The sequence below is a fragment of the Notamacropus eugenii genome, chromosome 1 (assembly GCF_028372415.1).
Source record: "Notamacropus eugenii isolate mMacEug1 chromosome 1, mMacEug1.pri_v2, whole genome shotgun sequence".
NCBI classification, from domain to species: Eukaryota; Metazoa; Chordata; class Mammalia; order Diprotodontia; family Macropodidae; genus Notamacropus; species Notamacropus eugenii.
The window spans coordinates 736500908-736572996 of NC_092872.1; the positions used below are offsets into that span (position 1 = coordinate 736500908).

The 72089-nt window shown below is 40.9% G+C and overlaps 2 protein-coding genes across 3 annotated transcripts in view; one reads left to right on the top strand and one right to left on the bottom strand.

Moving 5' to 3' along the window:
• Window positions 1–4320: 4320 nt before the first annotated feature.
• On the bottom strand, window positions 4321–33642 carry LOC140528712 (major histocompatibility complex class I-related gene protein-like). The gene is made up of 7 exons (XM_072646796.1): window positions 33450–33642; window positions 28640–28900; window positions 27344–27610; window positions 23720–23998; window positions 23405–23521; window positions 21004–21036; window positions 4321–5019 (listed from the first exon to the last, which is right to left on the bottom strand). Exons 1-7 carry the CDS (start codon window positions 33544–33546, stop codon window positions 4970–4972), a joined length of 1104 nt encoding a protein of 367 aa, XP_072502897.1. The 5' UTR covers window positions 33547–33642; the 3' UTR covers window positions 4321–4969.
• Window positions 33643–59577: 25935 nt separating this feature from the next.
• Window positions 59578–72089, top strand: part of LOC140521735 (zinc-alpha-2-glycoprotein-like) — a 12589-nt gene continuing 77 nt past the window's right edge. Inside the window, exons 1-6 of one of the 2 annotated variants that reach the window (XM_072637061.1) lie at window positions 59578–59780; window positions 62113–62376; window positions 62797–63063; window positions 64150–64428; window positions 64556–64672; window positions 70576–72089. The exon at window positions 70576–72089 is cut by the window's right edge and continues 77 nt beyond it. In XM_072637061.1, coding sequence (XP_072493162.1) covers window positions 59696–59780; window positions 62113–62376; window positions 62797–63063; window positions 64150–64428; window positions 64556–64672; window positions 70576–70640 — 1077 coding nt within the window. In that variant the 5' untranslated portion in view covers window positions 59578–59695 and the 3' untranslated portion in view covers window positions 70641–72089. The remainder of the gene's footprint in view (window positions 59781–62112; window positions 62377–62796; window positions 63064–64149; window positions 64429–64555; window positions 64673–70575) is intronic. The other variant, XM_072637060.1, reaches the window with a different exon arrangement.

Below are 72089 nucleotides of genomic sequence, written 5' to 3' on the forward strand. Positions count from 1 at the left end.
CCAGCACAACTCACTTTTGTTAGTTTATACTGTCCAGCGTGGGAGATCATATGAGGATCTGATGTCTAAAATGCAAAGGACAGCTAGGGGTGTAATACTGAAGGAGACAATCCAGGACCCCTTTGAAAGACATTAAAGTGGGCAATGCTAGTCAAAGAGCTAATCTTCTGAAAATGGAAATGTAGGTTAAATGCATAAAATGTCCATTCTCTAGGAGCCCCATGACCAGCACATCTATCTGATGTGACCCAGAGCAGGATAACATAGGCTGAATAGGAGTCCCAAAGCAGGAGCTTTGTGGTCTAAAGATCTCCATAGATTTATCATTAGAAGCTTTGTCCCATTTCCTGTTTCCTTTTGCTCATGAACTTTCCGAGTCTTAGACCAACCTTGAAGTTTCCCTAATGGCAATGTCTACTTTGCTCTTCTAGTAACCCCTTCTTTATTGTAGAATCTGCCTAAGTGATCTCCTTAGCATCTTGCTTCTCCTTTTCCCAGTCCATCCTTCATAACTGCCAAAGTCCTAGCTCTAAAACCCAGCTCTAACTAGTTCACTCCACTCTTTACGAGGTTGATGAGTTCTCTCTTGTTTCTAGGATAATTCGTGACTCTGGCATTCAAACCTCTCCCAACTCTGGCTGCAGCCTGCTTTTCTAGGCTTATGAACAGGTTCAGTCTCTAAAAAGTTTAGAAAAAAACAATATCAAAGCCAGTCAGTGGTAAGGGATAGAGGTTGAAATCCAGAATCATTTTTATTCTATTCTATTCTATTCATCTGGATAGAATCAATTCTACCCAGAAATAGGAACCAGTGATAAAAGCCAAGGACTAGAAAGCTTCTCAGTCAGTCAAGTCATAGGGAATAAACAGTAGGCAGCTGGTGTAATTGCTTCACCAAGGTCTACACAGTGTCTTTCCTGTGTGGGAGGGACCACTTGTGGGTATCAATTATATTTGAAGGGACTTCATGAGTGGAGCTTCCCATATCCTAAGAGTGAGATCAGCAGGACCACATATAATCAGGGAGAAGTAGATGCGCATGAAGAACATAGAAGGTTTAGACAGAAGTCAGTTTCTGCAACTCTATCCCTATTCTATCAGGTCCCATCTTTGCTTCAGACAAGGGCTAAGTCTCAAAGAGAAAGAGCAGCTTGACACTTTCCCCCCCTTCAGTGTTGTCCTGGACTCTTTAGTTCTTCAGCGTCAGTCTCACCTCCATTGTCACCTAGGGACTCTAAGGGCCCTCTCTGGATCTAGCAGTGATTGTGGTGGCTCACAATTATCACTTTTCAGCTTATAAAAGATAGAGTGAGGAACAATGGACAAAGTGCTGGAGGTATCCGCATTTGAATCTTAACTCTGATACTAGCTACATGGGCAAGTCACTTAACTTTTGTTTCTCAGTTTCTTCATCTGTTAAATGGAGATAATGTAAAGGAAGGAGTTCCCTTCTCCATCTTAGCTGTTATAGTCACATAAGACCCAGAATGCAGTCACAAGGTATTAATGAGTTTTTAAGCTTACCACAGAGATCTATATATGTCCTGATGCTTTTACTAGGTGCCAACACTTCTTTGATTGAATTGAGAAGGAAATAATGAATTTGGCTGACCAAACAGGTTAGTCACACCTCTGGGAGTATTTTTAAATGTCTCTACTGTTGAGGAGTTTCAGATTTCAAGAGACGGGGACATTGAAAACCACCCACTGCCAATAGTAACAAATTCAGAGAAATTGTTCCATAAGGGAGGAAGAAATTTTGAGGTGAAGGATTCATTTCAGTCAAGAGTCAAGTTGAGGAAAGGCAGACACAGAAATCAGCATGAGAACTCAACAAAGAGAGATAGAACTTGTAAGGGTTGTGAGTTGCCTTGCAACACATGAATTCCTCCCATTGAACTTTAGGTCAGTGCCCACTCTTCCCTTGTATGCATCTTTCCTATGTATTTTTGTAGGAGAATATATTTCCAGTTTATGGGAGGAATACTTTGTAATAATTCTTCTTATGACTCAAGCTTAGTAAATGCCTTGACTAAGATCTAATTACACCAAATTGATAACTGTTATTGGAAAGCACACTTGTAGGGGATCAAGAAATATACTACAATCTGAAGTATCAGCCATGTTTTGATGACTCAATCTATGAGTGTGAGTGGAAGTTAGAGGTAAATGCCAGTTAGCTTGTTACAATGATATCAGTACCTTTTAGTACTACCTCTAGTACCTACTTCACAAGGTTGTGAGATTTGAATGGGCTAACATAAGCACTTTGAAAAACTTAAAGTGATGTATTAAAGGCAGCTGTTGTTACAAGTGCGATGTACTTTTCTTAGAAATACCCCCCCCATCAATTAGATAGTATGCTGTGTATGTTCTTTTAGCAACAAATAAGTAAATACATTTAATGATGTTACAAATCTCAATGTATGAATGTATAATAGTACCACATTATTACTGTATCACTGCCTGGTATAAATCCTGCTTTTAGCCACAGAAACAAGCTTCTTTTCATATCACACAAATCCTTTGTTCGAGATGCACCTTGTCTTACTATATTGCCTTTTAACTAAGTCCTTTGCCTAGAATCTAAGGTCCCACACAATCTTTCACTACTGACACAATCAATTCAATTCCCTCCACATGGTCTACATTCAAATTTAATCAATCAGTTAATTCAGACAGACAAATAGTGCAAGATACAAAAAGGCAAAGACTTTAGATTTCTCAACCTAAAGATAGTTCTAGAAGCTTAACTTTGCTTTCTTGAAAATTTCTAGTATAACTAATTAAAAGAATGAATTATTATAGGGAAAGTAGTGATCACTCTAATGCAGTATGGACTCTTCAAGAATAAATCATTCCAAAATAATCTCACTTCTTTTGTCCATAGTTCATTAGCCAGGTAGATCAGAGGGGTGCCATAATCTGTTTTTCAGCTAGGCATTCAACAGAGGCTTTCATGCTGTGCTACTCTACAAGATGGGCCACTGTTAGCTGGATTGTAGTATAGTGGATTTAGAAAGGGTCGAATTACCAAACCCAAGGAATTAATGATAATATAAATATGCAGAAATTTCTGTAATAAAATATTCCAAGGTTTTGATGTTACATTTTCAGTGGTGTTCCTTTTATCAGTGCCTTTGACCAAGATGTAGAGGTCATGCTTATCTAGTATTTAAATGAAACCCAAAGAGTTACCATATGTGCTGAATGATATGAGTGAGATTCAAAGGAATCTTAACAAGTGTTGTCAATAGAATGACAACAATAAAATGAAATCTGGTGAGAATAAAAAGAAAGTCATGTGTTTGAATTTATAAAAAAAAATCAAAGGTAGAAAGCAGGATGTGAGAGTCAAAGATGCACTCCAGTTGTGTGAAAGATCAGGAGTTCTTAGAGGAGCGCAACCCAATATGAGTCAACAGTGTGTTGTGACAGCCAAAAATAGCTGATGCCACATTGTATAGCACTGAGAGAAGCTTAGTGTGTAGGAAGAGAAAGGTAGCAGGCTTTGTGTTTGTTTTGTTAAGGCTGCATCTGGGGGTACATTCAGGCTATTGTACCATATTTGGGGAAGATCATTGAATAGTTGGCCATTGTTTTAGAGGATAGCAACTGCAATGATGAGAGGACTAGAAACAAAGTAAGAAAGGCCTGGAGATATTTAGCCTAGGGAAAGAGAAAATTCAAACATAATTTCTCTTCTCTAGAATTTGAAGGGTTGTCAGGTGGAAAAGGGATTAGAGGTGTTTTCCTTGGTCCCAAAGACTAGAATTAGAAGCAATAGATGGAATTTATAAGAAGAAAAAATTTGATTCAGCGTAAGCATTGCTTAATAATTAGAGCTGTCCAAAATGCTGAAAGAGCTTTATTGAACAGCTAGATGTCACACTGGATAGAACCCTAGGCCTGGAGTCAGAAAAACTTGACTAAAAATCTAGCTTCAGACACTCATTAGCTATGCATTTTGTTGTTGTTGAGTTGTTTTATAGTCATGTCCAACTTTTCATGACCCCATTTAAAGTTTTCTTGACAGGGATACTGGAGTGGTTTGTCATTTCCTTCTCTTCTTCATTTTATGAATGAGGAAACTGAGGCAAACAAGGTTAAGTGACTTGCTCAGGGTCATAATGGGTAAGTGTCTGAGGCCAAATTTGAACTCATGTAGATGTTTCTTCCTGACTCCAGGCCCAGCACTGTCTCCACTGCACCACTGACTCTGGATAAGTTACCATTTGCCCCAATTTCTTCATCCATAAAATAAGAATAATAATAGCATCCACGTCCCAGAGTTGTTGTGCTGATCAAATGAGATAACAATTGCAAAGCACTTAGTATTTTTATTGGCACATAATAGATGTAGTATAAATGTTAACTATTATTAATGAGTTCCCCATCATTGTACATCTTCAAATTAAGTGCTGAGGTTCATAGAGAGGTAAAGACAGGTAACTCTGGACCTAAGTACTTTGTTGCATGGTTTCTCTTCATAAGATCTTTCATAGACATAGCCTTAATCTAAACTGCCTTCAGTTCTCAATTCCAACATTTATTTTCTTTTAACATTGCAATTCAAAATTTATTTACCAATATGATACCAATTATTCATGTGAACTTATGCAAAGCATGTTTCTATATTAGCCATAATAAAAAAAGAAAATAGAGTGAGAAAATTATATTTCCATTTGCACTATGTTCAGTAGTTCTTTCTCTGGGGTGGATAACATTTTTTTCATCATGAGTCCTTTTGAATTGTCTTGGATCGTTGTATTGATCAGAATAGCCAAGTTTTCACAGTTGTTCATCATTACAAGATTTTTGTCACTGTGCTCAATGATCTCCCAGTTCTTCTCATTTCAATTTGCATGAGTTCATATAGTTCTTGCCAGGTTTTGTTTTCTGAAATCATCCACTTTATCATTTCTTCTACCACAAAAGTAGTCCATCTCAGTCATATGCTGCAACTTCTTCATCCATTCCTCAATTGATGAGCATCCCCTTGATTTCTAATTCTTGCCACTAGAAAAAGAGCTGCTGTAAATATCTTTAAACAGGTAAGTCTTTTGCTTTTTTCTTTCATTTCTTTGGGGTCCAGATCTATTATTTGCTATTGCTGCATCAAGATAGGCCCTTGGTCCTAATTCCAAATTCTTTTCCAGAATGGTTGGACCAATTCCAAATTCTTTTCCAGAATGCTTGGACCAGTTTATTATTCCACCAGCAGTTCATTAGTGTACCTATTTTTCCTTCATCATTTCCAGCATCAGTCATTTCTAATAAATGTGAAGAGGTGCCTTATTGTTCTTTTATTTTCCTTTCTCTAATTAATAGTGATTTAGAGCATTTTTTCATATCACTATAGAGAGTTTTCTGAAAATTTCCTGCTTATATTCTTTGACAATTTATCAATTGGGGAGTAGTTCTTATTTTTATAAATTTGATTCAATTCTGTACTTAGTATGTATTTGAGAAATAAGACTTTTATCAGAGAAACTTACTGCAAAAGTTTTTTTTTCTATTTGTCTATTGTACCTATTAGCATAATACAGTTTCCCTAATTATCTCTTTTAATTAGGTCAATTTTTGTTTTCCTTCTTCTGAGATCATGATTGCTACCCCTGCCATTTTTACTTCAGGTGAAGCATTTTAGATTCTGCTTCAACTTTTTATTTTAACTCTGTGTGCGACTTTCTGTTTCAAGTGTGTTTCTTGTAAACAACATATTGTTAGACTCTGGCTTCTAATCCATCCTGCTATCTGCTTCCATTTTGTTTATTTCCCTCTATTTCACATTCTTATGTTTCTTCCTCTCTATATATCTTTTTATCCCATCTTCCCTCAAAACTCTATTTTGCTTCCAACCTCTGTTTTCCTTAATCAGCCCTCCCCTTTATTACACCCTCCTATCTTTGATCTCCTTCCACTCCTATTTCTTTTTGGGGTAAGTTACATTTCAATACACAACTGGGTGTGTATATATATTCTTCCCTCTTTGAGAGTGAAGTTAAAGCATTGCCTGCTACTTCCCACCATTTCCCCCTTCATTGTAAAAATTCTTCCTTGCATGCCTCTTTTATCCAAGAAAATTCTTGGTAGAGTCAGTGCTTATACCTGTTTCCTTTTCCTTCCCCTTGCCTGCTGGGCTAAAAAATGTTTAGTTGTTCAGAGCATATCATAGACTCACCCTTGGACCCAGAACAGTGCTAGGCAAGTAGTACTCCAAGAGAAGATCAGAGATTCAACCTTAGGTCCAGAACAGAACTAAGCCAGCAATATAATTGCTCTGAGTCTTTCAGCTACCTTACTGGAAGAACTTGAATACTGTCTACTTCAGGGCCACCTAAGGCCAAGTCTGCAATTGTATTTCCTAGCTCCAAATCAGGGCTTAGAGTCCAGATATCACAGAAAGGTAAAATCAAGCCATGTTGTTGTTTTGACTTCATAGGGTCCTATAACAGCAACCATCCTGACTCACTGAGGATGCCCTGTTAGCACTGGTTTTTAGATCTGCTTTAAAGGAAAGCATCTTTAAAGGGGTCAAAAATATTACTTTACATACACTAGTGCAGAGGAAAAGCCAGCACACTAAATGTCAAGGAAATACAAGCAGAGAAATTAGCACAAAGACCAACAGACAGTCCTCTAGCTGCCTGATCAAAGCAATATTGCTATGCACTTTACATACATCACTGAATAGAGAGTCTTTACATCTGAGTAGGTGGAGGGCTCTGGACAAATGGCTACTAAGAGTCTTGACTAGGAAATTAAAAGGTGCTTCTTATAAGCAAGCCCCCAAAGCAAAATACCAACTCAGAGTATATGTGTGTGTGTGTGTGTGTGTGTGTGTGCACGCTTCTCAGAGTCAGAAGGCATCACAACCCTCCTGACTTAGTGCCTATTTAGCTTAATAGCAAGTCTTCCTACAAGCAAGCCTCTCCCCTGTTGGGATTGGAAGCTCAATTCCATGTGGACAGTCTCGGGCGGGTAAAGGTGGGAGCTTCTAAATCTTAGAGCTCTCACGAGACCCCCCAAGGAAATGGCAGGGGATCGAGGTGAACCGAGCTATCTCGAGTAATTCTGCCTCTTCCTGTGGGAAACGTGATAGGAGAGAGATCTCCCTGCCCTCGAGATTGTCCCGGATCTGGGCACACCTAGTTACCTAACAGCACGGTATTCAGATGCAAACTATGCGGCTGAAGGTTAAGTAGGATTGAGGAAGCCTGAAAGCTCTCTTAGCACGTGAGGAGCCAAGAGGACAGTAGGCTCCACTTTTCTTCTTTCCTCTCTCCCCTCCCCCTCTCTCCCCGCTTGTACTTCTACTTCCAATCCCCTAAGATCCTAGCCTCCTTAGGAAATCTCCCCCTCTTCCTCCTAAGGAAGACCCCCCTGCACTTGTAACCGAGACCCTGAAATAAAGCTCAACCCTTGTTCGACTCTGGAACGTCCTTTCTCTCATATGAGCATCCGGTTTTGGCCAACCAAAGACCTCGGAGGTGAGGTAAGAAGACTCGGGTAGCCCACACAGGCCTCTAGGCCTGGCAGTTGGTGTCTCCAAACAGGGACAGGAGCGCAGATATCCTGGGTGTTTTTGGGGAACACCCGGAAGGGGCTGTGAAAGAAGCGAGTCCTGAATCCTAGATTCGGAAGGAGAGAAAGAGTGAGAGAAGCTTCCCACACCCATGGGAAAAGGGCAGAGATGGGGAATATATTGCCAGTAATAAAGCCAGAGGAACAGGAGGTCTGGGCTGAGAAACTTCACAGGGAATGCAGGAAGGCGGGGGTCACAATAGAGTTAGATGACCTCCGAGAATTTTGTAAAAGGATTTGGAAAGTTTCTCCTTGGCTCAAGCAGGCAGGAATATCAAGAGAAAAATGGGGAGCGGTCGGAGAGCAAATGACTGCTTATGAGCAACAATACCCTGGGGAGCTGGAGGATTTAGGTTTCTTGATATTCGGTGTAATTAAGAGCCTGCTGGAAGGGCCAGAGAGGCCAGGGCGGGATTGGAATGAGAGTGGAAGCGGAGAGAGGGGAGGGGAGAACACGGGAGGGATGGAGAGTCCAGGCAAGCAGAAAGTTAAGTGGAAAGTTAAGGAGCGTAAAGAAAAAATAGACTCGGAGCTCCATCTAGCGGATGGAAAAGGCGATGCAGGGGAGAATACGCCGTGCCTTCCCTCCACGCCTCCTTATAACCTGCTCCATTGGTCAGACAGTCCAGGGCCACAGTCCAGTTTGGAAAAAGGAATAAGAAAGGCTATAGAGAATGGAGAAGACGTATGGACATTTCCTGTGCTAGAAATAGCGGACCCCAGTGTCCCCGGTGGGGTTCGGAGGAGCCACATACCTATAGAGTGGAAGAGAGTGGCGACTCTTAAAGAGGCTTGTACCAAGCATGGCCCTAATTCACCCTTTGTCATAGCCATGCTTGAAACTCTCAATGGTCAGTTCGTTCTGACTCCTAATGACTGGAAGAGCTTAGCTAGAGCCTGCCTTACACCTGGGCAGAATGTGATTTGGGTATCAGAATTTTCTCAGAGGGTAAAGAGCACTACCGGTGGGCTAGCGGCTCAGGCCCCCCAGGATTATCAGCGATTTACAGGAACAGGGCAGTTTGAGGCTACAGGAAATCAATTACAGTACTTGGCCGCTGATTATGTCTTGATTGCTGGAATGGCTATTAGCCGCTTCGGGATGAGGTTATCAAATTTTTAGTAAGGGCCATTGCTGCTGCACTGGAGTCCCCACCCTTGAATTGGAAGTCAGACACCTCGATTTGGGTGGAGCAATGACCCCTGACTCCAGAAAAACTCCAGGCACTACAACTATTGGTTAAGGAGCAATCACCACCCTGGAATGCTCCTGTGTTTGTTATAAAGAAAAAATCTGTAAAGTTCAGGTTCCTTACAGATGTTAATCAAGCATTTGTAAGTACCTGGCAGCAGCTATACCAAAATAAACAGCCGCTATGCATTCTTACCAATTTGACCTCAAAGGTGATCCTCGCTAAACAAAGAAGGGGAAAAGGTCGCCTAATACAATCAGAGCTTGATACAGCTGTGTATACACACAATTTTTTGCATATCTCAAGAAACTCACATACTACTCCAGCTATGAGACATTTTGTGACTTTTCCAAGACAACCCCGCAAGGAAAGTAACACCCAGGCTGGATATAAAGACACATCGGCCACGGTAAAGGATATGGCCTCAGGGAAATGGAAAGGTCCATATAAGATACTAATATGGGGTCCAGGGTATGTTTGTGTCTCCATAGGAAAAGGTCATGGGTGGATTCCCATTAGAAGGATCCGTAGGTGGGAACCGATGTCGGAGACGGCGGAGACGCAGGAGGCGGAGACCCCGGAGAGCCCGGAGACCCCGGAGAAGGATCATGCACCACCTGAGTCTGCTGTGACAGCTTTAACCTTGCTGCCCAGAGAGAAGGCAGCACTCATCACAACCGCAGACACTGCTGCTGACAGCTTCCCATCTAGGCATCTCTTTCCACCGGCTGAAGGAGGACTTTGATATCACAAACCCAGGACATTGGGGGGGGGAAGGGGTGACCAACTTTTCACCTGAATACCACAGGCTTGGCCATTCAGGCTTGGCCATTGAGATCCATTTGCATGACTGAGGGAGTGGTGATGTGTAGGCGCCAACACCAGCTGCTCCTCTTAAAAAATGCTTTGGGATCAGTTGATTGCACTTCCCCTGTTGTAACTCAGCCATTTAGTTTCATCTTTGTTTTATTTGATGTCTCCCTTTGTCAGTTGTGCTAGCTGCAGATTTCTGTGTGAATGAAGTCTTGTTGTAGGGTACTCATATGCTAAAGGCCTTCCTAATCCACTCAGCCTCCAGCCACTGTTTGCTCTAGAGCCAGGTGCACTCTGCGCATAACAAAGAAGGGGAGATGTTGGGATTGGAAGCTCAATTCCGTGTGGACAGTCTCGGGCAGGTAAAGGTGGGAGCTTCTAAATCTTAGAGCTCTCACGAGACCCCCCCAGGAAATGGCAGGGGATCGAGGTGAACCGAGCTATCTCGAGTAATTCCGCCTCTTCCCGTGAGAAACGTGATGGGAGAGAGATCTCCCCGCCCTCGAGGTTGTCCTGGATCTGGGCACACCTAGTTACCTAACAGCACGGTATTCAGATGCAAACTATGCGGCTGAAGGTTAAGTAGGACTGAGGAAGCCTGAAAGCTCTCTTAGCACGTGAGGAGCCAAGAGGACAGTAGGCTCCACTTTTCTTCTTTCCTCTCTCCCCTCCCCCTCTCTCCCCGCTTGTACTTCTACTTCCAATCCCCTAAGATCCTAGCCTCCTTAGGAAATCTCCCCCTCTTCCTCCTAAGGAAGACCCCCCTGCACTTGTAACCGAGACCCTGAAATAAAGCTCAACCCTTGTTCGACTCTGGAACGTCCTTTCTCTCATATGAGCATCCGGTTTTGGCCAACCGAAGACCTCGGAGGTGAGGTAAGAAGACTCGGGTAGCCCACACAGGCCTCTAGGCCTGGCACTCCCCAAGCAAGCTGCTCTTTAGACAAGCCCCTCCTCCAATGGGCTCTATATGACTCAGGATGTATCACAGCTGATTTGGAAGTCAAAGCAGTAATACACCCATGATTGAAAATACGCGGGCCTATTAATGAACAAGGAAGATCTTCCTGTTTCCTTAATATTATATTTGGCCTCAAGATCTTACATGTCCATTATGTGGGCTGAAAGGGGCTTTTAGGGGCAACTTGTATCTGGATAGACGTTAACACCTACAACATAATTCCCACAAAATAAACACATCACATGTGCAAAGTACATGCCAACATACCAAATCGTTACCAGAGTGACCACATGGTCCTAAGCAAACACAAAAATATACAACATAGAGTAACGTGACGTGACGTAATGTAACATAACATGAAATCGTCATTCTTTGGGGGCCAAAATCTTTGGGAAGTGGCAACCAACTTGTCCTCCCTCAATCCAAAACAAAAATTTCCAAGTAAAAGTTCTCCTGTAGGTGTGCCCTTTTCCCCACTCTGCCATTGCAGACTTCCTCCTGGAATTCTCAGATGCATCCTCTAATGAGCTAAGTCCCAGTCTTAACACTTCTCCAGACCCCACTTCCAAGTTTCCAAGTCCTGAGGGGTGACTGGGGGACAAAGTCAACAGAAAGGGTCCCAGGGGTTACAGTACTTCTCCCTTCTATCATAGACAACTGCATGCCTTCCTGAGTCCCAAGCCATCCCTGGGGGATGAAGCAGGGAAGCACACTCAGTGGTTCTGCCTTCTGGAAAAGTCTTTATCTTGCCCTGGGGCTGAATTCTGAGATCCAGGGTTCTTCCTCTTGCAGGGACCTGCCACTCTTACCTTTCTACTCCAGTTCCTTGGCTCTGAATAAAATATACTTTAAAGCCATTCACCCCTGCAGCATAGTCCAGGGCAGGGCTATTCCACTCAGACCCTGATGCTTGCATCCCCACGTCTCCCAGGATGGTTTTCCTTCTACAACTGCTGCTCCAACCTGTCTCGTCCAGTGTGCCAGTGGGGTTGGGAGAGGAAAGGAAAGATTATCTCCCAGGGGCCCTGATCTAGGCACCCAGGAAACCTTTCCTGCACCTGTTTTCCCTTAGGCCACTGCTGCTTCTGGGGCTCCACAGAACTATAGCCACCACAACTGGGAAATAGCTGACTATATCCCAGTTCCCATACTTTCCTTTCAGTTTATGCAGATCCTACTGACTATGCCATATGTAGCAGCAAGCACCTTATCACAGGTTCCTTGATCTGCTTTTCTAGGAAAAACTACTCAAAAGGGGTTAACAATCTCACTTTTAACTACATTCACTAGTTCAGGGGGAAAGTTAGCACCTTGAACATCAGAGTAAATACAAGCAGAAAAAATAGAAAAGAAACTAACAGAGAAATCTAACTTCCTAATCAAAGCAATATTGCTGTACATTTTCAATACATCACTAGATCAAGAAAACCTTAACATCTGAGAAGTTGGGGAGCTCTGAAAATATGGCTACTCAGAGTCTCAACCAGGAAATCAAAAGGTCCTTCTCATAAGTGAATTCTCAAAACAAAATATGAGCTCAGAGTATATGTGTGTGTGTGTGTGTGTGTGTGTATGTATATATATATATATATATATATATATATATATATATATATATATATATATATATATATATATATATATAGAGAGAGAGAGAGAGAGAGAGAGAGAGAGAGAGAGAGAGAGAGAGAGACTAATAAGCTCAGAGTCAGAAGACATCACATTGTGACTCAGTGCTTAATTAGCTTTAGTACCAAAAGGTATGAAAGCCTTCCTACAAGAAAGCTTCCCATTTAAGTAAGTTCCTCCCAAATGGGCTCCATGTCAAATCTATTAATGGGTGGGGAAGATCTTATATTCCATTAACATTACAGTCCTTCTAAAAGTTTACTGCTCACTGGCTCAAGACATTCTCACTGAGCCTTGAGAAAAACACCAATAAATACCCAGAGACCATGTCAGCAGCACTCTAGAAAAGACAGACCAATAACATGCAAAGCCACAATATGTCTGCAAGAATTGCTCAGATCCTGGCCTTAACACCAAGACTTAATATGGGAAGAAAGTCAAGAGAAAGAGAAAATGAAAAGGTATAAAAACTACTATGAGGTCAGGTACTCTCAAAGCACAAATTCATAAGAGAAGAAAAAATAACTAGAAAACAACTTAAGCAAAATTGCAAATCAAAACTCAACTTGGCCACAAGATCAATGAGACTTCCTAGAAGGAATGAATCAAGTTTTTTCAAAGATTTTAATTTATCTCATTAATTAGATGAAAGCAATAAATGAAGGAATTGGGAAATGAAGGAGAGTTTTGGGGACAGACTTGGAAAGCAAAGCAACAGCTTAGTAAAAGAGGTATAAAACTTTACCCAAGTAACAGACTTCCTGAAAATTAGCATGGGCCAAGCAGGAATAAGGAATCCATAAGAAAAAATATTAAAACAAAGAAAAAATATTTAAAAACAGAAGAAATTGCAGTGAATCTTTTACAGTACCAAAACCAACTGAAAATTTATCAAGGAAAATTTATGAATCCTTGGAGCCAAGGTGGCAGAAAAAAAGCAGGCACCCACCTGAGATCTCCCAAATTTCCCTCCAAAAAGAACTTTAAATTATACCTCAAAACAAATTCTGGAATGACAGAAGCTGGAAAACAATAGGGGAAATAATTTTTCCCTGGAAATTTCCCTGGAAAATAATTTTTCCAACCCAAGACAACTTAGAAGTTTAGCAGGAGAGGTCTGTTTCACTAAGTAAGTGTGGAGTGTACTTCACAACACAAGCCTTCACCCAAGAAACCAGTAGCAGGTCTCAGGGGTGACCAATAGCTTCCAGAGTGCTCAGCCCACAGGTAGTAAGTGAGGCAGTCATATAACTGGTAAAAAGAAGATTACAGGGGTCCCCTTACAAGCACGGAGTACAGGACTGTGCTGCATTACCCATATTCATGTGTGGCTTTCAGTCTTGGATCTCAGTCCCAGGGAAAAGAGGAGCATTTTCATACCATAACTTGCATCCCAAGGGGAGCAGGGATCCTGGTCACAGTTCCAGGGCAGAAAAGAGTGCTTGTGTTCACTGACAGACCAGAGTTTAGGTCAAGAGAGTAATTCCAATAATCTTAGATTCCAGTAACTCCACAATTGATTCTCCTTAGAAGAACTAAAAATTCTGAAAACAGTTGCACAGAAAAACCCCTGAAGCTTAAGATAGTGCTTCTTCTACCCTGGGGCACAGCCCAATTTTAACAGAAAGGTTAAAAATCAAGAAATAGTCTGGAACAATGAGTAAAAAACAACAAAAAATCTGAGCATAGAAATTAATTATTGTGACAGGGAAGATCAAAACACAAACTCAGAAAAAGACAACAAAATCAGAACTGTTGTATACAAAGTCTTAAAGAAAAATGTTAATTTGTCTCGGGCCCAAAAGGAGTTCCTGGAAGAGCTCAAAAATGTTCTTAAACATCAAATAAGAGAGATAGAGAAACAATTGGGAAAAGAAATTACAGTGATGCAAGATAATCATGGAAAAAGTCAATAGCTTGGTAAAGGAGCTACAAAAAATAATGATAAAAATAACACTATGTAAAACGAAATATATCACAATGGTAAAAGTGGCACAAAAATTCACTGAAGAAAGGAACTTCTCAAAAAGTAAAATTGGCTAAATGGAATAAGAGGTACAAAAGTTCCCTTAAAAAATTAGTTCCTTAAAAATTAGAATTTGGCAAGTGGAAACTAATGACTCCATGACATATGTAGAAACAATCAAATAAAACCAAAAGAATGAAAAAATAGAGACAGATAGAAGATATTTTGAAAAAAAACTGACCTGGACAAAAGATGCAGGGGAGGCAATTTAAAAATTATTGAACTCCTTGAAAACCATGATCAAAAAGAGGACCTGAAATAGTACTTCAAGAAATTATCAAGAAAATTGCCTTTATATCCTAGAACCAGAAGGCAAAATAGAAATGGAAAAAAAATCTGCCAATCACTTCTGGAAAAAATATCCCAAAGTGAAACCTCCCAGGAACATTATAGCCAAATTCTAGAACTCCCAGGTCAGGAAACAATATTGCAAGCAACTAGGACAAAAATCAACTGTCTTGAAGCCAAAGGCAGGATTGCACAGGGCTTAGCAGCTTCAATATTAAGGGAACAGAGGTCATGGAATATGATATTCTGGGAAACAAAGAAGCTAAGACTACAACCAATCATCACCTACCCAGCAACACTGGGCATAATCCTTCAAGGAAAAAAATGGGTGTCATTCAATGAAATAAAAACCTTTCAAGTTTTCCTGAAGAAAAGACCAGAACTGAACAAAACATTTTATTTTCTTTTTCAAGACTGAAGAGAAGTACAGAAAGGTAAAAAGGAAAGATAAAACTTAAGGGATTCAATAAGACTAAACTGTTTACATCCCTCTGAAGAAAGAAGATGCTTGCAATTCTTAAGAACTGTCTCACTATTAGGACAGGGAGATAGAGGATATGAGTGTAAGGTGACTTTGAGGGGTGAGAAAGAGAATTTCATTGGGAGAAGGAAAGGAGAGATAGAATGGGATAAATACATCACATCATCACATCTCACAAAAGACCTATTATAGTGGAGGGGAAGATCTCTCCAGACTTGGTTCACTGAGGGAATAACATGCACAGTTAGTTCGGTGTAGAAATCTATCTTCCCCTACAGGGCAATAGAAGGGGAAGGGGTTCCATAAAGGAGGGCTGACATAAGGTGGGGAAGATTAGAGGAGATGGTGGTCAGAAGCAAGAGGGAAAGTGTGAAAGGAAAGAGAAGGATAAAGAGGAGAAAATGGATGTAGAGAAATATTCAGCTAGTGATCATAAGTGTGAATGTGAATGGAATGAACACTCACATAAAATGAAAGTAGACAGCAGAATGATTAAAAACTAGAAGGCTACAATATGTTGTTTAGAAGACAATACTTGAAGTGGAGAGACACATACAGAATAAAGGTAAGGAGCCAGAGAAGACTCTGTGGTTAAAAAAAAGACAGGAGTAGCAATGCTGATTTCAGACAAAGTAAAAGCAAAAGTAGATCTAATTAAAAGACATAAGAAAGAAAACTACATCTTGATAAAAGGTGCCATACATGAGGAAGTAATACCAATATTAAATATATGTGCACCAAGTGGTATACCATTCAAATTCTTAAAGGAGAAGCTAAGTGAGTTACAAGAGGATATAGAGAGCAAAATTATAATAGTGAGAAACCTCAATTTTCTCCTCTCAGTATTGGATAAATCTAACTACAAAATAGACAAGAAGATAAAAAGATAAATAGAATTTTAGAGAAGTTAGATATGACAGACATCGGAGAAATTCAAATGGATGGGAAAGAATATATCTTTTTCTTAGCAGCAAATGACAGCTACAAAACATTGGTCATGTATTAGGGTATAAACACATCAAAATCAAATATAGAAAGGCAGAAATGGTAAATACAACCTTTCCAGAGAATAATGTAATAGAATGATATTCAATAAAGTTTATTGGGTGGATAGACTAAAAATTAATTGGAAACTTAATAAATTAACCCTAAACAATAAGTGGGTCAAGGAAAAAATCATAAAAACAATCAATAATTTCACTAATGATAACAGCAACAATGAGACAACACACCCAATTTTATGGTATTCAATCAAAACAATACTCAGGAGAAACTTTCTTTTTCTAAATGCTTACATCAAGAAAGAGAGAGGGAGAGGAAGAGAGAGAGAGAGAGAGAGAGAGAGAGAGAGAGAGAGAGAGAGAGAGAGAGAGAGAGCAGATCAATGAATTGGACATGCAACTCAAAACACTAAGAAAGTCAAGATTAAAAAACAACCCAATTGAGCACCAAATTGGAAATCCTGAACATCAAAGGTGAGGTTAATAAAATTTGAATTAAGAAAATGATTGGATATGTGAAATCAAATGACATTGTGACCCCAAGAAATAACAGAGCAAAAGCAGTGATCAGAAAAAAAAATCTATATCTCTAAATACTTACATCAATAAAATAGAGAAGTAACACACCAATGAATTGGGTATATAATTTAAAAATTAGAAAAAGAACAAACGAAAAAATCCCCACTTAAACACTAAATTGGACATCCTAAAAACTGAATTCTAATTTGCATTCTTACATGGAAAGATGATATTTGTAACTCATGAGACCTCTTTCAATATTAGAATAGTTGGAGGGAACATATATATCCATATGTGTGTATGTATATGTATGTGTGTATGTGTGTATATATATACGTATACACATACACACACACACATATATATATGCAGAGAGATGATACAGAATTAGCTGAATATGAATGTATGATATCTAAAAAAAATTAAAGTTTGAGAGGAATGTACTAGGAGAAAGAGAAAGGGAGAGATAGAATGCAGTAAATCATCTCACATAAAAGAGGCAAGAAAAAGCTTTTTACAATGAAGAGGAAGAAAAGGAGGGTGGGAGGGAATAAGTGACTCTTCCTTTCATCACATTTGGCTTTAGGAGGGAATAACATACACACTCAATTGGATATGGGAGTTCATCTTACCCTACACAAAAGTAGGGGGGAAGGGGATAAGAGAGGGAGGATAATAGAAGGGATGGAAAATTGGGGGAAGGGGTAATCATAAGCAAACAATTTGGTAAAGGGACAGGTCAAAGGAGAGAATTGAACAAATGGAAGGTGGGACAGGATAGAGTGAAATATCATTAGTCTTTCACAACACGATTGTTATGGAGGTGTTTTGCATGACCACACATGTATAACTCTTATTGAATTGCTTGCCTTCTCAGTAAGAGTGGGTGACGAGGGGGGAAGGGAGAGAATGTAGAACTCAAAGCTTTAAAATGAATGTTAGAGGTTATTTTTACATGCGACTAGGAAATAAGATACATAAGCAATGGAATAAAGAAATCTTATCCTATAGGAAAATAAAAGGGATGGGGATAAGAAGGGGGTGGTGATAGAAGGGAGCACAGATTGCAGGAAAGGGCAATCAGAATACATGTTGTCCTGGGGAGGGGGAGGGGAGAGAATGGGAGAAAATTTGAAGTTCAAAATTTTGTGGAAGTGAATGTTGAAAAATCAAAATAAATAAATTTATATGAGAAAAAGAATGTCTGAGATCAAAGCAAAAAAATACTACAAGCAGTAGGAAAGAAAGAGTGACAAGGAAGCACAGCCAGGATCACACAAGAGTTAACAGCTGCTACTATGAAGAAAGAAAGAGAGTAGAACAATATATTCCAAAAGGCCAAAGATATAGGCTTAGCAACAAAAACCACTTACCTAGTAAAACTGAGTATAATCCTATGGGGGATGGGGACATGGACTTAATAAAATAAAGGACTTCCAAGAATTACTGGTGAAGTGACTGGAACTAAGTAGAAACTTAAAATATAAGTAAGGGACTAGAGGAAAACATAAAAAGATAAATAGAACTGTGCCAGGCCTAGAGGCCTGAGGTCTACCAGAGTCTTACCTTACCTATCGCAGGTCTTTGGCTGACCAAACCGGATAAACGTATGAGAGAAGAGACTTTCCGGAGTCGAACAAGGGTTAAGCGGTCCTGGTTACAAGTGCAGGGGGGAATTCTTCCTTAGGAGGGAGTGAGGAATCTCCCAAGGAGGCAAAGATCTTATGGTAAGAGATTGGAAGTAGAAGTGTAAGTGGGGAGAGAGGGGGAGGGGAGAGTGAAGAGAGGAAAAACGGAGCCTTCTGTCCTGTAACGACCCCTCCTGAGCTAAGAGCGCCTTCAGGCTTTCCTGATCCTAATTAAGCTCTCTGGCCACATAGTTTGCACCTGAATACCGTGCCTGTTAGATAACAATAGGTGTGCCCAGATCCGGGACAGTCTCGAGGGGGATGCTCCTCCCATCACGTTTCTCACGGGAAGAGGCGGAAATACACGAGATTGCTCGGTCTCACTCCTCGATTCCCTGGTGTATTATGGGGGGCCTCATGAGAACTCTAAGATTTAGAAGTTCCCACCTTTACCCGCCCGAGACTGTCCACATGGAATTGAGCTTCCATCCCCAGCAGAACTGAACTAACGGAAAATAATTTATATAAGATGAAGTTTAGCAGAAGTTCGTCACCAAAAAACTGTAACATCATTGGGGATCACAGAGGGTGCCAAATAAGGTGCAGGTCCTGGGGATAATTTTTTTACATTCTACTATCTTAAAAGAAGAAAGGAAAATGAAGGAAGGGAAGTATACAATATTTATCTTGGTTTTGTCTCCCAGTCTGATGTTCTTTCCAATTGGTATGCCACCTAGGACTCCTAAAGGACTGAAAAAACTGTCACTGATCAAGGAGGGGAGATATCAGAATGTATTGGCAAAGTCAAGAGACTCATAGACAGAAGAGATCTGCCTTTGTCCTATAACCTTGTACAAGCATCTTTACCTTTCTATGCCTCATTACCTTCCTCTTAAAAATAGAAGGCTAGATAACAGTGGATAGAATGCTGAAATTGGAGTTAAAAATATTTCCTTTCAAATTCTGCCTCAGATGCTTACTAGCCATATGATCCTAGGCAAGTTATTTATCCTCAGTTTCCTCATATGCAAAATGAGGACAATTGAAATTCCTGCCTCACAGAGTTGTTGTCGAAATCAAATGCAATTTGAAAGGCACTTTGCCAACTTTTAAAGTGCTACATAAGTGTTATCGATAATTATTACTGCTTTAATATATGCATATATTCAAATATATGAGAGGCAGCATGGTATAATAAATAGAAATTTAGCCTCAAGCCAGAAGATATGGTTTCACATCTGATACCTGCTTGCCATGTGACACTGAGCAAGTAAATTATCTTCTTAGTGCCCTGTACAACTCCCTAAGACTAAAATGCAGAAGAGGTGCCAACATGCATTGGAAAAGGAGTTCCCTCCCCCAGAGTTCCAAATACTGTTGAAATCATAGACTAAGATGAAATATATGCATATATATACATATACATACACACATATATATGTATGTACATACTCATAGAATATAGTCTCCTTAAAGTCTCGCTCTTTGTATTTATGTCCCCAGTGCCATGCCTAGCACACAGAGGGGCTTAAGAAATGTTTGTTCCTTGACTGATTACGCATGCAAACGAAAATCAATACCAAAACATGACCATAAACTTGAGGAAAGACATCATTGTCATTATTGCTAGTACGTTGTACTTACTGTGTGCCAGGCACTTCATAGTTATTGTCTCATTTGATTCTCACAACACTCCTGGGAAGTAAGTGCTATTAGTATTCCTATTTTACAGACAAAGAAACTGAGGCAAACAAAGATTAAGTGACTTGCCCAGGTACACGCACCTAACAATTGTCTAAGACTGGATTGGCACTCCGATCTTCCAGATTCCAGGTCCAATGCCCTATCCACTGTACCATCTAGGTGCCTCAAGAAGACATGAATATGACAGAAACCACACAGGATGGATGAGAGCATTTGGGTAGATTGTGATCTCCTCCTATGGAGGTTGCATTCACTTGGAAGAAGTCAGAGAACCACTGAAGTATTCAAATATCATTCTCACATATCAGTATAAACAAAGGTCTGTGGATCTCTTGGTGGGGGAAGGTCCATGGGCTCCCCTCATTCAGGCAGATCTCACCATAATCTAAAGCTTGGTAAACAATCTTGGAGGGCTACTTGAGCCTCAAGGGAGTTGTGACTTGCCCACACTCATTGAGTGTCAGAGGACAGATTAAACCTAGGTCTCCTGACTTCAGGTTCAGAGCCTTCTACTTTAGGGCAATATCTCTATGACTTGGAGAAGGAAACAGGACAGTGGAAATAGCAGGAGTCAAAGGTCCAAATTGGGAAGGAGGAGAGAGGGCAAGAAAAAGAGAAGGAAATGGTCTATCTGGCATTAAGACAGCTCCTCATATCTGCACAGAGCTTCTTCATGTTCAGCAGGAATGAGCCAATAGCAGTTGCACGTAGTTCTCTGAAGCAAGCACCACAGAATATTCTACTATACTTGAAGGTCCCATTGCATGTCTAAGGGGGAATTAATTTCAATTAATGTAGTTGTAATTTCTTTCCTCTTTTCTATATGCATGCCAGTAGTTTTCTTCACAACCTGACTCAGGGGAAACAGCTAATAGAGCAGGCTTCTTCTGTGTCCATTGTCCCATCTCCTTTTGGGATTCCCATTTTGTGTAAGTAAAGATAAGGGAATGAGTGATCTAGGATTTACACACACACACACATACACATACATACATACACACACACACACACACACACACTCCATTTCCCACTGAAATGGTTTTTTTCCCCCATTCAGTAGTACTCTTCCCTGACTTGCCCCAAGAGTCAGAAGGTTTTTTAGATTAGTATGGACATGCATTGTGGTTCTGATAACATTAAAGTCTCCTCCTACCCCATTCACCAGTTTCTCACCTTCCAATGTAATACACTCATGGAAGCTGTAACCTGTGAAAAAAATTAGTGAGAGTCAAAAAAAATGTACAAATGAGAGTGAATCTGGAGATGTGGCTCTTATATCTCCTTTACTCAAAGCAAAAACACATTTGATCTCTTCCTATACTCTCCCAGACACAAGAACTGTGCATCTCCCAAACCAGACTAGGAGCTGCCTGTGCACAAGGACTATCTCCCAAACAGATCCATCATTCCCCAAAGATGGTGCCTAGTTCTCTTCTCTCTCTTGAGGTAAAGCCTCCAGCACCTCAGCTTAGGACAGTGATCTTCAATATTCATTAATGTTGAAAGAATGAATAAAATTAAATGAATGAGGGCATAATTAACATCCATATCAGTTGATTGGTGACAAAAACTCCTAGATGGAAACACTACCACTTTTAAAGACCATCAGGATAAGAAAGGCTAGAAACATGGACCAAAACTAGTATGAGTAAAGGTATAAAATTGTCTGTAAAACTTCTAACATCAGGATAGGTGAGCCATAACTACCCAACAGTTTGTTTGAAAAAAGATCTGAGGGATTTTTGCTAGATTGAAAACTCAGTTTGGGTCAATGGAATGACACGCCAGTTGAAAAAAAACATGGTTTTATGAGAAAAGCCCAGTGGGGAAGTCCCACTGTCCTCTGCCCTGGTCAATCCCCATTTGAACAACTATATTGTTGTCAAGACCACTTTCAGGAAGGACACTGGCAACATCTAGCATATCTTGAAATCTATAATGATGGAACAGAAAGAGAACAAGAAATGATATCATACAATAGTTTGAAAGGAAGAAGAAGTTTAGCCTGGAGAAGGCAAGACTGGGGATAGCTTTGGTAGAGCTTTCATATAGAAGAGGAATTAAATTTGTTCTGCATGAAGGAAAAGTAGACGATGGGACAAATTTTATTTGTATGTTTGTATGATAGAAAAAATTAACAGAGTATTTCAAAAGTAGAGTGGGATAATACAGGACATGATGAGGTCCCCAACCCTTTTGACTTAACCTGAAGCAGGGTGACCATCAGAGTTATTGAAGAACTGTTGTTCAGTCAGACACAATTTGGACAAGAAGACCATGGTGGTCTCTCTGAATTCTAGGATTATCGGATTCTGTTGACAATGCTCTTTTTGACCATTCAAGAAGTTCAGAAGCAGGCAGCAGCTCTGTGTCTCATACCCCAGGACCAGAGTGTGTTCTCAGGTCTAGCTTTCAGCCTAGACTGAAGCCTACTGAGAGATAACCAGGTCAGGAATCTCAGCCCAAGAGGAAACCTGCAACTTTGCCACTGTAAACCAGAAGAGCTTTACATCTTGGTGATAGCAACTAAGTACAGCCTAAGTCTACTGAAGCTCTAATTGGTCTACAAACCTGCTGCTTAGACAGGTCTATAATTTGTAGAGCTCAGACAAGGAGAGCAGAAATCAGTCTCTTCCCTGGATCAGACAACTTCAAGGCACTGAAGTTTTACAGTTGCCTGACCTGAACTGTCTTTAAGATCCTGGAAGAACAAGTCACTCAATATCCCAAGAAAGCAGCAGGTCAAGACCAGACAATTCCTCCTGCGTGCAATGTCCAGCAGCAAGGAAAAGGTCAAAGTTAGGAAGTGGGATTAAAGAATGGGCAAACACAAAAAAGAATTCTATCATAAAAATTACTGCAGTGATAGGGACACTCAAGACATAAACCCTGAAGAAGAGAATGACACCAAAACATCTATAAGCAGTGAGAGGAGGGAGATAGAGAAAGAGGAAGAGAGAGACAGAGAGAGAGGGAGAGAGAGAGGAAGAGAGGGGGGAGAGAGAGAGAGACAGAGAGAGAGAGAGAGAGAGCATATTTGGGGACAGATTAAACTAGAATTCCTAAGAGATGAAGCAAAAGTTTGTTAAAAGAGAGAGTTGGAAGAGATTTTTGGAAAGTAAATTAGATCCATGAAACAAAAAATCTGAAATAGAAGTAACACCTTGGCAAAAGAGGTACAGAGCTTTGCCCGAGCAATAAACTCCTTGAAAATAAGAGTGGACCAAGTAAAAGATAATGACTAAATAAAATAACAAGAAATATTAAAGCAAAATGAAAAGTGAAAAAATAGAAGAAAATGTAAGGTATAGTAAAGCAGATTGAGGAGAGGGAATTTAAGAAGGATAAGATGAACTGAAAGTCATGACCTAAAAGAAAGAACCTAGTCATCAAATCTCAAAATAAATATCTTGAGAGAAGTTCCCAGGTCTCTTAGACCTAGAGGGTAAGGTGGAAATTGAAATCAAAGCTCTTTTTGTTTCCCACACCCTCACAAGCTATCTCAACATCAATGTCTCCTATCCCTTTCTGACCTACTTGTCTTGTCCTTTTCCCTCTCTCCCCACATACACACCTGTTTTCATTTTCTTCCATATGATGAAGGATACAATACAGCTTAACACCAAAATGACAACACTCAGGATGGTCAGAGTCAGAGTCCAATACCTCTTTTTGGGATACTTCACATGGACTGTGGCAGCAAGAGGGAGAATATAAAGGGAAGAGAGTTAATATGAATATAAGTCTTCCAGGTGACAATGGGGAATACACCATTTGGGAAGACACCCCATTATTACATTCTAGAGAAGTAAAAAGTGAAAGGGATGAACAGCATTTCATGGCCAATCCTTCTGGGACTCAGACCAATCAACTTAGGTTAAGGACTCACCAGGATATGCTTTTGGTGTCCCCAGTTCAATATGTTCCACTACACAGTCATAATCAGTCTTCATGTCTTCTGGTGGGAGTTCAATGGTTATTTGTTGGTAGAAGGTAGAATCAGCATTGGGCAAAATGCCACTGGAGCTCTCCTTCCCAGGCAAAATTTTCTCTTCCCCCTTCTGCCAGTACAACAGGATAGAGCTGGGGTAGAAGCCAGTAGCAGAGCAGGAGAGGATGTTAATACCACCTACAGCTTCGTAGTGGGACACTGTCACCTCAGGGGGCACTAAAAGTAGAGGTCAGGAGAGAAGGTGTCATGTGCAAATCTCAGTAGCATTTTCTGTTCCCTGTGTCACTTTCTTTTTTCATTTCTCATATTGCCCAAGCCTCTAGGACTTAGCAGTCACAAAGCCCTGGAGGGCAAGGTACGACATGGTTCATTATAGATCTTTTCAGTGTCTAGTTGATACTCCTTCAGTGACCTCTCCGCACAGCTGATCCTCAACAAATGCTTGTTGATTTGTGGCCTCAGACACTTCTTAGCTTTGTGACCCTGGGCAGGTCATATAACCCAGTTTGCCTAAGTTTCCTTACTTGTAAAATGAACTGGAGAAGGAAATGGCAAACCACTTGAGTGACAGCAATAATATCAACAGATTTCTAACCCAATAAAGAGGTCAATAGAGTCTTGTCTATTACAATAGGATAAAAACCAGAATCTTCTTCAATATGTCCTAGTGTTCATAGTCCTATGTGCTAATTCCCTTTAATAATGTGGATCACTGTAATAGTAATTTAAATGGAAATATCTTTTTCATTAATTAATAGTCCCATATCTGCTTAAATCACCTGGAAGTCTGGGTCACAAGTAGTGGGAAGAACTTGCTGAAGAAGCAGGACAAGAAGGGTGGAGAAGAACCAGGAGGAAGGGAATGAGTGGGGTCAGGTCAGAGGGGAAAGAAGGCAGCCAACTGACGCAGGTCAAGTGACATATTGTGACAGCTGATAGTGAGAAAGCCCTGGCTGAGGAGGGGAGGTTTGAGAATGGCTTTGGCTTCTGCTGTGATCATGTTTATTAACTTCTTTGTCACCATGATGGATTTTGCTTTCTGGTTCTGGGATTTGGCTTTCTGGTGCTTAAATAAATATTTTCCTTCTGCCTTCTATATGGAGAGTCTTTTATGCTTAGCAATTGAGAACTATGCTGTCATATTCATAGTCACCACCAGTGCTGTGAATATTGCCTTGGTGATACAATTGCAGACCCTTAAGATCACAAGTCTGGGAAATAGATTCATAACCTGGCCAAGAGGCCTGCTATGGCAGTGGTATTGAACTTCAATTATTCAGATATCCACTGGACCTCTGTCTCTACAAATGGCAGAGTAGCTAGGAACATGGTGACTTGCCTTCATGATAATTTATGTTTTCAAAATATAGAAGAACCAACAAGGAAAAATATTTCTAAGCATGATTCTCACTTAAAATGAGGGACTAGGTGCTGAAGTATAAATGGCAGAAACTCTGAGAGGAAGTGATCACTCCCTCCTTGATATTGTGATAGAAAAGTCTAAGAACTTGAGCTGGTCTGATATTCCCTCATCACTCTAGAAGAGTAGATTCCAAAGGCTTCAGAGGAAAGTTAATCTCATGTATTAAAATTCTGCAGAAGAACACAAACCAGGAGGAAAAGGAGTCATTTTAAAATGAAAATTTGAAGATATCAATAGAAACTGTTCAGATTAAGGGGAAAAGGGAGATTTGTCCAAAGAGACTAATGTGGATGCATAGGTAACTCGCCAACCAACAGATTTTTAAAAAGAAGTATACAGAACATGGAATCTAGAGCAAGTAATAAGAGAATGATGGCACTATCTTTAGAACTATTATCAGGGCTTAGATGCAGAATGAGTAAAGCAATGTACAACAAGAAAGAGAAGAATTTTAAAGCAATATTGAGGGAAGAAGATCCTTAAAGTAGGAGTAGTATTATTACTGCTTGAGAGCAGATGGGATGATGATCAGTTACAAGAAAGAGAAGGTTTCTTTTTATTAGTAGTAGTAATCATAGTAGTAGTAGTAATAGTAGTAGTAGGGGTGGGGGTGGTGGGGATGGTAGTAGAAGTAGTAATTATATTTATGTAGCACTTCAAGGTTTGCACAGAGCTTTTGCAAATCTCTCATTTGATCCTAACCTAGCCCACAAGTACACATTCTTGGGTCCTAAAGGTACTAACAGAGGGAATTGCTCATTTACTAACAGTGAAGCCTATCAGATCATGGAGAATGGAGCAGGTACCACAGGACTAGAGAAAAGGCAATGTTTCTCTGATTTTTTAAAAAATGGTGTTTTTTTTTTAGAGTCTACAAACTCAAGTCAACAAGTTTGACTTGGATTTCTGGGAAGATTCTAAAATGGTCCATTAAAGAGATTATTGGTGAATATCTAAAAAGGAACTAGTGATTACAAGGAACCAGCTGGTTTTCATCAGGATCTGGTCTTTTCAGACCAACCTCATTTTTTTTATTGGCAAGATTACTAAGTTAGTAGATGAGGAGATTGCTTGAATATAGGTTGCTCAGATTACAGCATTTAAGAAAGTAGCATGCTATACTTGGGGAAAAGATGGAATAAGATGAGCTAGATAACAATACAAATGGATTAGGAATTGATTGAATGGTCAGACTCAAGTCAATTCAACAAGCATTTATTAACCTGTGTCCTAACCATTGGGAATAAAGGAGAGGTGAAAAGACATTACCTGATTTCAATGAGCTTACACAATTGGTGAGACAACATGGGAGACCCATGGGAGAGGAGATTAGACTCAAAGAATTTATATGAATGTTTCAGGGTTGACTTGGTCCGATGTCCCTAGTGTAATACCCCAGGAATCTAAACTAGACCCTTTGTTATTTAACGTTTTCATCAATGCTTTGGAAGTAAGTATAAATGGAATGATCCTCATACTTAAATATGACAAAAGTTACGGGGAATAATTAACATATGGTATGACCAAGTCAATATCCAAAAAGACCCGGACAGGCTAAAATTTTAGGCTGAATATTAGAAGGTAAAAAATCAATATAAATTAATGTAAATGTCCTTATATAATCAAATTCCTGAGAGAAGAAGGGGAAGGCATGGTTAAAAAGTAATTTCTCTACTTAGAAGATGGGTCTTCCTGGGTCATTGCTTCAAGAGACTACTATCATCATCATAACAGGATGGTTCTTCTCCTTTTTGATGATGGGCATCTCTGCATTTAGCTGGGTCAGTTTTTAAGGGGGAGAAAGAGACAGAGACATGGAGACTTTCTGTGTTTGAGCCTTGATTTTCTCAACATGATGAGACCAAATTGAGCTTGTGCTTAGTAGGCATAGATCTAGAGACCTCAGGGTCACCTTAGGTCATCAGGGTCATCTCCACATAAGGGAATGAAAACAATCCCACAGAATAATAATGTTCCTTTCTCTGGTGCTGATTTTTTCCCCCATAGTGACTGGAGCTGAAGCCAGGATCCAGTTCTTTGACTTTCCACATATAGTAGACATTGGTCACTATTGAGAAGATTGGAAGGGATGACCTGTATTTCCTGATGAGAAGTGGGTTGGAAGATCAAGTACTCACCATTCTTCCTTATACTTGAGTGCAGCAGGATGTTTTTCATGCTGCTAATACAATATTCTTGCATGTAGTGTTCGATCTGGGTGGTCTGGAGGATACTTGTCAGAAAGTCTTTAAAAGGCAGAGCCTCAGGCATCAAGATAATCTGATTTCCCATCTCCTTATCCAGGATGCAAAATTCCTGACCATCCACAGCAATCTGGATTTCTTTTCTTACTTGGTTGTTTTCTTCATTCTCACAGCTCACAGAGACCTGCATTGTGCAGTTCACTGGAGAGGTGGGGAAGATGGAAAGTTAATGTAATAATATGTGGAATGCACTTAGAATCAGTAGAATCTAAATACGAGTCTTAGCTCTGATATTTACTGTCTATATAATCTAAAGAAAATGACTTTACCTCTAGTCCTCAGTATTCTCATTCATCAAATGCAGATGTCACTTCCCTTCTCACCTACAGAGTTATTATGAAGGAAATTATATATCAAATGCAAAACAGAAATGTGAGTGATTATATGGCGTCACAAAGGGTTATCTTTTGAGGCCTTTAAGGATGACCTATTTATGTTAATTTCTCAAGCTCCCAAAGGAGGCTGATGCTCCCTACCTATGAATATCATGATAAAGATAAGCTGGGGAGCTGTAATTAAGAAAGAACAGCTTAGGACCTTGATCATGTCAGTGTGAGTCTGACCAGTTTCCAGTCACCTTATCTTGACATATTACTTATGAATCTGTATATGTCCGTTTTTCTTGCGGGTAATCCCTAGAAAAATAAAATGATGATTTAGAGCCTGTGGAAGAAGGCTAGGGAAAGAGCAGATGGACGAAACTGCTATAATTAAGCACTGGAATATGGTGACCATGGCAAAAAAAAGAAGAAAGATAATGGTTAGTTGGTTCATTTATATAACAGATTTCTGAACTCAGAAATCATGGAAGAACAGGAAGTCAATTGCTTCAAACTGAAGTTCAGTAATAGGGAAAATATAGAAAGTAGAGGAAAATAGTAAAACTTCAGAATTAAGACAAAGGTCCCCCTGGCGGGCCTGGCATATGGCAAACCATTAATAAATATTCATTGAATTGACAAATTCCAAGAGAAGGAGCCAATGCCCTGGGAAGCTGATGTGATTCAATGAGAACCAAGTCTATCTCTTCTTCCTAGAGTGCCATGAGATCATGAACACTCAGCCCAATGGCATGGCCTCCTAAAAAGGGGGCCATTGGCCTCAGTGGAGGCAGAGAGAAAGAAGGAAGAGGGAAGAATGCATGAGAGAAGGGAAGTGGTGCTGACTTACCGTCATGCTTGGTCTCATTCTGCATCAAGTTCTTCAGGAACCAGAAGAAACTCTTCTCATGATCCACTAACTTCTGCTGAGTGTTTGCTATGAACTTGGCCCCTAGGACCTGGGAGATCCAGGCCTCCTTGGCCATGAGCTTCTGGTTATATTTATTATAGGAGAACACCTGAACATCATCCAGAAAGTCCACCATAACATGCTCCAAAAGGGAGCTTTCCGTGCCCACTGTTGTAAACTGTATCACATGCTTGTGGTGAGCTGCAGGACAGGAAGGGATAGGGAGATAAGAGAAGAGGAGATCAGGTGTATATTTGTGATGTTCAGAACTGATGTGCCTTCTCTCACTCATCTCTTTGTCCTCCTGCTTTCCTAGGCCACCCAGTGAAGAGAGTAGCCACAGTGGACAGAATGCTGGATTTAGAGTCATAGAAACCCCTGTTCTAATCCTACATCAGACACTTACCATCTAGTCACCCTAGGCAAGTCACTGAACCTCTTCATGCCTCAGTTTACTTATCTATAAAATGAAGAGGTCAGACCTGAAAGGCTCCAAGGCTCCTTCAAGCTATGACCTCCAACCATCAGGAGTGAAATTGGACTGAGTGGACAAGGTAATTCAAAATGGACCAAAATATATTTCCAGTCAGTATCTACTATGGTACTGAGCCTACTGAAGGGCTCAGTAAGGGTAAACTGTAAGGTTGCACGCATAGGCAGCTACCAAAGACCTCCTCTGAAGAGTTTTGGGTCAATAGAAAGTGATTAGACCAAAATGGTTTGAAACTAAAATGTATTCAGACCGAAAGTACTTACTTAAGGGATGGTCCCTTTTACAAAATTCATTGTTAGGAAGGTGTTTCATGACATAAAACCTAAATATGAATTTAATATGAATAATTCATTGAATGAATAGACCTCTTTAAGTAGTTACTCAAGGGATGGCCCCTTTTAATAAAAAAAAATCAAACTGAGATGGGAAGACCCTCCGGGGTCTTGGGCAAAAGAGAAATAGTTACTATTTAGTATTATTTTAAATGATCTAGAAAAGAAACTGAAAACAACAAAACAACAGGATTGTTCCTTCCATTGAAAAGAACCAGTAGCAGCAGGAGTGGTGACAAACAACAGCCATAAAGCTGAAGGAACATACTCTTTATATTTCACCAAGAGAAGAGAAACCACTTCGGTAGAGAAAAATCTGGAGCTCCAATTCCTAGCTTTAATTAGCTTTAGAATTCTAATACTTGACTAAGAAATAGTGTACTGTCATACATAGCTGGAGGTTGGAGATTCCATTCCATTCACTCCCTGGAAAAGAGAGGTGAAAGAAAGAAATGGGAGACAGAAGTTCCAGGAGACTGAAAGAGGGACTTTTTGGGCAATGGATTCGTTGCCTAGTCAAGGTCAATGCAGATGAAAAACAATCAGGTAAGGGGCCCATCAATTGTATCAAACCATCCATTCAGCTTCTAGATATTAAGGAGGTTAAGGAGGGAAAGCTTTTCTTCTGCAATTTGTCATGAGGACTGTCTATTCTTTGCTTTCCTCCATGTGAAGTGTATTCAAAAATTCCAAATCTGCCTCCACTAACTTAAAGACTAAAGGGGCTATGTAGAATGTGTCCTACAGTGAAGGAAGAAGTAGTCTGTCCCCTGGTGACCAGCCATGGTCATAAGAGCAGGAAACCTCCTCCTTTGAGTTACAGGTTTAATTGGTAGTACCAGGGATTAATTTTGTTTCTTGAACTGGAACTGTGATTTCATCAATATAAAGACCTTCCAGAATGGAAGCTCTCTCCATTGATGTAGATGAACAACTAAGCTATGTTTATGCTGGGCAGTTACCTGGAAGACTGAGAAGCTAAATGCCTTGTCCCTGATCATGTAGCTATGGTGGAGCTGAAGTAGGCATTGAACTTAAGTCCTCCTGACTCTAAGGCTGACCAGCTTTCCTCTTAGCCACACTGCTCAATGGAATAGAGAAGTGAAAGCTCAAGAGTCAGGAATAGTGTAGACACTCAGCCCTTCCTGCCAGGGATTTGCCTATGGAGGCATTAGGATATCTACTTCTCAGGTTTCCTCTGCCTATGGTCATTATTGTCATCATTTTCCCTCTCTGGGCTTGATGCTGGGCTGAGCTCTGAACTCACCAAGAAGGAGCCCAGGGGCAGTTTTTTACTGTCTATGACCTGAGGAAAGGAGAATGGAGTCAAGATGGTGAAATAATAATTTTTCCTCAGCTCCTCAAGAACCTCCTCCATAACGATCAAGAAAACAGGCCAAACTGAATTCTCATCATAAAAACCAAAAAGGAGTTACAGTGAATCATTTTGTCAAGCCCAGGACAGCTGAAGAAGAGAAATAGAAAGGTCTCTGGACCCTGGAGTAGGGGCTGGCCAGGAGCCCAGTAGCAGCAGGCTGTGGTAATGACAATAGTATCAGGGAGCAGCCCAGTACTCAGGGACAATGAGGGAAGTAAATGCCTAAGCAGAAAGAGGTCCCAAGGGACCCCTATATCAAAACTAGGAGCAGAAATATGTGCCATCTGGTGCTTTTGGCAGTCATTAATCCATTTCAGATGGAGAGGAGCAATCATGGTCACAAGGGAACAAGGACTTTATCTGTGTAAACCGTAAGAAACAAGTTCCAAAGTTATGTGATTCTAAGCCTAAGAGCCACAGTAGGGACTGAGTTTTAACCTTTATCCCTGGATATAAGCCTACAGTGGAACAAACTAGGACAGGAGACCAAAACCAATGAAAAATCGTCTGTTCAGTGGCCCAGAACTTACAGAATCTCTCAGTAGACTATGAGTGAGTTCAGCAGCTGACTATGGAAACTCAACCACACACAAGCCAAGAAACCCAAACTGAGTCAGGAATTTGTGAAGCACAGACTAAGAGGACAATAAACAACTTTGGAAGCAACAAGTCCCTAGAACAAGTTGTAAAATCAGTAGAAGTACATAAAAGACAGAAATTCAGGCCAGTCATCTTCCCCCAGAAATGAACAGAGCCCAACTCTGACACTAAGTTCAAAGTTAAGAATAGACTAGGAAATAAGCACACACTAACACACACACACACACAAAGTTATTATTGTTACAGAGCTCAGGACACAGACTCAGAAGACAATGACTTGAAAATATCTACAAACCAAACCTCTAAGAAAAAATGCAGATAGGACAGAAGTCCAACAAGAATTCCTAGGAGAGTTAAAGAGTTTTTAACAAGTTTTCAACAAGAAAATTATTTTTAAAAATCAAATAAATGTGGTAGAGGACACATTGATAAAAGAAATAAAAGCTGTGCAAGAAAATTATGAAAAGAAAATTAATAGCTTGATAAAAGAAGTACACAAATACTGAAAAATAGCTTCTTATATATCAGAATTGGCCAAATAGTAAAATAATACAATACAATACTGAAGAAAGTACATCTTTAAGAATCAGACTTGAGCAAATAGTAAAAAAGGTACAACACCTCATTGAATAAAATATTAGAACTGGGCAAGTGGAGAAATTAAGAAATCATAAATGTAAATTCAGTTAGAAATTGTTCTAGAACAAGTCCCTTGCTGGCTCACATCCCTTTGTATTTAATGTGCTGTAGACGATTACACACATGGATGAAATAATCCTTTTGTGTATGAAAAACATTATTACAGTGTAAACTCATCCTATGTAGGCTCACTGAAAGCAGCTTCAGTACAGTGCCAGTAGTAGACTGGATCACACAGAAGTCAATTGTTTCATTCTGTGGTTGATAGTATCAGCAGAAGTAGAGTGTCAGTAGTCATAATAATACTAATAGGGGCATTGTAGTATACTACAGAGTCAGACTTAGGGTCAGGAGGATCTGGGTTCAAGTTCTGTTTCTGACACATACTGACTGTGTGCCACTGTTTAAGTCATTTGACTTTTCAGTGCCCAAGGCAAAAAATTTCCTGAGACTAAGTTTCAGGACAGGTGCTTATCTGAATTTATAGAGGGAGATTCCTCCTCAATAGCTCTATAGCAATGAAATCACATATCTAGAACAATAGTAACTATAGTCACTGACATTTCTATGGTACTTTATAGACTGAAAAATGCTTTACTTGGATATGTCCTTTGAAACTTTCCCAAAACCACGTGCAGTATGTGCTAGTTGAACACTGGAGATGCCTTTGGTTCAAAAAGGGATCAAATAAAATTACTTTCTATAGAATCCCAAGGTGGCATCCAGTGAAGTGTGTCTCCACCTGTGAGATATCACCCCTATCTTCCTATTTCTCCACCTCCCTCTTTTTAAATTCCCTCATAGTTGATTAACTTTTCCTTCTTTATCTCCCCCCTTCCTATATTGGCAGACTGAGAGCTCCCTTCTCACCCTATTGTCTAGATAATGGCTTAGGACTGACTCTGTGGGTCCTTGAGATTCCAGTACCTTAAACAAAGCCTGTTAAATCCCATCCCTATCTTTGTTATATTGCCCTTGTAGCCTAGGTCCTAACCTTTCCCTAAATACTTTTGGTTCGTACTTAGAAATAGACATAAAGTAGAACCATATTCAGTCTCTGAAATCAAATCTCACTTTTTCCTGAAAGATTTCCTGAACCACTACTTGATTGGGTAGAAGAAAAGTATCTCCTCAGAATCATCCTCTGCCCTTATCCTTCTAATTATAATACCACTGTTAGTGAGCCTACCTGAGTGTCTTCTGTCAATATCAGGACTCTTCCACTAGGGCAGGGACTGAGGCAGACTCCCACCAGATCAAGGCAATAATGCCTTCCAACCTTCCTTCCACTTGCTCCCCTAAACTCACCTGCCTGGATCCCTGTTAGAGAAAGCAGCCCCAGAATGAGCAGCAAGGATGAGAAAGACCCCCTCTTCCTCCTCTTCCTTCCTCTTTGACTGGCCATTCCTTTTCACTGATGATTGCCTGGTATCTGCAACCACACTCTATTTGGATGAGGCTGCACTCCCCAAACTCTGTAACCCAGTAGTATCCAAAAGAGAAATAAGACCTATTTATAAACATTGACTGACAACCTCTCATTCCCCAGTCTATCTTGAATTGGCCCTGCCCAAGACTAACCCTCCTATCATTGCTAGCTGGGATATCTGTTGCTAGGCAGAACCTAAGCATGTATGGCAAACCTGAAAGTAGAAATGAACTGTGGTGAGAACAGGAAACTCTAGAACAAAGTCACCATCAGATGTTGTTGGGAAGTATGGGGAGGGGGTGTGATACCTCAGAACTATGAACGCATATGGCATTTGTAACTGTTGTTTGAATTTAGAAAGTGTTAGGCCTCATGATAGACACAAAGACCCATCCTAGAGGACTTTAACTATGGAAGCATGGAGTCATTTAAGGGTGTGTGTGTGGGGGGGGTTCTTCCTTTATAATAAGTAAGACTTACTTGTTCACATTTCTCCTGAAGGCATAGAAGCTCAGCAGGAAATGAGACTTCTGTGGTGACCCAGTTCAACCTGGCCTTGACCAAGAATCCCTTCTACACCATCCCCAATGAACGCTCACCCAATCTCAGCTTGAAAATATCTAAAGATATGTTCTGATGCTCCCTGTCTTGGGGGACATCCCATTCCACTGAAGGATTACTGTAGTTTTTAATAACCTTTCCCCCTTACACTGAAGGGAAATCCCTGTAATTCTCAAGCATTGATCTTAGCTCTCCCTTTCTGGAACTACACTGAAGGTTAATGCCTCTGATGAAATGCCTTGTGTACTCTCACTGTCTAGAATTCATAGTGGATCATAGATTTGGAGAAAGAAGGGAGCAATTGGTTCTTTACTGCACCTCTCCCATTTTACATTTGAGGAAACCTTTTTCAAAGTTTCCTGACAGTCAATGGGAAAGTCAGGATTTGAACTAGAGCCCTTTGATTGCAGATTCAGTGCTGTTTTCATTGCACAACGCTGCTCTCTGCAGAAAAACTCTGTAATGAAATTTCCCTGTAAATTTTTTTCCAGGATAAAGCAAAATTGGAGGCAGAGTTCTCATAAGTAGAACTCTTATTTAATGAAATCATTCAGTCAGCCCCAGTTGGTCTCCCTACCCATCACTGGAGGTCTTTAAGCAAAGTCTAAATGACCATGTGCCAACAGCATTGTAGGAGGCTGTCTTCTTCAGGTAGACTAGATGGCCTCTGAGGTTCTTTACAACTCAGCAAATCAATGATTCAGTAAAGTTTTGCTTCCCCTAAATGCCTTACTATCTTGGACTTTGTGGTCACTTTAGTTTTTTCCACCTTCTCCATCAAAGAGAGCCCCAAAGCTTGGGAATTCTCCAGAACTGAATAGTATGCTGTCTAGTGATCTCAGTAAGGGAAATGAGCAGAATCAAATGTCAAGGTGGTGTATGAGGGAAAGCCAAGCCATAGACTGTGGTATAGAGTGAAAAGGAGAACATCAAAAAAGAACAGTCCATTCAAGAGTTATAGGATCATAGATGTATGTTTGGGAGGAACCTTATAGGTCACCTATTACAAAACTCTTACTTCATGGTGGAGGGAAAAGAAGCCAAAAGAGGCAAATGCATGGAGGTAACTTACCTTCATCAAAGTATTACCCTAACTTATATGCCAGATGTTAAGGTAATGTGAAGTTTCAGTGTAACTATGATTAAGATAGGTCAGACTCTATCAACCAAAAATATGATACAATAGATTTGGGGAGAAGGCTTTGTAGAGTCTTTTGACCTTCCATGAATCGTAGTAGAGGATTTTGACTGTCCATTGGCTATACCTTGCTCTCTTTGAATGACTGGCTCACTGTTTTCTAGCCAATCATGTCTATGGTGAGTTTCATACCACTTTGACTCAAGTCTTCATTTGCAATAGAGTTTAGGTGGGTCACATCCACTATGCACTGCTCCACTGATAATTTGGTGACATCATCAGTGCTTCAGACACTGTAATTCTATTATTCAAGGTCACATAACATCATCACAATAGTATTGATGCTAAAAGAGGAGAAGCTTTTTTTTTTCAAGGAGAAGTTTGGTTCAAGGAACTTTGCAAATTCTCAAAGGTCAATTGATCTAGTCTTTGCCTATTGAACTTTGGTCCAGACACACTGGGTCAATATCAGATATATGTCACCACTGCTCCCAGAGGCTGAGGACTATAAGATCAGATAAAAATGTGTTGGGCATATGCTTCCACTTCTCCAATTAGTGAGGTCTTCCCAGAATCTTCCAGGGGAAGGAGCTAAGTCAAGTCCTCCCCATCCATGGTCCCATCTCGCAACCCTTCACCCTGTTCAGCTCATTTCATGTTGTCTTTCCACATTACAATGTGAAACAATGCATGATGAGAGGGAATGTTTCTTTTTGCTTATATTTGTATCCCCAGTGTTTAACATAGTTGCCTGATATGTAGTAAGAACTTAATTAATTTTTATTGAATGATGGAGTTGTGACATATAAAAAGTTCGAGAGACATAGTTTCTGGGTAGTTTTATTAATAATGCCAGTATGTTTATTAATAAAAAGGATAAGTTTTTCACTGCCTTGGACTAAAGATCCCCTCCTGGCAATGGACTCACGGTTTATATGCCCTTGGAAGAGCAAGTGTTCCTGAGGGTGCCATCAACTCTGATTGGTTAAAAATTAATGAGAGAATAAATATTACAATGAGAGATTGAGCTATGCTATAATTAGGGTCTTGGGCTACAAGACTTGAATCACCCAAATCTTGGTAAAAAAAGGGACTTATCAATTTCCCAATTGCCTCTCTGACTAAAGGAAGGATCCACATTTTCACAGACCTGTCTGAGCAAACACAATGAGAAGGAATGTATCCATTAGCCAAAACTTAATATTTCTTCTTTTATTTTTGATTGCATGTCAGCTGTCCTGTTTGGGTAAGTTTTTAAAAAATATTTCCCACACTGATTGATTTTTGGATGAGGAAGTAGAAGAGGAGAAAAACCCTTGGTCTCAATGGAATAATTAGGTATTAACATGAGAGAAATAATCATTTCTCTCAGACTAATTGTGATCAGCCTTTAAGCAAGAGCTGTGATAATTATAAGAGAAGTAAAAGACCTGTTCAGTCCATATCCTAAAGAGCCTGTCTCCTACTTAGGGAGAAAAGAGCCACAGTTTTGAAACAATGACTACTTTGCATGTCGATGGATATGTGATCTCATCCACATAAGCAATTCCTCCCAAGGAGCAGATTAGAATGAATCCATTCTTATTCAACCTGCGTGACTCCTGGTCATGTTCTCTGATAGATACTCCACCACTGGTTCCCTAAACATGTTCGGAGCCTTCCTTCAGAGGAACAATGCTCTAAAGCCATAATCATTAAGACATTTTTTCCTGACATCAAGACTAAATGGGTGGATAGGCTGTACCAGTGCATCCCTGCTGTAGCAGGGCTGAGCAGGAAGCTCTGGGTGATCTGAAGCAACTGCTGGATTGTAGAATCTTGGGCCTATCAGCCCAGGATAGGAGTCCATTGGAACCAAGACAGAGAAAGAGCTTAGAGCCCCTGGTAACTGCAGCAGCTACTCCTGAAAATATCAGCCCTCAGATCAAATATCTGTAAGTCACCTACTTGAACTCCCAGGAAACAAAATGGTGTAGTGATCAGTAAATGCTCTATCCTTCCCTTTGATGACCTTGAAAAACTGAAAAAATTCTGGAACAGTGGGATCAACCAAATGGGCAAACCGTCTCTTAGCCCATGAGGCTAGTAAAATCGCAAAGGAGAGGTCCCTCTTGCTATGGCTGAAGGAGACCAGTGTAGGACTGAAGCTGTCCAAGACAGCCCCACCTCAACAAATTGGGAAGATATCCTGAGCCCCATGGGGTGGAACTCCACAATCAATAATAACTGGATCCCAGGCATGCCTCAGCACTCCAGGAGAATCAGAAAGACACTAGCTCAGATGGTGTTACCAACCACTGAGATTGTCTATGCTCTAGTACAACAGAGACCTCCAGTGACCAGATCACACCTCCCCCACACTTAACACAGTTAGCTCCAGGGTAACTCTGGGGAAACGCACAAAGACGTTACCAGGCCTCTGTTTTTCAACACCTGACAACTCAGCACCAGGTAAGCTGCAGCATTTTAGCTTTGAAGTGAAAGAAGCAGAGGCCACAACACACAAAGCCTCAAGGGCAAGCCACAAGAAATGTGAGACAGAACTCCCTGTGCCCCGGAAGCCGAGGTCTACTTTAAAAGCCAGAAAAAGGATGATCATCATAAACAGAAAACAAACTAGGAAAGATGAGATCTTAGAATCTTTCTATGAGGACAAGGACCAAAATGCAAATACCAAATAGCTAAGCATTTAGACTGTGCTACCAAGTGAAACTTCAGAAGGGAATATGAACTGGTCTCAAGCCCAAAAAAGCATTCTTGGGAAAGCTAAAGAAGGATACTTGTTAATCTTGAGAACTGTATATTTATTATGATATATAAAAGGGATACACACAGAGGGAGTGAGTATAAAGTAAATGATGTGATACTAAAAATGTGATTTAAGGTACAAAGGAATTATAACGGGAGATGTGAAAAAGTGAAGGCAGAAAACAGTAAACTACATGACAGGAAGAGGTACAAAAATATATTACAGTAGAGGGAAAGAGGGGAAAGAGATGAACATTGAGAAAACTGGGAAAGAATTTTTGCAACTAGTGTCTGTGATGAAGACCTAATTCTAAAATGTATAGAGAACTTGCCAGGCCTAGAGGCCTGAGGGCTACCCGAGTCTTCCCTTACCTCTATCAGAGGTCTTCGGTTGGCCAAACCGGATGCTCGTATGAGAGAAAGGACGTTCCAGAGTCGAACAAGGGTTGAGCTTTATTTCAGGGTCTAGTTACAAGTGCAGGGGAATTCTTCCTTAGGAGGGAGCGAAGAATCTCCCAAGGAGGCAAAGATCTTACAATAAGAGATTGGAAGTAGAAGTGTAAGTGGGGAGAGAGGGGGAGGGGAGAGAGGAGAGAGGAAAAGTGGAGCCTTGTTGTCCTGTCTGCTCCACGCCCCTCCGCCCAAGAGAACTTTCAGGCTTTCCTGATCCTACTTAAACTCTCCAGCAGCATAGTTTGCATCTGAATACCGTGCTGTTAGATAACAATAGTGTGCCCAGATCCGGGACAATCTCGAGGGTGGGGAGAGCTCTCTCCCATCACGTTTCTCACGGGAAGAGGCGGAAATACACGAGATAGCTCGGTTCACCTCGATTCCCAGTCGTTTCCTGGGGGGTCTCGTGAGAACTCTAAGATTTAGAAGTTCCCACCTTTACCCACCCGAGACTGTCCACCTGGAATTGAGCTTCCAATCCCAACATATCCCCTTCTTTGTTTTGCGCGGAGCGCACATGGCTCTAGAGCAAACAGTGGCTGGAGGCTGAGTGGATTAGGAAGGCCTTTAGCATATGAGTACCCCACAACAAGACTTCATTTACACAGAAATCTGCAGCTAGCACAACTGACAAAGAGAGGCATCAAATAAAACAAAGATGAAGCTAAATGGCTGAGTTACAACAAGAGAAAGGGCAATCACTAATTCCAAAGCATATTCTAAGAGAAGCAGCTAGTGCTGGCACCTTACACATCACCACCCCCTCAGTCATGCAAATGGATCTCAACGGCCAAGCCTGAATGGCCAAGCCTGTGGTATTCAGGCGAAAAGTTGGTCATCTCCAGAAAAGTTGGTCACCCCTTCCCCCCCCAATGTCCTGGGTTTATGATATCAAAGTCCTCCTTCAGCTGCTGGAAAGAGATGCCTAGATGGAGTGGTTAGCAATGTTGGGATGAGGCTGCTTCCTCTCTGGGCAGCAGGGTTAAAGCTGTCATCAGCAGACTCAGGTGGTGCATGATCCTTCTCCGGGGTCTCCGGGCTCTCCGGGGTCTCCGCCTCCTGCGTCTCCGCCGTCTCCGACATCGGTTTCCACCTACGGATCCTTCTAATGGGAATCCACGCATTCCCTTTTCCTGTGGAGACACAAACATACCCTGGACCCCATATTAGTATCTTATATGGACCTTTCCATTTCCCTGAGGCCATATCCTTTACCATGGCCCATATGTCCTTATTTCCAGCCTGGGTATTACTTTCCTTGCGGGGTTGTCTTGGAATAGTCACAAAATGTCTCATAGCTGGAGTAGTATGTGAGTTTTTTGAGATATGCAAAAAATTGTGTGTATACACAGCTGTATCAAGCTCTGATTGTATTAGGCAATCTCTTAATCTCCCCCTTTTTTGTTTAGCGAGAATCGCCTTTAAGGTGAGATTGGCCCTTTCCACTATGGCCTGGCCTTGTGGATTGTAGGGGATTCCTGTAACATGTCGAATCCCTAGATCGCGGAGGAAGTGTGTAAGGGTTTGAGAAGTATAGGCAGGACCGTTATCTGTCTTTATTTCTAAGGGTAAACCTGAAACAGAAAAACAGTGCCAAAGATGTTGAATTACTTTAGCACTTGATTCACCTGGCTGTAAAGTCACCATAAGGAATCTGGACCATGTGTCAACTGTCACATGTATGCACTGGCCCTTAAGATGGGTGACATCCATTTGCCAAATTTCATTGGGTGCCAAGCCGCGAGGAATGACACCCTGGTCTAGAGGTGGATGGAATGGGATACATTGGAGACAGCTCTTAACAATTTTTCTGGCCTGTTCTTGAGTTATCCCATATAATTTGCAGAGGGCTTCTGTGGCTAGGTGGAACCTATCATGAGCCTTTTGGGCCCTTTCCTGTGGTTCCACAGTGTGCCCTACAAGGTATAGTGAATTGTCTGCTATTTGATTTCCTTCAAAAATTGGTCCTGTGCCATTAGTATGTGAGCGCACATGTAAAACATAAAAAGGGTGTGTTCTGTTATTAATGGTGGTCAATAGCCGCTCACACTGTGAAAAAATATTGGACCGATAATCTACAATAGAGTCCTCAATCTGTGAAATTAATAAAGATGCATACTGACTATCAGTAATAATGTTAATGGGTATGTCATTATATATTTGGAGAGCTTGGATTATAGCTTCCAACTCGTTCTGTTGAGTAGAGGTGTAGGGTGTGTTAACTATATATATCTCTTGGGAAGCCGAATTACGAATAGATGCCTTGTGATGTTTTGTGGCATCTGTAAAAATGTTGGGCCCTTCTACTGGGTTTGGTGAGTACCTTTTCACTGATGCTGGGGCCCACTGTAATAACTCTTTGAATAGGAAAGTCGAATTTGGTTTCACCTGGGCCCACTGGAGTATAGTGGCCCAAGAAACGTGATTCTGAGCTAACTCTTCTACATCCTTAGTGGTGAGTGTAGCATAAAGAATTGGCTGTCTTTGGTACATGTGGGTAGCCCTTTTTACTGCCTCTAGTGCTAACCATCCTAGAAATTCCCACTTGTTTAGTAAACTACTTCCTGTTTTACTTAAAGATACCCATTCTAGGGGCTTCTCTTTTTGGTGTATGATGGCATAGGGAGGTGTGGTGGAGATTGTTGGGATTGGAAGCTCAATTCCAGGTGGACGGTCTCGGGCAGGTAAAAGTGGGACTTCTAAATCTTAGAGTCTTACGAGGCCCTCCATGAACAGCGGGGGCTCGAGAAGGTCAGACTGAGCTAGCTCGGCTAGCTCGGATATTTCCGCCTCTCCCCGGGAGATACGTGATGGGTGGAGTCTCCCTGCCCTCGAGGTCGTCCCGGATCTGGGCACACTATTGTTATCTAACAGCATGGTATTTAGATGCAAACTATGCTGCTGGAGAGTTAAGTAGGATTGAGGAAGCCTGAAAGCTCGCTTAGCACGTAAGGAGCCAAAGAGGACAGTAGGCTCCGCTCTTTTCTTTCCTCTCTCCCCTCCCCCTCTCTCCCCGCTTGTACTTCTACTTCCAATCCCTTAAGCTTAGCCTCCTTAGGAAATCTCCCCCTCTTCCTCCTAAGGAAGATCCCCCTGCACTTGTAACTAGACCCTGAAATAAAGCTCAACCCTTGTTCGACTCTGGAACGTGCTTTCTCTCACACGTTTATCTGGTTTGGCCAACCGAAGACCTGGGACAGGTAAGAAAGACTCGGGTAGCCCAATACAGGCCTCTAGGCCTGGCAGTTGGCGCCCCAACAGGGATTGGGAGCGTAGATAATCCTGGGTGCTTTTGGGGTACACCCGGAAGGGGCTGTGAAAGAAGCGAGTCCCAAATCCTAGATTCGGAAGGAGAGAAAGTGGAGAGAAGCTTCCCAAACCCCTGGGAAAAGGGCGGAGATGGGGAATCTATTGCCAGTAATAAAGCCAGAGGAACAGGAGGTCTGGGCTGAGAAACTTCACAGGGAATGCAGGAAGGCGGGGGTCACAATAGAGTTAGATGACCTCCGAGAATTTTGTAAAAGGATTTGGAAAGTTTCTCCTTGGCTCAAGCAGGCAGGAATATCAAGAGAAAAATGGGGAGCGGTCGGAGAGCAAATGACTGCTTATGAGCAACAATACCCTGGGGAGCTGGAGGATTTAGGTTTCTTGATATTCGGTGTAATTAAGAGCCTGCTGGAAGGGCCAGAGAGGCCAGGGCGGGATTGGAATGAGAGTGGAAGCGGAGAGAGGGGAGGGGAGAACACGGGAGGGATGGAGAGTCCAGGCAAGCAGAAAGTTAAGCGGAAAGTTAAGGAGCGTAAAGAAAAAATGACTCGGAGCTCCATCTAGCGGATGGAAAAGGCGATGCAGGGGAGAATACGCCGTGCCTTCCCTCTGCGCCTCCTTATAACATGCTCCATTGGTCAGACAGTCCAGGGCCAGAGTCCAGTTTGGAAAAAGGAATAAGAAAGGCTATAGAGAATGGAGAAGATGTAGGGACATTTCCTGTGCTAGAAATAGCGGACCCCAGTGTCCCCGGTGGGGTTTGGAGGAGCCACATACCTATAGAGTGGAAGAGAGTGGCGACTCTTAAAGAGGCTTGTACCAAGCATGGCCCTAATTCACCCTTTGTCATAGCCATGCTTGAGACTCTCAGTGGTCAGTTCATTCTGACTCCTAATGACTGGAAGAGCTTAACCAGAGCCTGCCTTACCCCTGGGCAGAAAGAAATAAGTACAGGGAGGGGCCAGGATCAGCTTCCCATAGCTATTGCCCTTCCCTTAAAGCACTCAGTTCAAATCCAGTTACTAAAGGAAATAGGACAGAATAGACCTGAGTGTACAATCTGGCTCAATGGAATTCCCATGACTGGCCTCCTTGATACTGGAGCGGATAGGACCTGCCTTAACGGTCGCTCGGTACCCTGGCACTGGAAGCTTAAAGAAAGCCAGAGACCAGTGTGGGGAATAGGAGGGTGCCAAAATACCTTAGAGACAATGCACCCAGTAAAGTGGGAGGCAGAGGATCGCCAAGGGACCGTATGGCCGTTGGTGATTCCAGGACTTAGTTTTAACATCTGGGGCAGGGACATCATGAGCCACCTGGGGATGAAGCTATCAAATTTTTAGTAAGGGCCATTGCTGTTGCACTGGAGTCCCCACCCTTGAATTGGAAGTCAGACACCCTGATTTGGGTGGAGCAATGGCCCCTGACTCCAAAAAAACTCCAGGCACTACAACTATTGGTTAAGGAGCAATTAGCACCCTGGAATGCTTCTGTGTTTGTTATAAAGAAAAAATCCGGGAAGTTCAGGCTCCTTACAGATGTTAATCAAGCATTTGTGAGCACCTGGCAGCAGCTATACCAAAATAAACAGCCACTATGCATTCTTATCAATTTTGCCTTAAAGGCGATTCTCGCTAAACAAAGAAGGGGAGATAGAGATCGCCTAATACAATCAAAGCTTGATACAGCTGTCTCAAGGAGCGCACATACTATTCCAGCTATGAGCCATTTTAAGATACTAATATGGGGTCCAGGGTATGTTTGTGTCTCCATAGGAAAAGGTGATGCGTGGATTCCCATTAGAAGGATCCGTAGGTGGGAACCGATGTCGGAGACGGCGGAGACGCAGGAGGCGGAGACCCCGGAGAGCCCAGAGACCCCGGAGAAGGATCATACACCACCTGAGCCTGCTGCTGACAGCTTTAACCTTGCTGCCCAGAGAGGAGGCAGCACTCATCACAACCGCAGACACTGCTGCTGACAGCTTCCCATCTAGGCATCTCTTTCCACCGGCTGAAGGAGGACTTTGATATCACAAACCCAGGACATTGGGGGGGGGAGGAGGTGACTAATTTTCCACCTGTATAGATCCTTTTGCATGACTGAGAGGGTGGTGACGTGTAAGACGCCAACACCAGCTGCTCCTCTTAAAATATGCTTTGGGATTAGTTGATTGCACTTCCCCTGTTGTAACTCAGCCATTTAGTTTCATCTTTGTTTTATTTGATGCCTCCCTTTGTCAGTTGTGCTAGCTGCAGATTTCTGTGTGAATGAAGTCTTGTTGTAGGGTACTCATATGCTAAAGGCCTTCCTAATCCACTCAGCCTCCAGCCACTGTTTGCTCTAGAGCCAGGTGCGCTCCGCGCAAAACAAAGAAGGGGATATGTTGGGATTGGAAGCTCAATTCCAGGTGGACGGTCTCGGGCAGGTAAAAGTGGGACTTCTAAATCTTAGAGTCTTACGAGGCCCTCCATGAACAGCGGGGGTTCGAGAAGGTCAGACTGAGCTAGCTCGGCTAGCTCGGGTATTTCCGCCTCTCCCCGGGAGATACGTGATGGGTGGAGTCTCCCTGCCCTCGAGGTCGTCCCGGATCTGGGCACACTATTGTTATCTAACAGCACGGTATTTAGATGCAAACTATGCTGCTGGAGAGTTAAGTAGGATTGAGGAAGCCTGAAAGCTCGCTTAGCACGTGTGGAGCCAAAGAGGACAGTAGGCTCCGCTTCTTTTCTTTCCTCTCTCCCCTCCCCCTCTCTCCCCGCTTGTACTTCTACTTCCAATCCCTTAAGCTTAGCCTCCTTAGGAAATCTCCCCCTCTTCCTCCTAAGGAAGACCCCCCTGCACTTGTAACTAGACCCTGAAATAAAGCTCAACCCTTGTTCGACTGTGGAACGTCCTTTCTCTCATACGTTTATCCGGTTTGGCCAACCGAAGACCTGGGACAGGTAAGAAAGACTCGGGTAACCCAATACAGGCCTCTAGGCCTGGCAGGAGATAATAGATACCTCCACATCTCTTCCTGGATCCCACCGGAATGTGGTGGACTCTAAAAATTGTTTTTTTATTGCCTCTATGGCCTTGGCTGCTTCAGGAGTCAATGTTCGTGGGGAATTTAAAGCAGAGTCTCCTGTCAATAGTGAATATAAAGGTAGCATGAGAGGTAGAGGTATAGGCACCTTTGATCTTATCCATTGGATAGCTCCTACTAGTTTCTGAGCATGATTGAGTGTTTGGATCTTTGTATCCCATTTTGGGGGTTCCGGCCGAATGATGGTGCCCTGTATCTGATATCCCAAATATTTATAACTGGGTCCTCTCTGTATCTTTTCAGGAGCAATAACTAATCCTAGTCCTAAAAGGTTCCTTTCTACTGCTTGGAAACACTTCTCCAGATCCTTGAGCTGAGGTGCAGCTATAAGGATGTCATCCATATAATGGATGATTTTGCATTGGTATTGCTGTCTGGGGCTTTCTAATGCTTGATTAACATACCACTGGCAGATGGTGGGGCTGCAACTCATACCTTGGGGCAATACCTTCCACTGATACCTCTTTGCAGGTCCTTCGTTATTGGGGTGAGGTATTGTAAAAGCAAACCGAGGACAATCTACTTTGTTTAAAGGAATGGAAAAAAAACAATCCTGAATGTCAATGATTATAAGTGACCAACCATCCGGGATGGCATTAGGAGAAGGGAGACCTGGTTGCAGGGCTCCCATAGGCATGAGAGACTGATTTACCTTCCTTAGATCTGTAAGGAACCTGAATTTCCCGGATTTTTTCTTTATAACAAACACAGGAGCATTCCAGGGTGACTGTGATGGTTCTATATTTCCTTTTTCTAATTGCTCCTTAACCAATAGTTGTAGTGCCTGGAGTTTTTTTGGAGTCAGGGGCCATTGCTCCACCCAAATCAGGGTGTCTGACTTCCAATTCAAGGGTGGGGACTCCAGTGCAACAGCAATGGCCCTTACTAAAAATTTGATAGCTTCATCCCCAGGTGGCTCATGATGTCCCTGCCCCAGATGTTAAAACTAAGTCCTGGAATCACCAACGGCCATACGGTCCCTTGGCGATCCTCTGCCTCCCACTTTACTGGGTGCATTGTCTCTAAGGTATTTTGGCACCCTCCTATTCCCCACACTGGTCTCTGGCTTTCTTTAAGCTTCCAGTGCCAGGGTACTGAGCGACCGTTAAGGCAGGTCCTATCCGCTCCAGTATCAAGGAGGCCAGTCATGGGAATTCCATTGAGCCAGATTGTACACTCAGGTCTATTCTGTCCTATTTCCTTTAGTAACTGGATTTGAACTGAGTGCTTTAAGGGAAGGGCAATAGCTATGGGAAGCTGATCCTGGCCCCTCCCTGTACTTATTTCTTTCTGCCCAGGGGTAAGGCAGGCTCTGGTTAAGCTCTTCCAGTCATTAGGAGTCAGAATGAACTGACCACTGAGAGTCTCAAGCATGGCTATGACAAAGGGTGAATTGGGGCCGTGCTTGGTACAAGCCTCTTTGAGAGTCGCTACTCTCTTCCACTCTATAGGTATGTGGCTCCTCCGAACCCCACCAGGGCCACTGGGGTCTGCTATTTCTAGCACAGGAAATGTCCCTACGTCTTCTCCATTCTCTATAGCCTTTCGTATTCCCTTTTCCAAACTGGACTGTGGCCCTGGACTGTCTGACCAATGGAGCATGCTATAAGGAGGCGCAGAGGGAAGACACGGCGTATGCTCCCCTGCTTCGCCTTTCCCATCAGCTAGATGGAGCTCCGAATCTATTTTTTCTCTACACTCCTTAACTTTCTGCTTGCCAGGGTTCTCCCCTCCCCTCTCTCCGCTTCCACTCTCATTCCAATCCCTCCCTGGCCTCTCCGGCCCTTCCAAAAGGCTCTTAATTACACCGTATATCAGGAAATCTAAATCCTCCAGCTCCCTGGGGCATAGTTGCTTATAAGCGGTCATTTGTTCTCTGACCGCTCCCCATCTTTCTCTTGATATTCCTGTCTGCTTGAGCCAAGGAGAAACTTTCCAAATCCTTTTACAAAATTCTCGGAGGTCGTTTAACTTTATAGTGACCCCCGCCTCCCTGCATTCCCTGTAAAGTATCTCAGTCCGGACCTCCTGTTCCTCTGGCTTTATTACTGGCAATTGATTCCCCATCCCTGCCCTTTTCCCATGGGTGTGGGAAGCTACTCACTCTTTCTATCCTTCCGAATCTAGGATTCGGGACTCGTGTCTTTCACAGCCCCCTCCGGGTGTTCCCAAAGCACCCAGGATATCTGCGCTCCCAGTCCTTTGTTTGGGGCGCCAACTGCCAGGCCTAGAGGCCTGAGGGCTACCCGAGTCTTCCCTTACCTCTATCAGAGGTCTTCGGTTGGCCAAACCAGATGCTCGTATGAGAGAAAGGACGTTCCACAGTTGAACAAGGGTTGAGCTTTATTTCAGGGTCTAGTTACAAGTGCAGGGGAATTCTTCCTTAGGAGGGAGCGAAGAATCTCCCAAGGAGGCAAAGATCTTACAATAAGAGATTGGAAGTAGAAGTGTAAGTGGGGAGAGAGGGGGAGGGGAGAGAGGAGAGAGGAAAAGTGGAGCCTTGTTGTCCTGTCCGCTCTGCGCCCTTCCGCCCAAGAGAACTTTCAGGCTTTCCTGATCCTACTTAAACTCTCCAGCAGCATAGTTTGCATCTGAATACCGTGCTGTTAGATAACAATAGTGTGCCCAGATCCGGGACAATCTCGAGGGTGGGGAGAGCTCTCTCCCATCACGTTTCTCACGGGAAGAGGCGGAAATACACGAGATAGCTCGGTTCACCTCGATTCCCAGTCGTTCCCTTGGGGGTCTCGTGAGAACTCTAAGATTTAGAAGTTCCCACCTTTACCCACCCGAGACTGTCCACCTGGAATTGAGCTTCCATCCCCAGCAAGAACTGAGTCAACTTTACAAGAATACAAGTCATTCTCCAATTGATAAATGGCCAAAAGAGATGAACAGGCAGTTTGCAGAGGAAGAAATCAAAGCTATCTATAATCATATGAAAAAATACTCCAAATCACTATTGATTAGAGAGATGCAAATCAAAAACACTCTGAGATACCACATCACACCTGTAAGATTGCCTAACATGACAAAACAGGATGATGATAAACGCTGGAGAAGATGTGGGAGAATTGAAACACTAATTCATTGTTAGTGGAGGTGTGAGCTGATCCAACCCTTCTGGAGAGCAATTTGGAACTATGCCCGAGGGATTACAAACCCTTCATACATACCCTTTAACCCAATAATAGCACTCTTAGGACTGTATCCCCAAGAGATTATAAAAATGGGAAAAGGTCCCACATGTACAAAAATATTTATAGTAGGACTCTTTGTGGTGGTGCAAAACTGGAAGCCAAGGGCCAGAAAGAAGCAGTTTAAGTATTGTGGAAACACAGGACAACACAAGATCTAGAAGTTTCTACATTAAGGGATCAGAGGTCAGGGTCAACTCATCTGGAGGATGAGTTGCATGTGAGGGAATGATGTCTAAAAACATGAAATTAAGGAGTGAGAGTGAAATACATTGGGAAGAGAAAGTGAGAAATAGAATTGGGCAAATTATCTCATATAAAAGAGGCAAGAAAAAGCTTTTTCAATGGAGCAGAAGCAGGGGGAGAAGAAAGGGAAAGAGTGAACCTTACACTCATAGTATTTGACTTAAGGAGGGAATTGCATGCAAACTCAGTTTGGTGTGAAAATCTATCTTACATGACATGAAAGTAGGGGGAAAGAAGATAAGTGGGATTTGGGTAGGGGATGATAGAAGAGAGAGCAAATGGCCAGAGGGGCAATTAGAAATAAATACTTTTGAGGAGGGACAAAGTCAAAAGAGAGAATAGAATAAATGGGGTCAGGATAGGATGTAGGGTAATACAGTTAGTCTTTCACATCATGACTGTTATGGAAGTGTTTTGCATAACTACATATGTATAATCTATATTGAATTGCTTGGCTTCTCAGTGGGAATGTTTGAGGAAGGGAGAGTAGTTGGAACTCAAAGTGTTAAAAACAAATGTTAAAAATTGTTTTTACATGCAACTGGAAAATAAGACATACAGGCAATTGGGTATAGAAATCTATCTTGCTCTACAAGAAAATAGAGGGGATTGAAATAAGGGAAGGGAGGGCATGATAGGAGAAAGGGCAGATTGGAATAAGTGGTAATCAGAATGCACGCTGTCTTGGAGCGGGCAGAGGGGAGATATGGGCACTAAATTTGGAACTCAAAATCTAGTGGAAGTATCTGTTTAAAACTAAAGATAAATTAATTAAAGAGAAAATAAAAATAAATACTGAGAATGGTGCAAAAAAAAATGAATGCTAAAAAATTGTTTTGCATGCTACTGGGTAATAAGACACACAGGCAATGGGTATAGAAATCTATCTTTCCCTACAAGAAAGTAAAGGGGAAGACGATGAGAGAAGGGAGAGATGTGATAGAAGGGAGGGTAAATTCGTGGAAGGGGTATTGAGCATGCATGATCTTTTGGGGTGGTCACAGGGGAGAGACAGGGAGAAAATTTGGAACTCAAAATTTTTAAGGAGTGAATGTTGAAAACTAAAAATAATAAATTAATGTAATTTTACAAAGGAAAAAAAGACTCACATGTCATACATGTTTTCATTTTTCACCAGTTCCATTTCTTTGAACTGGACTCTGTGATGCCCCCATGTCTGCTGTCTTCCCCCTTCTCATTTCCCACCTTTCAGCTTCCTTTTGTGTATTGTCTTTTCCCATTAGGTTGTAAATTCATTGAGGGCAGAGAATGCCTTCCTTTTTCATACTTGTATTCCCAGTACTTAATATAATACCTGGCACACAGTAGGCACGTAATATTGTTATCATTCCTGTAGATCAGTTGTCCTATGATTCCAGTCCTTGTCCTTAAGACTCCCCATATCAAAGTCTTCTCTTGCCACCATTTTCCTGTGTGTGTTGTTTTCTTCCACTGAAACATAAACTCTTTGAGTGGAAGAGACCATATTGTTTTGGTATTTGTATCCCCACTGGTAAGTAATGCCTGACTTGTAATAAACATTTTACAAGTATTTTTTCCTTTCATTCATTAGTTTATTACAGCATCACCTGGCATTGGACTGCATGTGCCTGACTGGTTTTTCTGCTAAACTATGTCCTTATGCATTTATGCTTCTTGTGCCCAGTGTCTTCACCTGTAAAATGAGGGGCTTCAACCGATGGTCTCTGAGGTCTCTTCCTGTCCAAGATAAATCATTTTGAATTAGTGCTATGGAAAAAGCAAGATAGAGAGCTGATATGAGCCAGCATCTCAGCACTCTATCTCAAGACTTCAGAATTGGAAGGGGGATAGGATCTGGGCTGAGCCTACATAGGCAATCAAGGAGTCTGGAGTTATTGGCCCAAGGACTGCCAGCTCTTTCCTCTTTTAATCAGTTGCTGAAGTCATATATAACTGGGTATTGGGAGCCAGGGGAAGTGAGAAGGGCTTGGGGCAAGGAGGGAGGGGAACTCCATAACCTATAGCTTTCTCTAGAATTAATAGGTTTTTATTCAGAAAGCCAATAATGACAGTGGCAGAGATGTGAGCTCATTCTCTTTCCCCCAAACTCTCTCAAAATCCTCAAAACTCCTCTCTCAGCATGAGAGAATCTGAACAATCTCCCTCCTCATGACCCACAACCTTCCTCTCCTATCTCCCCAATTCTCCATATTTCTTAGGAAGCCTGAACTGCCTCTCTCCTTGCAACCTACAGGCTTCCTCCTTTAGAATCATCAATTGCTTCCCCAGCTGCTTCTAAATTCACAAAGATCCTTCCTTTATAAATTTTCATTAAATTGAATTGAAGACCTGAACCCCCTCTATTGTTCCTGCCCTGTCAATATACAGCTACCTTAGCATCCCTCAACAGAGAGTCACCATCTACCAGGACTCCATCACTACTCCTCTGACCCTCACTGGTTGGACTCAGATCATGCCTTGAAACACATGCTCCCTTCTATGAGGGTCTGGTTTTGTTCCTGTATGAAACCTGTCAAACCTATTATTTTGCTCTCAAATACTTAGTAGTCATTCTCCTTCTCTTCCCCCTCCATGTCACATGTTTCCAGAGTAATGGTGAATTGGACAGAGTCTGGAATGCCAGGAGCAGTGGTCATGGGATTCCAGTTTTCTCTGTCCAGTGAGTAGCTGTTCTTCCCTGTGCTTTTCTGCTATAGGACTTGAAGCAGAGAGTTGGGGCCTGTGTACTAGGGTTGGAGTGGGGGACCTGATGGGCTTCACATTTTTGTTGCTTACCCAAGAGAGTCAAGATGTGGCCTGGCCTTTTCAGGGCACTGGGAGAAGCAAGTATTCTGTGAGATGAAACAGTCTCTGCTAAGGTGAACCAAGTACAGGTGAACCAAGTACCTGTTTGAAAAGGTCAGGCTGAGAATTTTTTGTCTATAAGAGGCACCGTTAAGGTGGGACTGTACATTGTGGACTACAACTTGCTGTGAGCACTTCAAAAAGACTTTTGAATACTAGCAAGCCCAGAAGTCCTCTCTTTAACATGCTCGGAACGAGATCAAGCTGTCTTATTGTCAAGTTTTCAGTGTGAGATTTTCACCTCAAAAATCACTACAAATTATAGTTTTATTTATTCTTTGGTTGATTACCTAGACTAATGAATATGAAGAAGAAAATGGTAATAAATCAGATTAAACTTAAAAGCATGATCTGCTTACATTTTGTTTTTTTAGAGAATCAGTGTTTAAATATTAGCCAGCAAACCCCTGCTTGAGACACATGGGTCCAGATACCTAGCTAAATAATCAAGTTGTTCTCGTCCTTTACTCCACCTGCACACTAAAGAATTGATCTGAGGACCAAAGAACTAGAGCTTAAAGGGCCTCTTGAGGTCGTTTAGTCCCTGGAACACTCTGTTTCCTCCTCTCCACCACTGACATTCTTGCCTTCCTTTAAGTCCCAAACTACAGCCCGCTTTCTACAGAAAGTCTTCTGCAACCTGCTTAATCCCAGTGCTTTTATAACTTAGTTATCCTATATTCAGCTTGTTTGTAGATACTTGTTTGCATCGTGTCTCTCCCATTTGATTGTAAAGTCCTTGAGGGCAAGAACATTCTTTTGCCTCTTTGTGTAACCCTGGCTCTTAGCACAGTGTCTAACACATACTAGACACTTAATAGATGCTAACTGAAAAATGGTAGAGTAGAAACAGACACTTGCTAGACCTCTCCCAGCCAAATATTTGTAAAAAATGTCTCTAAACAAATTCTGGAGCTGCAGAAGACAAAGGATTGTGGAATGAAGCAAATCTCCAGTGCAAGACAGCCAGGAAAGTCAATGGAAAGCATCTATCGCTTTATGCTGCAAGCAAAGAGAAGTCCAGTGTGGGCCAGTAGAGACAGGACCTGAGCAGATTTCAGAGGGACTGAATCTCTGTCACCTGTAGTGGTTCCCAGACTTCATAACCAAAATACCCTGAGGAAAAATTGGAAGGTCAGTGGAACAAACCTTTTAGACCTATGTGACAGAGTAGAGTGATCAGGCTCCAGCCCCAGGGCAGCTGAGGGGGTGAAGGAACCTGTGGCAGCCATAGCAGAGACAGAGGCAGTGGCTATTTCTGGGACTGTAGGCCCAGAGATTGTGGGGGGAATCAGGAGTCTGACAGTACAACCCTCCACCCTTCTGGAAGCAGAGAACTACTTTGACAAAGAGCTCAAAAGTCAAGTAAATGAATGAGAAATGAGCAAAAACCAGAAAAAGAATATGCCTATAGAATCTTAATTTGGTGAAAAGTAAGACCAAAATGTATAAACAGAAGAAGATAACAAAGTCAAAACTCCTACATCCAAAACCTCCAAGAAAAATATTAATTTGTTTCAGGCCATGGAAGAGCTCAATAAGGATTTTTAAAATCAAGTAAGAGAAATAGAGGAAAAATTAGGAAAAGAAATGAGAGCAGTGTAAGAAAATCATGAAAAATGAGTCAACAGCTTCCTAAAGGAGAAACAAAATAAAAATACTGAAGAAAATGATACCTTAAAAAATGCACTAACTCAATGACAAAAGAGGTCCAAAAACCGTATGAGGAGAAGAACGCCTTAAAAAGTAGAATTGGCCAGATGGAAAAGGAAGTGCAAAGGTTCACTGAATAAAATAATTCTTTAAAGATTAGAATGGAGCAGATGGAATCAAATGCCTATGAAAAATCATGAAGTTATAAAACAAAACCAAAGTAATGAAAAAATAGCAGACAACATGAAATATCTCATTGGAAAAAACAACTGTCCTGGAAAGTGGATCCAGGGGGGACAATTTAAAAATTATTGTACTATCTGAAAGTCATGATCGAAAAAAAGATTTTGGACATCATTCAAGAAGTTATCAAGGAAAATTGCCTTCATGTTCTAGAACCAGAGGGTAAAATAGATATTGAAAGAAGCCACTGATTACCTCCTGAAAGAGATCCCAAAAGAGAAATTCCTAGGAATATTGTAGCCAAGCTCTAGAGCTCCCAGATCAAAGAGAAAATATTGCAAGCAGTCAGGAAAAAAATAACAATTTGAGTGTTGTGGAAATACAATCAGGATAACACAAAATCTAACAGCTTCCACATTAAGGGAGCAGAGGGCTTGGAATATGATATTTCAGAAGTCAAAGGAGCTAGGATTAAAACCAAGAATTACCTACCCAGCAAAACTGAGTATAATGCCTCAGTGGGAAAATGGTCATTCAACGAAATAGAGCTGAATGGAAAATTTGACTTTTAAACACAAGAATCAAGAGAAGCATGAAAGATAAACAGGAAAGAGAAATCATAAGGGACTTACCACAGTTAAACTGTTTAGAAAGTAATTTGTAACTCCTGAAACTTATCTCAGTATTAGGGCAGTTGGAGGGATTATATGGTTGGTTGTTGTCTTTCGCCTTCGAAGAGGACCAAAATGCCATCACCATTATAAAGTGAAATTTCAGTGTGTCTGATGGTGGCTGATTAGATCAATATGAGCTCAGAATGTTCTACCACAGGTTGGGTACAGATAGTCCGTATGAATATTTGGGGTGGATATCTCAATTTTATGCATCCTGTCTTAAGGAGGGAATAACATGCATACTCAGTTTGGTATGAAAATCTATCTTACACTACAGGAAAGAAGGGGGAAATGGGATAAACTGTACGTGGGAGGATGATAGAAGGGAGGGTAAATAGGAGAAGGAGGTAATTGGAAATAAATACTTTTGAGGAGGGACAGGGTCAAAAGTGAGAATAGAATAAATGGGAGACAGGATAAGCTGGAGGGCAATATAGGCAGTCTTCCACATCATGACTCTTATGGAAGTGTTTTGCATGACTACACAAATATATAACCTATATCAAATTGCATGGTTTCTCAGCAGGGATTGATGGGGAGGTGAGGAGAAAGGGAGAGAAGTTTGAACTGAAAGTTTTAAAAACAAATGTTAAAAATTGTTTTTTACATGCAACTGTGAAATAAGACATACAGGCAATGGGTTAGGTAAATCTATCTTGCCATACAAGAAAATACGGGGAAAAGGATGAGAAGAGGGAGAAGCATCATAGAAGAGAGGACAGATTAAGGAAAGGGGCAATCAGAATGCATTATCTGTTGGTATGCGTGGAGGGAAGAGATGGGGAGAAAAATTGGAACTCCAAATCTTGTGGAAGTGAATGTTGAAAACTAAAACTAAATTAATAAAAAAATTAATGCTAGAAGAATTGAAGTGAACCCCCTCATTTTATAAATAAGGAACCTGAGGCACAAAGAGATAAAATTACTTCCCCAAGTCCATTTAGTCAGTAAGCATCGGAAGTGTGATTTGAACCTAGACCTTCTGACACCAGAGAATGTGTTCTTTTCATCTGACAACCTAAATGTGTGATGCCTCTGACTATTCTCCTCACAACCTCCCTATGGATTGACAGGTGCAGAATGCAATTTCACCTCATCTGCATGTTACTAGAGAAATGATAGAGGGATTAATAGAAGGATGGATGGACAAGAAGGTAGATGGACACACAGAGAAAGGTGGATGGATGGATGGATAAATGGACAGATGGATAAATCATTTTGGAAGGAAAGTAGATAGATAAATGATATATGGATATACATGATAGATATATAAATGGATGGAAGAATAGGTAGATAGATGACAGATACATCTGGAAGGATATAGATGGATCAATAGATGCATGAATAAATAGAGGGTAAACGGATGGATAGAAAGATAGATGAATAAATAGATCATAAGGTAAATAGATGGATAAACAAATGAATTATAGTAATAGATTGTTAGATAAATATATGGACACAGATAATAGATGATAGATGGATGGATGGATAGATAGATGGATGGATAGATAGATGGATGGATAGATAAATAGATAGGAAGGTAAGTATGTAGATAAATATATAGAGATAGATTTCATATTTGAGTTACATGTTTATATATTCCTACATGTTTACATACATATATGGATGGATGGATATATATAGTGAATATATTTGTTACATATGTGTGTGTCTGTGTGTGGACATATGTATGCAAACTGATTGAACCATGCTACCTAAAGGAACTGTCTCTTAGGATTCGGTCAGCTACTTTCTAGCAATTTTGGACTCTTAGCTGCCTTTCTATGGTTATATTCTATGACATCTCTCCATGCTAGCAATGCTGTCACCACATGAAGGAAATGAGGGCAGCTGAGCTGGAGGGATGGCAAGCAGCAGCTGCACACAGTACATCTGGAGGCTGGGACAAATTCTCTCTCTCTCTCTCTCTCTCTCTCTCTCTCTCTCTCTCTCTCTCTCTCTCTCTCTCTCTCTCTTCCTCTTTCTGTTAGACAAAAGTAAGGGGAGTCAGAAGCCTTGGGTTGGTGTCTGTGATTGTCCAACACAAACTGAAGAACTGGTTTCCATGAAGGAGCACAGCAAAGAAAGAGGAGGAAATTGATGAATTCTACTCACTTGACCCAGATGGACTCTATCTTCTAGTACAGAAAAACATAACAAACTCTATTGGGAACCATTTACAGTAATCTTCAAACATCAGGTTCTGTGGTACTGAAGATGGAGGAAATGTTGCCCCAGTTTTCAAAAAAGGGGAAGAATAGAGTCTTTATGTGATTGACCAGTGAGCTTGACTTCCATTCAACCAAGGAACTGGAGGGGCAACTCACATCCCCTAAGTTTGCGAGTGAGTGTGTGTGTGTGTGTTATATAATATATGTTTTATATATGTATATGCATATATATATTACACACCAATACATGTACATATATGCATAGAGAAAGCTCTTCTAACCCCTTTATTATACAGATAGAGAAACTGATGTTTAGAGAATTTGAATAACTTGCCCAGGTCATAAACATGTGGGATTTGAACTCAGATTCTCTGACTTGAGAGCACCTAGATGGCACTGTGGTTAGAGGGCTGGACCTAGTGTCAAGAAGACCAGAGTTCAAACCTGGTTTCAATCACTTACTGTGACCCTGGACAAGCCACTTTACCCTGTTTGCCTCAATTTTCTCATTTCTAAAATAATCTGGAGAAGGAAATGTCAAAACATTCTGGTGTCCTTGACAAGAAAACCCCCAATGAGTTCACAAAGAAACAGACACAACTAAACAACAACAAAAAAAACCTCTGACTTGAGCTAGGTGGTCCAATGAGTAGAGCATTAGGTCAACATTCAGGAATACTTGAGCTCAAATCTGGTTTGGGACACTTAGTAGGTATGTGACCCTAGGAAAGTCACTTAACCTCTTCTTGCCTCAGTTCCCTCAACTGCAAAATAGGGATAATAGCTCTTACCTCCCAGGGTTGTGAGGATCAAATGAGACATTTGTAAAGTACTTAGTATGGTACCTGGTACATAGTAGGCTCTACATAAATATTAGTTATTATTAAATCATGCTGGCTTTATCTAAAACACAAACCAGGTGGTTCTTTTTGGAAGGGAGACAATATGGGGGAGAGGGAAGGGACCAAGAAAGGCCTAATGTAGAAGGTGGTACTGGAACAAAACACTATGGGAAACTGCAGCTCTAGAGCTAAGCCAACAAATCATGCACTGGGTCCTGGATACACAGCTGTACACAGACTTTATGCCACCTAAAGGGGTGGGAGGAAGGTAGGAGAACTGGGAAGTTCTGCTTCATGAATTTCCTCCTCTGTGAAGTTCCTTAATCCCACACTGATTTCTCTGTGGTTCTCTCCCAGACACCTCCTTTGCGTAGGACTTTGCTCACTGATGATGCGAAGAGTGGGCACCGGTTGACTCTCAAACATTTTGCCAGCTCTGTGGCTATCTCTCCCTGGGGAGGTGACCAGCATTCCAATAACTACAAAGGTCTAGAAGTGGGAAGTGGAAATGACTTCAAATGTCAGGGGAATGACATTTCTGGGATCAAGGCCTTGAGAAAAATATTGAAGTAATAAATTCCTTTCTTTGGTAATAATAGGAACTTTTCTATGTATCCTAGTGGGGGGAAGACGTAAGAGTAGAAGGAAACCTTAGTCTGATCTACTTCCTCTCCCTCTTACCAACTATCTCTTCCTCTTTCTCCGCTTTGAATCATCCATCACTCTCCTCAGAGTTACATTGTGTTTGTGACTTGAAGTGAGAATATTCAGTCTAGAGAAGTATAGAAACAAACTTCATGGGCTCCAACTCTTGGTGTACATCACCAAACCTCCATGAGAATTGTGATCACATATTTCTTGGGTACCCATTGTGCACCCAGGTCCAAGCTAGCTGTGAGGGATACAAGAGGATACAAGAGGAGAAAACCTGGTCGGCCTTTGCGCTGGAGGAGTTTTAAGGAAAGAAACGATTCACAATTTTTCAAATGGTTAAAATAGCTCCATAGTAAACTGTGATGCTATCTACGAAAGTTCAAAAAATTAACCGAGGGCACTTTCTTCAGCACACAAAGTCTGCTTACTCTGATCTCATAGTGGAAAAATCCTGAGATCTCTGTCTGGCAACGTTCCAGATAATATATAGGGAAGGGCTCCAAAGGCTCTGCAAAATCCCCACTCTAACTGGGCTTGCCAGAGTCATTCTGTCTCTGCTAGGCCAGTGTCCTCTGATGAAGAACTTGGGAAACACCAATCACATATTGGCTCAGGAGGCTTTCCTAAGGACTTACAAAAAATGAGAGCTCACAAGTACAAACCCATAGGAGAAACCATCCTGGAATATCTTGGAACACAAAACCCTCCACAGGTGCACTGTACTGATGTAAATGAGACTCTCCAGGCTCATTCATCCTATTACAGAATCGTAGATTTTCAGATTTAGAAGGAGCCTCAATTACCACCTACACCAAGCCAAACTTGAAGAAGAATCCCAAATATAACACATGGACAAGTGATAATCACCACTTACTCCTAGTTACTCAGAACTGAGTGGGCAGAACATGTGTGAAGGATGGAAAGTAGTGGGGAGAGACTTGAGGCACAGAGGTCAATGAGAAGACTGCTGCAGTGATCTAGGTGAGAGGTAATAAGGGACTGTTTAAGGGTTGTGGATGTAGGTGGGGGAGGAGAAGATTCATATGAGATGTAGAGAAGGTAGAAATGGCCAGTATTGACAACAAATTGGAGATGTGGGGTGAATGCCAGGGAGGAGTCAAGAATGACTCTAAGGCTGCCAACTTGGGGCACTTGGGGTTAGAGGTACCTTCAGCAGTAAGAATGAGAGTGGGAACAGGAGAGAGTTTGAGGAGAAAGATAATTAGTTCTGCCTTGGACTTTGAAATGGTAGGTGGCTTTTTGACTGCATGCCCATAAGCCATCTGTAATGACCCAAGAGACTTTACACTATGTATGTTCACTCAGTCAACAAGCATTTAACAAGCACATAATATGTGATAATTAATGTACTATGTATTGGCGATACACAGCCTCACACACAGGTGTGCAGAGTGGCACACCCCACAGACACAATGGAGGAAGCCAGACACCCAGATGGTGAGTCTACAGTGTTTACTGTGAGGTATCAGCTAAAATTCAGTGCCCTAATCCTGAAAAATAACCCAGTGGTCTGCAGGCCACATGGAAAATAGACACAATTAATCACCATTGAAAGGCAGCGTGGAGTACTGTCAAGGACATGAACAAAGGCAGGGTGACCTCTGTCAATTCTTCCTTAGATTTTCACTGGTGGTGTCACCCTGGGAAAGTTATTTAATCTCTCTCTGTTTCAGTTTCCTTAGCTGAAAAACAAAGATAAAAATAGAGCTTACCTCACACGTTGTTGTGAGGGTCAAATGCTGTAATCATATATTAAGTCCTTTGTCACTTATAAAGGATAATATTCAGTTATTATAGCTAAATACATATTTTCAGACTGGTAGCTTCAAAATCTGCCCCATAAATTCAGGGTCTCAACAAGGACAGAGATTCTGTCTTCCCATGAAACGAGGGGTTCCCTGAGGGTAGTGTGAGGAAAGGAGGAATGGGATCTCTTCCCTATATATTTCCTTCAGAATAAATTCTCCCTGGCTATCCTTTCAGACCTAAAATTATCTACATTCAACAAACATTTAGGAAAGACAACTTGCTGGTTGGCATTGAGCCAGTCCATCTCTGGGCCTCTGAGACAATGCTTGGGGATGACTGTGCTCTGAGGGGCCCTGCGCTTACCACAGACTCTGTTTCACTTCCTTTCATACCTTCTAGGCAGGGAAAATTTTGACCTCATAACAGACACAATTGGTGACAATGAGAAGACAGTAGGGTCTCAGCAGAACCAACCAAGGTCTGGGTAGGAACAGAAGGAGGAAGCTATGATATATACATAGGAGACCTCAGTTCTCTTCTCAGCAGTGCCTGGGACACAGGACGTGGTGCCTGAAGCCTCCCCCAGCTGGGGTGTGGTTGATTAGGAAGCCAGGTAGCTACCTTCTAAAGATCATGGAGTGTCAGAGGAGAGGAAGATGGTTCTCTCCAGTCTGGCTTCTCATTCTGGGCATATTTGCTTTGAGAAAGACCCAAGCAGGTAAGTCTTGAACAAAAGAGATTAGGTGGAGTGGGGAGAGACCATGGAGACTTGGGTCTTATGGAGAAACTCAGTCACTGTATTCAAGGGACTTCAGGAAAGCCAGGCAGTCAGTCAACAAGCATTCATTGAAAAATTTGTGTGGTCTGACTAAAGTTCTAAGTGCTAGGAATACCAAAAAGTAAATCAAATAAAGCCTGGTCCTGACTCCATGGCGTTCACACTCTAATGGGAGATACAGTGAGTGAAAAATGCCTACAAGATACAAAAAGAGTAGATGAAAGGTAATTTTGGAAAGGAAAGCCCCAGTAATTCTGGGCACCAGGAAAGACTTTCTGAAGATGGCATTTTATCTGAGGCTTGAAGGAATTCCAGGAAATGAGGAGATGGAGGTAAGGATGGAGAACATTCCAAGTGAAGGAAACAGGAAAAATGTGGGGAGTGCAAGGTAGGATACAGTGCAAATGTGGGGAAGAGTAATATAGCTGCTGTATGATAGCTAAATGAGTGGAGGGGAGTAAAGTACAAGACTCTCAACTGGAATGGCTGGAAGTACTCATGCTCTGAAAGGTTTTAAATGCCAGGCAAAGAACTTTATCTTGAAGATAAAAGAGAGGTGTTGGAGTTTATTAACTAGGAGAGTGAGATACTCAGAATAACGTTTTAGAAAAGTCATGTTGCCAGATGAGGGGAAAGTGAATGGAAGAGGGAAGGGGCTTGAGATAGGGAGACCAGTGAGGAAGCCAGTGTGGGTGAGAGGTATAGTGAGGGATGCATAGGAGAAAAAGGGACCTGAAAGTCAGAGTCCAAAGTTGTCATTTTACAAATTTGGAAACTGAGGCCAAGAGAGGTTATGTGACTTTCCCAAAGTCACACAATTAGTGTTAGAAATGGGATTCAAACTTAGTTCTTCTGATTCAAAAGTCTTTTGAATCTTTCTGCTATTGCACATAAATTCCCTACTGTGTGAAGGGAACTTGCATGATTGGAAATAAATAATCATTTGTAAGTTACGTTTATAGTTATATTTATAGTTATGATATCATATAGTATATTATTATATAATAATCATAATAAGGATGTATAAGTAAATACAATATTATTATGTAATAATCATAATAAATAATAATGTTTAAGTAAATACAAATTAATTTCTGTTTAGGGCAAGGCACTAGCAGGAATAAGGGAAAACGTTACAGAATGTGTGCCTTTTTAGAGAACACTGGGTGTTCTCAAAGGTGGAAATGATGAAAGGGTCATATTCCAGGCTGGACAGACAGTCTCAGTAAAGACCTACAGGATGGGATGTTGGATGTGAAGAATGATAAGTGAGTCAGTTTCGCTGAAATATTGAATACATTAAGGGAAGGATTCTCCCAAGGCAAAGTGGACCCAGGCAATGAGTGATGTTAAAAGCCATTAGCTGGAAAATTTTGTATTTTATCCTAGAGGCCTTAGGGGGTCACTAGAGTTATTTAGAGAAAGAGAGTGATGAGCTTTAGGAATAGAAAATGCGAAAACTGGGGAGGACTGGTTGGAGAGGGGAGAGATCCAAAGAAGGCAAACCAAATAGAAGGGAATTACAAAAGTCCAGGTGAGAGGGGATAAGGTTAGGACTAGGGTGCAGTTGAGTAAATGGAGAGAAAGAATGGAATGTGAGAAAAGCTGTGGAGGTGGAATCAGCACTTGGCCACTAGTCAAATATTGGGGGATGAGGGAGAGAGGGAAAATTGGAGGATGAATCTGAGATTACGAACCTGAATCACAGGAATATTAGTGGTGTTCTTGACAGAAATAAGAAGTTAGGAAGACAAGTGGGTTTGGGGGGAAAGATAATGAATTCTGTTTTTGACACGTATTTCAGTTACTATCAACAATCTAACTGGAGATGTTCAAAAGAAAAGGTTTTTTTTTTCAAATTAGTATTTGTTAAGCCCCTACTGATGCCCGTGCTTTACAAACATATCATTTGATCATTACAAGAAACCTGAGAGGCAGGTGTCAAAATTGTGTCAATTTGATGGAGAAGCGTTTAAGTGACTTGCTCAGGGTTATACAGCATAAGTGCTGCTTGCTGGGTTTCAACTCCTGTCTTTCTGACTACAATCACAGCTCTCTATCCACTGCACCACCTAGCTGGTGATTCTGAGTGAGAGAGAGGGGGCAGGGGGAAGAGAAAGTTATTTAGATATTTAGAGTTTGGGGTCATTTGTATAGTTAACCTTATTGATGGAGGGGAGCAGTGGAAGCGCAAAGGAATGATTTGGAGGAAATACTGGTCCTCTAGTAACCTGAAACACCATGTTCTCTTCCCTTTTTCCCTATAATTCAGCTCACCACAAGTTTGTGGGTCAGTTCACTGCAGTGGGCACAAGCACAAAATCTGTCTGGGAACTAAATGGAATTATCTTCATTGATGATATTGAACTGGGATCCTATAACAATACACACCAGCAAATTGTTGTCAAGATACCCTGGGTCTCCAAACTAATGGGAATCGATTACATTACCCAGATGCGCAATTTATTGGTGGACCATGAGCAACATCTTCATTGGATGATGCACTACTTAGCAAAGAATGACACTAACCCTAACAGTAAGTCAGACTCATCTCCCCTTTCCCTCTTTTGGTCAGACCATGTCTCTTTCTTTTCCAGGTCCAATAGATCCATCCCCAGTAGATCATCTACTGAAATGGATGCCCTTGTCCCAGCCCATTGTTATTTACTAACCTGCAGGAAAAGCATTAAAGAATCCATCCTTGAGACTGTATAAGTAGGTTCGATATCCTGGGTCATTATCACTTTCCATAATCCTTCTAAGACACCTCTGCTTCCATCCCAAGAACTTTCACTATTCTCCAAACTTTATTAATCAATAAAACTGAACCCAGAGGATGGGGACTCTATGCCCTTCTTTAGGCCCTAAGTTTAGGGACTGGCTGAAGTTGATCCTTGTTATTGATCTCCCTTTCTTCACCAATCCCGGAAGAACCCACCTTAATGTCTCTCCACAGGAAACCACACAGGGCAGCTCCTTGCAGACTGTGAAATTGACAAGGACATCACTGTAAAGAGCCACATCCATTTAATTTGGGATGGAGAGGAATATTACAGGATAGATGAAGAAGTTGGGCACTGGGAGCACTTAAAGCCTGAATTCAAGAGATACCATCATGTTCTGGATAGCCCCTTCTGGACTGATATAAGGAAACGCTACATGAATAAATATTGTGTTGACCTGATGAAAAAAATCGTTGGGTATTCAAGCTTAAGGGAAAATGGTGAGTGTTTGCTTTTTCCCATCTCCTCCCTGGAGGTCCAGGTCACATCCATCATTCTATATATTAACTGGAGTCCTAGAGAAACATGCAGGATCCTTGGCCTCTGACCATAGCTGCAATTGACAATGGGGAAATCAGAGAATGTGAGAAAGGTTGAGGTTCTTTTTTTTTTCTTCTTTCTCTGTTCTTCCTTTCTTTTCTCACTTCCTTTTTTTCTTTTTCACTTGTCCTTCTTTCTTTCCTACTTATCTTCCTTTCCTTTCTCTTTTTTGTTTTTCTTTCCTTGTCTTTTATCTTTCTAATTTTTCTTCTTTCTTTTCTCTGTGCTTTTTCTTCTCCCTTTTCTCCCTTTCCTCCTTTCTTTTTTTCCTCTTTCTATACTTTTTTTCTGCCTTTCCTGGCATCATTTTTCATTTCTTTTGTTTAAGTTAAATTCCTCCTGCCTTCCTCATCAAGGCATGAGAGTGACCCTAGGAGTTCAAAGGCTATGACAACTGAATAATACTCTACTGTGTTCTACCAATATGGAAAAACTTTATGTACAGCACCAAGAATAATGCTGTCTGGTGAGGGATCTAGTAAAATTGAGAGCATCATGACCAGAAATTTAGTCATGAGGTAATGTTTAATTTTTATTTTATTGGGGTTTCTGAGGGCAATGACAGAAACCCTTGAAGGTTAGCCTAGTAAATGTAAGTGGTCTGCAATCTTCATCATTAGAAGGACCCCCACTGACGACATCATGGATCATATGAAAATTGGCCTGCTGAAGATTTTGTTCTTAATCCATTACAGCATACAAAACTATTTGAAGATGGTTTGGCAAAATTCTGTTGATCAACACCAACAGACGTTGAATCTGTAATCAGTGTAAACACTGCCTAGCACTCTTTTAGGTGTCCAACGCAATACAAGGAGCTACAAGGTATCACGTTACTCTCAGTGACCTGGTCTATTGGGTCCAAAGGGATAAGGGATGCTGCATTAAGGAGACTGAGGGACATCAATAAAAGTAGAGACAAAAGGAAGCATCAAACATTCATTGAGATAGTGACATCAGGCCTTCTGTCTTGATCTCTGTTCCAGTGCCACCTGAGGTGACTGTCTCTCGCCATGTCAACCCAGAAAGCAGCATCATTCTCTCCTGCACAGCCACAGGCTTCTACCCTCAGTCCATCCTACTGCGTTGGGAGAAGAATGGGAAACTGGGTGTATGGGGAAAGGAGACTTCTACTGGCATCCTGCCCAATATGGATAACACCTTCTACCTCCAAGTTACCCTACAGCTCCCATCAGAGGACCCAGGGATGGGTTATAATTGTGTGGTGGAACATATCGAACTGAAGACCCCTGTTGTGTATCCAGGTTAGTGCTTCATCCAGGCACTCTCATCACATTCCCTGGAGACCAGGTCTCAGAGTGTAGTTTCATTCCCTTCCCCCTTCTTTCACTGAATGTACACCTACTTACATTTTACTCTTCTTCCCTATAGTCCCTCAAAAGCCCACAAGGAAGAAGCCTTGGGTGATAGCACTGGGCATTTTATTGGCTGTCATCCTACTGCTAAGCTGTGCTGGGGCCTTCATAACATGGAAGAAGAGGAAATCAGGTATGGATGTAATGAGAGAGTGGTGACAGAAAGGTATTGGAAGGCGAGATCCCAAGGAGACAGGAGATATTGTTATTATAGCAACCTCAATAATTAGTGGTAGGAAAACGTTTTGAGAAGAGAATCCCAGGATCTCAGAATCACAGTGTGACACAGATTCTATGCAGTCTAAACTATGCTTGGTCAAAATCTCCTCAGTAACATCCTGGGCAAATCAACTTCTCAAAGCCTCAGTTGCTCATCTGTAAAAGGGGGATAATAATAGCACTTACCTCACAGTAATATAATGCATAGAAAGTGCCAGTCAAACCTTGAAGTGCTAAGCAAATGTCAATAATTATTATTAATTACGGCTATAATTATTGATCATTAATTAATCATAATACAAATGGAGACTACTTTGGCCTTTTTCCTGTCACACCAAGCCCAAGACACAATATTGACTTATATTAAACTTTCAGTCTACTAAATGCCCTATGTCTTTTTTCCCTGGAAAACAGTGTGTATGTCTGTGTTTGTATTAATATGTCTTACAGTTACTGATATTTTCAACATTTACTTATATTCCAATCTGATCCAACCCAATCTAATAAGCTTTTATCAAGGGTCAGTTAGTGCATAGTTAGACTCATGTAACACAAAGACAGAAGAAAAAATGCTTCCTGTTCTCATGGAGATTTCCTTCAATTGCAGTGACACATGTGAAACGCCTATGATTTCATCTGATTATATTTTGTCTGTTTTTACGCCCTTTAAAGATCTTTATGGACCTGATTTGGACATTGGCTTTATTTATAGTTATCAAATGGTGTTAGCTATCCCTCCTGCCTTTGAGTTATCTCCATAATTGATGAACATGTCATTTACGATTTCATTCAACGCATCATAAACCATGGTGGCTCTTAGTGATCAAACAACCCTTGTGGGATGCTCACAAATTAGTCACTAATCCTTTCAACTTATTTACACAGATATTTTTAAGTACTTATTATTATCATAGTAAGATGTAGCATGTTATAGTGAATAGAGACCCTGTCTTGAAGTTAGGAAGATCTGGATTCAAGTCTTACCTGTGAAACATATTGATTGGATAACCCTGAACAAGTCATTCTCAGATCCTCAGGAAACTCTCTAAGACATAATTATAGAGGATTCAAATCTTTTACTGGTAGGGAGAGTTCCTTGCTGGGATTTTCCTACACTTTTGAGAGCATGGGTCTGGACTACACACAAAAAAGGCAGGGGGAAGGATTGCACCCTTTATTAATGTCTGATAGAATTGTGTGAATAAGTGAAGTTCTGTTCATTGGCTAAAGGTATGAAGTGTCTATGACCTTCCCTTAAAAGAAATTGGGTCATATGCCCGTTTCCAGACTAGCAGGTCCTCTTTCATTCACCATTATTTTCAGAGATCACCGTCTGTGACTTGGCAACAAGTTATCAAGGTTTGTTTGTTTCTTCGCTTGTTGGTTTTAGTGCCCTGAGATATTCTTAATCCATGTCGGGTGACTGAAGTTGATTAAGATACTTAGAAACTCTCCAATTACCATCTTACATGGGCTTTCATTCTTGGTTAGCCATTTCTGTTCTTTATCTCCATATTCTAATATCATTTTTTCTAGACCCAACAGAAGCATTTTCCTATCATTTGAAGTTATAATTACATTTTTAATGGACATTTGTTCCAGCACAATAGAAATAGGCAATACAAATTTGAATAATGTGACACTTCACTGGATTCCTTATTCATACTGATTAGGTCTTAGTTGTACTTCAACTTTTTCTTACTCTCTATCTTACTATCATTCTGTTCATTCCTTCTTTGAGCTTTTTTTTGTGTCAAATGTGTTTTTAACAGGAGAAAGCTCTTTATGATTGTCATTTTCATCTCAGTGACACTAAAAGTATCCTTATTTGACATTGACCTTCTTTTGTATTCATTTTTGCCAGATTCTTTCCATCTTTTATATAAATATCTTTGGAAAAGCTGATGGGGGAGATGAGTAGCCTGTGTAGCCTTGTTTATCTTTTAAACAACTTCTCTCCTTTTCCTCTTCATCATAATTGTGTGTAAGACTGTATTTCATCTCCCTTGATTGAATTTCCCTAATAGAATTGTGGGGCATGGGATGCTATCTACTGTTTCTCTGAAACCTTTTTCATTTACTCTCATTCATTCTATGATTCAATCAGAAGTGGTCTCACTTTCATTTCTTTACCTATTATGAAAGCTAGGAAGGTGTTGTCCCTGTCTCCCAAGAACCTCATCAGTTTTACTTCCATAGTCAATTTCTTCTTATTTATTGTGAAGAATCAGGGATGTAGAACAGGTTTCCTTGACCTTTGAAAGCAGTTACCCATAAAGGAATGACAAGAGGTTTCAGTGTAGGAATAATTGATATCAAAGAGATCAGAGCTCCTTCAAAGCATTGAAGTTTATCATCATTACTTAATATTTAATCTCTATTTTGACTAAAATGCCAGAATCATTCTTTCTTAGAGAGAATCACAATCTTAAGCCACTCAACTCCTCAGCTATGATAATAATTCAGCACAGATTACAAGGACTTTGATTATATATGTTTTGTAAAAAAAAAAAATGAATGAATTATATTAAGCTGAAAATATGACCAAGTTTGGCTCTAGGGAACAGATAATTTAAAATATTTCCCTCCTTACTTGAGCAAGTTGGGGACAACGGTTACACTGAATATCAGGTTCACTGAAGCATAAGAAAAGAAAGAAAAATGTAGTCAGTAAGGCAAGAAATTCTTATTTGCTGTTATTTTAGCACAAAGATCTGCAATATTTATCCTGAAAGTCTCCCATTGGTATCATATAATGACAGTGTGCCACATTCATATTCTATTTCTCAAGCATTGCCTATTTCCTGTTTCTCACTGTATGGTCTAGAGTATTCTCCCACTATGATACTCGTTGTGTTTCTTCCACCATTAGCCATCACCCAGATGCTCTGAAGCTTGCTCGCAATTACGCATTTCACAAGACTGTATCCTATAGATTTTAGTTTTCTCTTTTAAAATTAGATTTAGCTTCTAGTTCAGATATGGACCACATCTCTCCAAATCTCAGTGACATCATAATATTCATAAAACTTAGAATTCATAGAGATTTTAGGAATAAGCCAGTACATATTCATTTTAAATATTGAGTAAATTGAGAATTGGAAAGAGAAAGTGATTTGTTCCAGGTATAAAAAGGCAATAAGGAACAGATCTAGCATTATGTCATTTTTTTACTCAAAATCCAAAGTTCTTTACACTAAAATGTTGATAAGGTCTAATTTGCTTCCTTGTAAACATATGGTTTTTCTAACAGGAGAAATTCCAGAACTCTTATCTCCTTTGTCTCTACTTTTCCCATGAGCATAGTGAATAGCAAGGTTGGGCACAGAGATATAAAAAGAGATTCGCTTAGAGACCTTTTCCCAGAAATTTAACAAGTCAGCTATAAGTATCTTCTCTCATAGTGCTCCACATGGAGGATTTATATTTGTCAATACCATAACCATCTCTAATGTTTTGTAACTCTTATTAAATACACTTGAATATAGTCATATTAGACCACTAATTTTATTATTTCTTCTCTTCTTGGATAGTGCTTCCTATAAAACATTGGATATTCTACTTAGTAGATCATATCTGCCACTCTGCAGTTTCTGAATGACTGGGGAAACATGTTGGCATTTTTCTCCTTCCCACTCCAATATCCATTTAAAGCTCCTTTGATTTGATCCCTCAAAATTCAAACAACTATATTTCACCAGACCTCATTAGATGTAATCCATTCTCAGACAAGAGCCCATTTTTTTTCTATATCTGAATCTATGGCCCAGAAATACAAATCTTGTTCTGTGGTGTTTCTCTTCTCAAGCAATGAAAATACTAAAGATTATGTCACAAAGGATAGTCAGAAACGTTTATCCTAGAGGAGAGAAGACTTTGGTATAACTTGATATCATTTATATTCATGGCACAAAGAAAAGTATCTGATTTGTGCTGGTCTCCAGAAGATAGAAAGAAGGAGGAGCAATGGGTAAAAGTTACATAGATGCACATTTAGGCTCCTCATTAGGAAACCTTTCTAAATTAGAGCTGTTCAAAAGGGGAGTGGGCTAACTCAGGAAGGCGGCAGTGAGTCTGGCATTGCTGGAGGTCTCCAGCAAGAAGTTGCATGACTGCTTGGTGGGAATTCTGTCAAGAGAAATCCAGTTTCTTATAAGGGCTGAATTAGATGTTCCCTATGGTCCCTTTCAATTCTATGATTCCATGAACGCATAGACCCATGGTGTCTTCACTTTTCTGGATGAGTACATTTTAGTCTTAATAAACTGTCCTATCTAGAGCTCAAACCCCTAGCCATGGTGTGATTGCCATCATGCACTAACTCAGACTTATCATATTTATATGTCACCATAAGATTCTATACTAAGTGAGCTATTATTTCTCCATGGAAGTCCTGTTCTCTTGTCACACTGCGATCTGGAGGTGACTTGAAGTTTCCATATGTTACTAAAGGAAGTGTAAGCTCTACCAGTTTTGATGCAGCTGGAAAGGCCCCAAGTATGGCCCCCATGGCGTTCTGTGCTTCTGTTCTTTGAGTTCTACTCTAGATTAGAGATGAGTTTCTCATCACCAAGAGACCAAGTGATGATTTCCCTTAGCCTCAGCAATTCACAAAATTCTATCTACTAAGGCAGGGAGACACTGTTCTCTGCATCACTGCAGGGACTACCATTTTGGCTTAAGGGATTGTTATTTTTTCTTCCTGTTTTCTTCAATGAAGATTATATAGAAATAATCTTGGGAACAATTAGCAAGAATACATTGTTCTTTTATAATGAACACCCTATGGAATACTATGCAAGTGATTAACATAACTACCTCTTATAATTGAATGAAGATATTAGGGTGTCAGTTCATACCCTGGAGATTCACTAAGTGAAAACTTACGTGACTGTAATAACCAACAATAGGACAGAAATGACAGGAACATTTCCACCTCCTCTGCTAGGTCTCCATATTTTCATGTTTTTCATTCTGTATAGCTTAGAAGTCATGATGGGGATAATGAAATGTATTTATATATTTTAATATTTAAATTGTTTTATTAATCAATGTTATTTCCAGGCAATTTTGGCCAATCATTTGATCTCTGATCATTCTGTTACCATTTATCAGTTGAGTTCTCAAGGATGTTTTGAGGTCTGTACTTTCAGTATGTGGATTTATTGTTTGTCTGTACTTGAAAAAGAAAGTCCCATTGTTGGTGTCATGGTTATCTTGCTATTCTCATCTTTCTTAGCGGAGCTCAGGTGGAAATAGTCCTGAGAAAAGTCACTATCCTACTTTCTTCCATTATTTTTATTGTTCTTGCTCTTATTTTTGTTATTATTTTAATTATTATGAGATATTGGGGTCAATGGGCACTTTTAGAAAACCATTTAAGGGAGAGTTTATTGGGTATTGCCCACAGTGACAGGAAAAGCATGTAAGTCAAATAAGTTTCTAAAACTAAGAAGAAGCCCTGGTCAGATTTAGGACCTCAGGTTGTGAAATCAGCAGTGGCCCTGTGTGGAGAAAGGGAGTCAAATGAAATGAGTTCCCAAATGCATCAGCAAAGAGTGCATCTTCTGAAAATTCCTCTACTTTTTTGCAAGAATGTATGAACTACAATGGGAATACAGAGGATTCTGGTAAAGGGAATGGGATGGGATGGAAAGGAAGAAAATCAATGATTTTGGGAAGCAGCGAGAATATAGGGTTATATCTATGAGTAAGAAATTTCAGAATTATGACCTCTTCCACTTCCATTAATATGGTGGATGGTGTGGTTGACAAAGGACTCTGAGGGAAGAGCAAACTAGAGGCCTTTGTTTACAGGTTCAACAAGTCAGTTGGAAGGATCTTTTCCTTCTCCTGCTTCTCCTACTTCTCCACCACAGTAGAAGAATGGAATATACCAAGGACAAGACTCTGGGCAAGACAATCACTATCTTCTTTGGGATTCCCTGAACATTATTAGTCTTAATGCTGTCCTTGGCTGATCTGTCTCTACCAGAAAAATTTTTGCCCTTTCATATGGGGACCAAGGCAGAGTTCTTTGAAATGTAATAGGTAATGAATATCTAATTTTGAAACGTTACTATGCGTTTCATTATAAACAGCAAGCACGAGTATGTATTTAAAACCATTTACACTTAACAAATTCACATGTATAAAATACCGATAACAATGTATTATTTTCTTCCTGATTGATTTCAATTCAACAAGCATTTTAGAGGTTTGTATGTAGTGCATTTGACAGAGCATTACACTCAGCCTCTGACATTTTTGCCTCATTTTCTTTCATTGTGAAGTGGAGATAATAATGGCACCTGACTCCCAGGTTGTTGTGAGGATAAATATAAGAATTTTATTTGTAAAGTGCTTTGAATACTTTAAAGTATTTTATCAGTGTTAGCTAATATTATCATTGTTGTTATTTTTTACATTCCTACTAAATACAAAAAAGGAAATTCCCTGCCATCAAGAATTTTACTTTCCATGGGATGGGGAGGCAAAATATACAGGCAACATCAAATGAAAAATTCATGCAAAGTATCTTTTCACCCTTTTTTATCTAGGCTAGCATTCTTTCCTTTTGTGCTATTGTCTTCCTCCATTAATGCCTTCTACTGATCCCTCATCATAGCATTGGTGATCTAGGCTTTTCCAATCTCTGTCAGTAGAGCAAAAGCCCTGGCAGGTCCTACCAAGCTCAAGAAGCTCCATTTGTGGGATGAGGAGGCTGTTGTCCCAACACCAGCCTCCCTGAACTCATAAAGATTCGCCACCAGGTTGTCCATTGGCACAAGAAAATTTTTAGTTATAACAATGGTGAGGATTACTTATTAATTCATAGAGAACTTGTGCTTCTGTTAGTGAAGTGCCCACTCACCAAAGCAAATCACAAACCCCATAATTATTGAAGAATAAATAGTTTTAATTAATGACCTCTGCTATGCTTTCTATGGGTCCTTGTTTGCAAACTGTTCACTCATCTGAGAGTTTTACAATGGTGATTAAGCATTGCACTCAAATATCCTCACATATCCCTTATACATTTTATGTGTTAAGCATTTATCTTTTATACTTTATGCACATTTTTCTGACCTTGAAAATTATTGGTTATTTTGAAAAAGTTTTTAATTTTATACGATAAACTCATCAGCTTTCAATCTGCCCTGCTGTCTAATAATTAAAAAGGAATCAGTTTTATACAATTAAGATAAATATACTATTCTCTTTTCTTGTAGGAAAAGATTCATTCCCACATTTTTAATTCAATTATGGAGATGAATTTTTTGGAGCTTATGTGGCAAGGATAAAAATTTATTTTTCACCTTGTTGTTCTC

Coding starts and splice junctions, on each gene's coding strand:
- LOC140528712 (XM_072646796.1), bottom strand. CDS start 33,546: ATGGCCAGTCAAAGAGGAAGGAAGAGGAGGAAGAGGGGGTCTTTCTCA. Junction 23,522..23,719: donor GACACCAAAAGCATATCCTG/GTGAGTCCTTAA, acceptor TTGCTGCCACAG/TCCATGTGAAGTATCCCAAA. Junction 5,020..21,003: donor TGAGTGTATTACATTGGAAG/GTGAGAAACTGG, acceptor CTCTTTTTCTAG/TGGCAAGAATTAGAAATCAA.